At 40.6% G+C, this 61,085-nt stretch overlaps 2 protein-coding genes and 1 long non-coding RNA gene across 3 annotated transcripts; 1 reads left to right on the plus strand and 2 right to left on the minus strand.

Annotated features, from left to right (window-relative positions):
• The first annotated feature begins 5,840 nt into the window (after positions 1 to 5,840).
• On the plus strand, positions 5,841 to 38,058 carry tgfbr2b (transforming growth factor beta receptor 2b). The gene is made up of 10 exons (XM_054621194.1): positions 5,841 to 6,061; positions 15,538 to 15,682; positions 15,803 to 15,993; positions 25,012 to 25,307; positions 25,400 to 25,648; positions 26,662 to 26,775; positions 26,975 to 27,112; positions 29,871 to 30,012; positions 35,691 to 35,818; positions 36,572 to 38,058. Exons 1-10 carry the CDS (start codon positions 5,941 to 5,943, stop codon positions 36,830 to 36,832), a joined length of 1,785 nt encoding a protein of 594 aa, XP_054477169.1. The 5' UTR covers positions 5,841 to 5,940; the 3' UTR covers positions 36,833 to 38,058.
• Positions 38,059 to 41,068: 3,010 nt separating this feature from the next.
• Positions 41,069 to 46,236, minus strand: LOC129109250 (potassium voltage-gated channel subfamily G member 4-like). The gene is given in 3 exon segments (XM_054621276.1): positions 41,069 to 42,169; positions 42,172 to 42,394; positions 45,508 to 46,236. Coding segments are annotated over 3 exon segments (1,587 nt in total). The 3' UTR covers positions 41,069 to 41,534.
• Positions 46,237 to 54,413: 8,177 nt separating this feature from the next.
• On the minus strand, positions 54,414 to 59,077 carry LOC129110209 (uncharacterized). Its single transcript, XR_008532148.1, has 3 exons — positions 58,976 to 59,077; positions 56,742 to 56,907; positions 54,414 to 54,671 (listed from the first exon to the last, which is right to left on the minus strand). It is a non-coding gene; the product is annotated as an uncharacterized LOC129110209 (long non-coding RNA).
• Between the last annotated feature and the right edge of the window lie 2,008 nt (positions 59,078 to 61,085).

Here is a 61,085-nt window from a genome sequence, read left to right on the forward strand (position 1 = left end):
TTTCTCTTCTTCTCTTTTCAGCAGCTCAAAAAGGTTTAGAAACTGACACCTCTGCATCACTTTTAAGGAGTGCAATTATAATTTTTTGCACAGACAAAAGGGGAAAGTGCTGTTCGATGTCTATATATTTAACTTTTCCTGTATGCACTGTAACACAATACAGCATGAAAACAAAGGGCGTGAAAGAACCAGATACTATGATTATACTCTAATCCAGTCTGATCAACTGGAGCGTGCTTGCATTAATCACTCCCAAGTTATCATTGCCTCTGCCTTTCGTTGGGGAATCCCGTCGGACGGCGACTTTTACTCGGTCAGCGGGTAAGAGAACAGCATCCTGTCATGATGTCACCCATGAAACAAGGACTCCAAAACCGTGACTGGCAGCGTTTCAGCATGGACAGGTGTTGAAATTTGGAGAAAAATAAGGAGTGTGCTGATAACTGCTCTGAAAGCTCTTTTGGCAAGCTCAGAGCTGTTGCGTAATATCCTGATAAAGAAGAGCATCCATCATTTTTTTCATCTCCTATAATAAACTATCTACATGTTGGAACGCCTCCCCTTGTAATTGATTTGACAGTGAAATAAAAATCGTTAAACATACATGGAGGTCAACACATCTAGTAACATCTGTACTACAATCAAGCTTTACAACACTATGCAGGCCGAGCCCCAGTCAGAATAAGATGACAGGTAACAATATTAAGGAAAAAATGCTCCTTAAAACTAGGCAACAACCTCCGTTTCTGAAAACTGAAGTGCCTTACACTTACGTTCTTTTTAATGGCCATCAGGGGGCAACTCCTCTGATTGTAAAATGAAGTCTGATTGTATAGAAGTTTAAGAGAAAATTACCCTATTTCTCACTTGATTTATTCCCTCAGTAAACATTGTAAACATGAGTTTATGGTCTCAAGCTATTGTACATTTAGAGTGAAATACACCAAAAAGCAGGGTTTTCTTTAGGGAGAGTGATTGACAGGTCGCTACAACGAAATGTGTTGAAAAAGTTGTCTGTGTTTCCGTCTTACAACTTTAACCCTTTCCCAGTGTTTCATCAAATTGAATTGTAACTTTTTGGTCAACTAAAAATGGCTTATTCAGTAAGTTTCAATAAGATGGCGACGGCCATAACACAAGATGGTGACTGACCAAATTAGGCTTCAAAGCGACACTATATAGTCTTTGCTTGAAACAAACTAACTAATTTACACTTCCTTGCATTTTCAATAAAACATGGATGACTTCAATGTAAGTTTGTCTGTGGGCCGGTGGGTTTGTGTACTATATGGATTGCCCAAAAAATTGGTAGAAACATACATTGTTCTCAGGTTATATATATTAATAACTTTGGTGATCAGTGATGCTATATTGAGCTGGTTCCCACCAAATAGGGCCACTTCGGTCAAGTTGGGCGGGGAAAAAAGTGTTGTAGATGAAATTCGGGCTGCTTTTGTTCACATTTGGCGGGGTTAGGTGATAGGAAATATTAAGAGAGCGGGGAGAAGAGAGAGCTATAGCAAACTTATAATGCCTAATTCAGGTCCAGATGTTGTTACCGGGTCAGACTTTATGTCTTGTAGTATAAAAATATATTTAAAAGACAACTTCTTTTCATGGGCCAACTATTTTAAAATGATCTACTTCGGTCAAGACAACCAAGACAATCCATTTGTGACAGTTCAGACATTTCTATCAGGGAGAAAGTTCATCGGAGTAGCTTTAAGGTCCTTATAGAGGAAATGTCATTATATTAATAATTATTTGACTCATGATGCATTTTCAGATTTGTCAGTTAATCCATACAAACAAGCTAAATATTAGCAATCGATCAAATGCATATTATTATCTTCACGGTACTGAGGTTTAATTAACTAATCATATAATAAAATAGCCTCAACCATGTTTACAAGTTTCAGGTGTTAGCAGGTACTTAACCTCAACCAGATTAACTAGGCTATCTGATGAAATCACCATCGGTTGAAGAAATCTAAGATAACTTCAAAGAGTATTAAAGACTTGCAAAACAGACAACAGTCAATAATTTCGAATAATATATTCCAATACTGTGCATGTATTACCAAGTACAATTTTGGTTTTTATATACTGGTTTCATTTAGATGACTTGTACAACCGGATTGTTTCACAAGTAGTCAGTGTTCACCAGTAATAAGATAAATTATCTTCAGACAATACCTGGTAGGTTTCAAGATATATCATTTCAGTCAATGTGTTCCATTTCTTTCCATTAAACATTTTTTGCTAATGATGAATACTTGCATAGTAAAATAATTGGTAGCAGGTTTGAATGTCTATAAATTGTTATTTTGAAATATCATATCTACACTTAAGACCACAGATATTGTTTTATTTCCAAACATTCAATCCTCTATCTATAACTAATCTTGTATAAAAAACAATTAGCTTGCAGTGCTTCATCTAGAGGGGACTAGGTGGATGAACTTGTCCTCCACCAAAAACTTGGTGTATCTGTTAATACAGCTCCCTGGGCCAAAGAAACAAAACAGACACCACATGAATCACAAAGAAATGTTCTTTTAATAGCTCTCTCAGCCAACATAGCAGCAAAAAAAGTCCATCCCATATGTGTCCAATTGTCCACTATTGTGAAAATCCCCTGGCAACAAGCGCCTCAAACAATAGTCCAGAGTACTTCAGGATGGGAACCGTCTCATGCAGCGGGGAGGTGACTAACATGGACAACTTGTTACAGGAGGTTTCATGAGGTTTAATGAAGTCAGTTGGCAGGTGTTTACCAGCATACACAGTCCTCTATGGAGCTCATTGGGACGACTGCTGCTGTTGACAGTTGGAATGATTAATAAAGAAACTACACCCATGCCTACACATACTGACACGTCCTATACATCATTCCAGCTCTCGTGAATTAACAAGAAATCTCCAAATTCGGTACTTGAGTGCGTCCGGCAACGCCCGTGATCTCAGGGTGACCCCGTCTGATCTACAGTTGGAGGCTTCAGGGAAATAAATTGTCCTGTGGTTTTTAGATACTCCCCTGCATCAGCAATTATCATAAATCATATTCGTCAGCGGTATGTAACATTTATAATGCACAGTGTTGTGTCATCTAGCAATAAATGGTATGATTAGGAGATCCAGTGTGGTTTTCAGTGGTAGCATTTTAGATTTTTTTTGTTGGGTTAATTCCTGGGTTCACATTTGTGTATTTTTCGATCGTCATGGTTACGGAGTCAGCTGTAGGCCCTTGAGACGGGAATGTATGATGTTTAGAGGCTTCAGTATACTTGCAGTACATACAAAGTTTTTGATAATAAAAGGCTCGCCTAAAACAGACAGCGTTTTTATTGAAGAGGACATAGAATTTCAAAGAAACATAGTTTTGGTCTTTATTTCTCAAATACCGCTCAAGCAATCAGATAGATTTGAAACAACTGTCTAAATCACTCTCTTCTCTTAATCATTCCAAGAATAAGGACAGTGATGTTTTCTATATTACATCAGAATACAGATTTCTTCAGTGTATTGCTGCATCACATAACCTTAGTTAAAGAACAACTAAAGGTAAATGTTGCAAAAAAGCAAGAAATCTATATATAGAATAGAAGAAAATTACAATCAAAATATGAAAACTACGCTAATACACTAAAACGTTAGCCTACAATTTAAAACCTTTATAGAGCACCTGTGCTAGCTTGAAACTGTTTATACAGTAGTTTTTATTTATTTATTTATTAAGTAATATAATGTTTTATCAAAGATGCATGTGTTTGGGATGTAATGAGCATACGAATGGATAAACTTGGATTATATTGCACGCGATGTGAGAGATTGTAAATGGACGTTTTGATATAATTTTGCCCCCATTTACTTCACTTTATCGAGACTTTTCATGAAAAACTAAGTTTTCTTCATAATTCAAGGTTACACAGTATGAGTTACTAATAAACAAAAGTTCATTTTGCGGTTAAGTACTTCTTCAAGGTGAAATAAAATGGAAAAACTGGATGCCAGGGGTTAAATGCATCTCATAACTTGTATTTGAGATGTAAAGTGGAAATCGTGCAACCTCAGATCTAAGCAATACGTTGGAAGCTATCATAACCAACATGTGGAAAAACCTACAAAAACTGCTCAATTAAAAAAATTACACACTTTCCTGAGTGGTTACCAAGGAACCAACAATTCAAATTCATGATTAGCTAGTGGTTCTGTTGGATAAAATCTTAATAACAAATTGTCCCAAGTTTTAAACCCAAAAATGTCCCTTCTAGTCCCTACTTATTAAAAGAGGATTCACTTATAGAATTAAAGCCAAACTCAGTTTATTTGTGGTCCCAGGCTGTAAAATATATTCTACTACAGCTGTCAACTGGGATCCAAACACAAACACAAATGGGCCCTGAGGGAGCTGGACTCTGAGGACTGCTGAGGAGAGGGGTCGACGGGGGCTGTGAGACTCTAGAGAGTGTGTGGCTCGGTTCCAGTGTTGGTAGAGTGCAGCATGCCCAGACCTGCTGCCTCATATGACTAGACAGGCAGACTCTGCTTTACTATCTCTCTGTGACTGGGTTCAGTTTCTGTGCTGCCATTTAAAATACAGCCGAGACCACTGCCGTGTTATGAAACAGTCTGGATTTGATACTGATGCCTCTTTATGACCCCCATGAGCAAACAAGACAGCGAGAACATTGGCTTTTTCTGTATATTTTTATGCAGGTTCACCAGGAACTCCTTCGGCTCTGTGTCCAGTGGCCAAAACCAGACTGCTGGAGACCCAGGCCGTATTGCTGGGCCCGATGGAGGGAAGGGAGGCGTGGGAGAACCAAAACTGCGCAGGGAAGACTGTCAGATCCTGCTTCAGTAAAATGAGAGATTTTCCTAAGGGACTCCTGTCGCTCAGAAACACTACAAAGAGAAAGTTCATCAGAGTAGCTTTAAGGTCCTTATAGAGAAAATGTCATTATATTAATAATTATTTGACTCATGATGCATTTCCAAGAATTACATCACGTGTACAACACACCAAAATGGAGGTCTCCAACAAACTATTTCACTATATTTGGAAAAGAATGATTAAGTGCACGTTTAGCTTATTTCTTCAGCTGTCTGGTACTTTGTTCACTTTCAGTCCTCACTTTCGGAACATCTCCAGAAGCTCTGTGGTATTTCAGAAAACCAGCTGGCAACATGTCATGGCCCTGAGTTTATGTAAATGTATACAGAGCTGTTTACTCTTCCCATTGCCAGTATTTGTAATTTGTAATTACACGCACACACAGTCGTTTTTCCATCACTTCAGAGGACATTACATTTACTTAAATGAATTGGTAAGAGACTTAACCTAACCTTTAACCTAGTCTTAACCTAAAACTTAATAATTTGCAGGAGACTTAACCGTACACTAAACAAAGTCTTCCCCCTAAAATGTAATAATTAAATATTGACTTACATTAATTTGCAGGGAGCTTAGCCTAACTTTAAACCAAGCCTTCACCCTAAAATGTAATGGTTTAACATTTATTTGCAGGACAATAAAATGTATAGATTCACGTTATGGGGACCTGCGTTCTGTCTCCAAAAAGTAAGGCGTGTCCCCACAACGTGACTGTGTAAACAGATGTGTGTACCCACAACATGCGTTATACACGCCCACACACACTCACAGAGAGAGAGAGAGAGAGAGAGAGAGAGAGAGAGAGCGAGAGCGCGCTCCTTCCCTCGGTTTCCTGGCAGAGACGGGTGTGTGTGTGTGTGTGTGTGTGTGTGTGTGTGTGTGTGTGTGTGTGTGTGTGTGTGTGTGTGTGTGTGTGTGTGTGTGTGGATGGATGGTCAGCAGTTGAGTCTCCAGCTGCTAAGCGGAGTGGAGCGCGCAGCGCAGCCGTCGCGTCAGACTCAATCCTCCGCTGGACTCGTGTCTACTTCCACCCTTCCATGTGAATGAGAATCTTCTGTTTGAAGGGAGGACACAGAATAATGGAGGGGGCGCGCCGCACCGTGTCTTTACGGGGACTTTTACCGCTCCTCTTCCTCACTGCGCTGCTGGAGCCCGGGGCTGCCGGTGAGTTGCGTGTTTTTCCCTAAACTTTTTAACAAACGCTACGAGCTGCTAACGTCAGCCATCACTCTGTCTGAACCGAACTCGGGCAGTACGTTGTAATGAGTCCGGGAAACGTTTGTGCACGTAACGCGGAGCAGCGAACAGCCAGGCGCAACAGGTGACTCACCGCGGCTGAGACACCGCTCAGCTATGCTCTGGTTTTACATTAGTTAGCGATTAGCCCGGTTTCAAGCAGCACACGTGTGTAAAGAGAGCACATTGAGATCTCTTCCACTATGAGATAATAACATCAGCTATAGTACTCACTTCCCTCCATAAAGCTCGATCAGATTTGAGATCTAGTAAAAAAAGTTATAATTCGGTAGAAGTGATCATTTATTGATCACTAATTAACTAACTTCCTCGTTAAGATGTTCGTCTTGACACTTCATATATTATCCTCCTGCTGCGCTTCTTACAGATATGTCAATATGCACTACGTGTTGTGCATTATTTACATACAAATGTCAAATGTTTGGTGTCTATGTATCTTCAATTTATTGGGAGTATTTCAACTAGAATTTAAAGTTAAGGTTTGATACACAGTTTGATTTTGTTCCTCGGTTCCTGCACGAATTTAACTAATAGATATCACCATGGAACTTCCCTCGTTGATTACTTACATTAAGGCAATTATGTTTCGCGTTTGCAAGTAATATGCAAATTTTGCATTATCTTACCAAATGGGCACTTATTCTCATACATTACCAGACCTAAAACCTGAACAGTGGGTAAAACCAGGTTCAAAATTCTTGTTTCATTTTGTCACATTGACAGGTTGAGAGTCAAAAGTTATCAAGGGAACTTAAGATATCTCTTTGTATCGCTCCATGAATCAGAAAACACAGCGAACAGGCAATATTTAAGTAATACAATGTTGTACAAATCAGGCTGTGAATGATATATGAACACACCCCGCTGTAAAAACCTTCAGAATATAGATAGGAATGAAACTGGAAAGTTTGGTCTATGTAAGTGCTACTGAAGTGGAGATTTATGGCTCAGTGTCTAAGAGAAAAATAGTTTAGAGAAAACTGCCTTTAAAGATATGTTTTGTAGAATTACAAACATTTTGAAGATGCTACAGGTGAATAAGGTAAAAAGAAAAACAATAGATATCCACCATGAAACTGAAACTGAAATTGCAAGTTTTCTGAAATGTTATGTTTAAAATAGGCAAATGAAGCATTATCTAATGGTTACTTTTTGGTGGATTTACGAGAAATGTAGTCGGATGTATCTTGGACGAAACATCTCTCAAAGTGCATGGAAAAAAATAAAAAAGATTTCGCCCGGGGTGTCTCCCCTTAAGTCTCCTTGTAAGTGTGTGCAGCGGCCGACACTTTCCCTCCTCTCTACGCTGTAATCCCATGTGTTAACAGTGGTTATTTAACAGACTTGGCCACTTTCCATCTGTCATACCAAACCCCTCCCATTTCAGTCAACCACAGAAACCTCCCCTCGCTTATTTATTTTTTTATTGTGACAGGTGGGTAGATTCAACCCAGCGTGGTAATGACTATTCTGCCTTGGTTGCTGCATTCTCTGCCTCTTCTTCTTCTTCTTCTTCTTCTTCTTTTTCTTCTTCTCCCCCTCTCTCTCTCTGCTGTTTGTTCCTGCCCTCCTCCCACGGTGCATTGGGCCTATTTTCAACCTGGAAATCCCACATACCAGAAGAGACTGTGTGGTCCTGCTTGCATTGTATATGTCACAAATAGACACCAACACACGCAAAAGAAGACATTTAAACTTCCACCCACCCACCCCCCCCATGCTGCCCACCACCACGCTTAACCACCACTCTCTGTTATTCTGACTCATCTGGAGCACCCCGAGCAGCTTGACATTTTGGTTTATCCAAACACCAGTGAGGGACTCTGTTGTTGTTATTTTTAAAAATCTTTTCTTTCTTTGTTTGCTTTCAATTGATGTCGATAACCGACCGCTCTGTTGGCTGTCGCAGGAAGGTTCCTTCTTCCTTCCTATCCAGGGAATCTTGTTTTCCGCGCAGGGGCCACCACCCCGCGTGTCCTTTTTCCGATCCCTGCGCTCAGCCAATATGGTGACGGGACGCAAGCTTTCCTGAAGCTGTCGATCAAAAGCCAAGGCTGAAACCAAAACGGGAGGCTGTGTGAAAAAGGGATAAATGGATAAATGTGTTCTTTTGAGACATGGAGAGATTGTCATTGTGGGTGATTCTTTGATTCATGTACACGTTTCTTATTGGAGATGCAGAAGAATTTAGCAGTTAGAGAGATTTTTCTACTATGTGAAATAGTTTTTAATTTAGATGACGGTTCCAATCCAGTAAAAACATACCAAAGAAACTATAAATCCAATGTAGTTGAACATACACTCTTCATTTATTATGCTCTGATGAAGGCCACCAGGAAACATTAGCACTTTTGTTTTACAAGGAGAGAATAAATTGGTTTTACCTTTGGGTATTCAACTAAACTAACTTTATGAACCTAGGTTTACCAACACAAACAAAACTGGGAAGGCACATCCTCGTAAAGACCTGAGTCCTTTATTACCGTTAGCAAGGCCTATAGTTTTTTTGTAAATGTATCATTAATCACTAATGATCCGCCTCAAGTTTCTCGCCAAACACAACATTTTACAAGACAACAGTCAAACACATCATGATAACGTTACAATTTACCTTTCCTTAATACTTGGTGAATAGAGCTTGAACGCATCTAACGACAGTCAACACAACTTCCGTTAATGTTAGCTGTTAGCTCCGTTATCTAGCCAAGCAGGACTGTGCTGCCCACCGGCTGCTAACAGCTAACGTTAACTATCAGCGAAATGCTCTCCCAACCTCGGGGACAACGCGGATGCTGTTATTCTCCAGCCCTGATCCCTGGTACTTGTGGTACCCTAGAAAAAACAAGAACCTTCACGGTTTTTTTTTGGCATTGACTTGGTACCAAAGTATCAGTTCTGTCCTGCAAAGCCCCAAGTCCCTCTTGGGTTTAACACTGACTAGATTGTGCTTCAGTGCGTGGAAAACGAGATCAGAGAAGGGGTCACCCACTTTAACCTCACTGAAGTGCTTCCCTTTGATTTTTTAGCATATTAGTCGACTTCCCCTTGCGCTCTCTCCCCTCTCAACTCGCTTCGTCGACTCCCGTGAGAAGGAGGATGGATGGAGGCGGAGGGAGGGAGGGAAACCAGGAAGAGCGAGTCAAGGGGAGGGAGATAAAGATGGGGAGGAATGAGAGGATTAGGTGAAAGTTGGAGGGAGTTGTATTAAGAAGGAGTTGCGGAGGTGGTAGGATACATTTCAGGAGCAGAGAGAGAGAGCTGGGCCGCCTGCTGTGGCAGTTATGTCGCTCCGCGCAGCCTCTTGCCAGCCATCCCCCCTCGTTTCAGTGACAAGACCGGACCTAATAGAAGAAGAGGGATTCTTATTTCAACAGAGATGTTTTCATTGCACTATTCCAGAAAGTGTCATCTGTTTTAGATGGAGGAACATTAGCTTCTCACACACAGGGATCAAATGTGGACTAAACAACTAAATAAATAGTAACGGGGCAGTGACGCATATCATCCTCCACATTGCAGAGAGTGATTTCCACTTGTGTTTCCTCCTGCAGAGACTTCTCAACAATATTATTAATCAATTATTATATATTATTATTAACCCATTATAACTGTGAACAGATTTTGTTTCAAATATTGATAAATCCTGAAAGACATCCCATTTTCCCCACCGAGCCTTTCCAACTTTAAACCACCGAAATACAAAAGTCTCATTTAAAAAATTGCAAACTCGTCTAACAAAAACTTAATTGCTCATGATTTGATTCACTCATAGTAAGAAGCCAATTGACAAAATTTGTTTTTCACAAACTTAAAGTGGCTCTGGTCTCTACTAGACTGGGCTTGCCTGGTGTGCAGATTTTTTTCCCTTTTCCCTTTCCCATTTGAGCTGTTCAGAACAGTCTTTCCTGTATACGGGTGATAAACTGCTGTCAAGTTTCCTGTCTGTCCTGCTGTCCACTGTGAGCTCACATCCTCAGTGCATTTCCAAACCGCTGAGGATGTGAGGAGAGGGGATAGAGGGGGGCATTCCAGCTGATGGGATGTGGGGCTTGGTTTGCTTTTATATTACAGGGAGTTAAAACAATGATGAGCTAAATTCTGCTTAAGGTAACCTCTAGAAAAATAAGATTGGATTGGAATTTTTATTTGTGGTTCAGTACATAGATGTCGTCGTTGTTTAGATGTTATTATGATGATGACGATTTTAATGGGTTAAATGGAAATATCTGTGTACATAGGAATAGTAAAAAACTAAATGCAATGAAAATATGCTTACCAAGTCTCATGTCTGTGCATGTAAATGTGAACCTACATGTTTTGTAGCTTTTATGCGAAGCTAAGCTAACCGTCTCTTGACTTGATATTTACCATATAGACATGGTATCATTATCTTATATCACTTGCGGCAAGAAAGCAGATATGCACATTTCCCAAGATGTTTAACTCTTCTTTCAAATGGCACAGGAATAGGTTAATTTTTCCTCATGTCATGTGATAGAGTTCCATCCAAGTCCTCCAACCCATAGGACCAAACAGGCTGTTTGTTCCTACTCTCTAGTACAACCTACTGCATCGTAGTTTAGGTTCAAGTATGTTTGTCACATAACTTTAGTTACGTATGTAGGTCAACCTACATTACCAATGTGAGGTAAGTTAACCACTGAAATACACAGGCGACGTTCCACGTCACCTATAAACCAGGTTTTTTTTATCTGCTACACAGACTTAGAAATGTATATTTTAAGTGGTATGCTGTTTGTATCTCTCTTTTTTTCGTATTACTATAAAAAAAATAGCTACAAAATATATGCCCTATACACTTTTTGCCACATGCATCATTTTTTTATCGTCATTTCAGGAATTTTTTATTTACTGGTGCGTCTTTGTCTTAATGTTAACTCTTTTCTTCACCTTCTCTGGTGCCCCAAAAGTGAAACAGGTAATTATTGATGTTATTCATTGGTCTGACAGCCAGACAGAAGCAGGTCACAGAAGAACACAAAGAAATCTCTCATAACAATTACAGCCCCTTCAGGAGCCATCAAGAGCGTGGTTAAAGACAGTCCACGCTTTCCTGTGACACACTGAGGTCACCGTTGTTTTCATACTATAATTCTAACACATGGAGTAGCAGCAGGGGAAAAGTGCAGCCGTAATAAAAAAGAGAAAGTCAAAGCACTTTTGCAGCTGGAACAATGACCCACAGACTTTCATGCGCAGTAACCCTTTAACTTTTCGCACCAGCACAATTGTGCTGGTGGGATTTCAAAGTAAAGGGTGTAAAAGCTGCGGCCTTTAACTATGACAGATCAACAGCGCTATTGTTTCATCATGAATCTAGAAATGAGGACATTTACTGATGATTTCCTTTTGTCCTAGTTCACCCTTTGAAATGATTGATGAAAAAATAATGTCTCTTCTGTGCATAACAGAGTCAAATGGAACATTTTACACATTTACTGCAATCGTCAAAACTTTTTCCAATGATAGCAGTTGGTCATAGAAAAAGCTAGGTATTATATATATCCCTGAACATGCTGTCCTCTATCTATTCATGTACAATTATTTGCTGTGTGTTTAAAACCTTTAGACAAAACAAAAAAAAAAGAAATTCCAATTGCCATTAAGTGTCCTCAAACATTTACTATAGAAGCAGTTACGTATTAATCGATGGCATTTCTAAGGTGCCAAAATTATTCAAACTCTGGCAAGTCACTATGACACCTGCCTCCCCCTAACACCACTATTTATCATTAAACTGCTTCCAGTCCTATTGCTAAGCTAGGTAACACACATCCCAACTCCAGATCTGTACTTAGAGGTTCTCTTTATAAGATAAGATAAGATAAGATAATCCTTTATTAGTCCCGCAGCGGGAAATTTGCAGATTTACAACAGCGCAGAGTAAAGTGCACACAAGAGACATAGCAGAAGAAGACAAGCTAAAAATAAAAATAAAATAATAAAATAAAAATGAAAAATAAATAAAAACAAGTATTATAAATAAGCAATAAAAAAAAAAAAACAGTAGAAAAAACAACAATAACTGAAATACTATATTTACAGACAGAGAAAAAAATGGAGTTCAGAGTACATCTATTGCCTCCACACAGCTTTAACATGCCGACTGCTGAGCCGGCTGCTAGAAGCTAACAGTGCAAACAGCGGCAATGATGCTGGCAAAGCTTACAGTGGTCACCTGAGGGGGAACAGGAGGGCTTATCCCCAATAACTGCTGTATTACCACAGTGCAGAGCGGCGGCCATTAGCCAGCCAGTCAACGTATCCTCCTACAACATTTCATTGATATCTTACATAATGTTTCTCCTCAGAAACTCAGTTAAGTTTATGCAACAAACATACTTTGTTAGGTTTAGGAAAAGATCGTGAAATACTCAATTAGGTTTAGGAATAGATAGTTTGGTTTAGCTTAACCACGGAAGTGCAGTCAGCGAAGTTGCACATTACCTCTATATTAATGCTCTGAATCCCGTAAATAGAACCTTTTAACACATCGACAACAGATTGATATGTTACTTCTTATCTCATTCTTGAAGATGAAGTTAAAAAGTCACTTTAAAAGACACATGTACCCACAGACAGAAAGAGTGAAAACCAAGCAATCAAAGCCTGGGTTCAAACAGCTAAGCAGAGTTAATCTTTTACCAGCAAAACAATGACCGACAATCAAAAAGCTGATAGTAAATGCGCTATTAATGTGAAATCAGCATCGCACAACAGTACAATAAAGATTAATCAACATCATATAAGACTTACTGAGCTCACTGGCTGCACGGTGCAACTCTACCCCTGTTAATCATTCACGTTTCATTCCATCTCTGTAGCACTTTGCTGCACTAAATCAGCAGGTTTTTATTTGTCTCTGAGGTTGTGCGTGGGTGTCAGCGCCCTGCTATTTCACGCTCTCAGCCTGCCTGACTCACTCCGTGTGACGGAATGTGTCTTGAAAGTATATTAACTGTGCTTAATGCACACCAGCTTACACACATCCACCCACAGACGTACAACCCTAGCAAGGAAGTCTTAAAAGAGAGTGTGTAGAGTTTGACAACACAAGGGAGGCTAACGAGGCTAACTCATGCGAGTCAGACCTCTGGTTGGGTTTCACAACTCGGCTCTGCAGACACTGCTGCCTTGTCAAATGATTTAGCGATAGCACTGACTGCTCTGCATGCAGTTGTTTTGACTGTCTTGGATTACGGATGTGACGGAGGCTTCTGTTGTTGTTTGCAAGAAAGGGGGGATGTATGTGCAGATCATAGACTGTATATATATATATATATATATATATATATATATATATATATAAAAAAAAAGTGAACAACAAAAGTGTCATTGTGGCGTCACCCAGTAGGTTTGTGGAAGATATGGAGGACTGATCTGCTATATAGATGGAGCTGAGCAGCAGATAAAAAATGTTTTTGGATGCTAACGAATTAATTCTTCCAAATCACAGAGGATTCAAATTAGCTATCTCATTTGTTTTAGAAAAAAATTGGGATAGACATTTTTTTTTTTCAGAAAGACAGAAGAAAAAGACTCGGGCTAAAGCATCTAGGGGAACAGCTGAAAACTTGGGCGTCAACTGGACTTCAACCACTTGCTACTGTTTATTACAACTACAAGCGTAGGAAAGGCTGATATACATGGTGCAGAGCTGGAAGAGTACGTCGTTCTGCTCAGTGAAGCTGGACAGGGCTTTTAAACTCAGACCTCCCAGGTGAAGGAGGGTTTCTTCTGCACCCTCCTACTTCACCCACTCTGTACGTCAGCCTTACCTGAACTCAAAAGCAACACAGAGAAACCTTCTTTACTTCAAGTTCAAGCTCTGAAACTCCCAGTCTGACCTTTGTCTCTTACACAGCCTGGGCCGGACCATCGGTCAGCTACCACATCCAACGCCTTCCAACCACCACAGGGCTACAGTATCAAACAACGTGACCGTATCTCAGGGGAAATTATGAATCACAAATGCAGATTTTTTTGCCTGTCAAACATGAAAAGAGCATCCAGTAAATGAAAAACAGGGGACGCCATAAGTTTATGATTAGCCGCGTTAGTCATTCTTTTTCAGAGACCTTGTGAATCATTTGTTACACGGAGTCTACACTCATCTCCTCCATGCTGAAAATCAACCGCATACACAGCAGATCAGGAAACATTCCTCTCTTTGATGCATGAATTAATTAAAAAAGAAGAAAGAAAATATTTATTGCATCTTTCAGGAAATCCTTGTACACAGTGTTTTTATTGAAATCATTTTTAAAAGATTTCTTGAGGTTTTGGGGTTCATGCATCCGAAGTGGTTTGGATGTAAGAAATTGCTGTAGCTGGTATGGGCTGCCTATTGATTCAGCTGTGGTGGCCTGTGTTGGTGGTTCAGTGTGGCCGTAGCCTATTTTCGTATGGCTCAATAGTTTCCTTAGGCCCCATCCAGCACATTTGAGGTGGTTGATATAATCAGTCAGTGCAGCCCGGTGGAGGTGTTTCCCTGGTTGGGGTTGTCTGTGTTGACAGTGGGTAACAGACCTGGTTACATTCAGGCAGCAGATGCTTCCCTGTGGGTTCAAACGTACTGTGTTGTGTACAGTATGTAGTTTACAGTCAGGATGCACCAATAGATATCTATCTATGTGTATATATATACATTTTGTGTGAAGTTAGGAGAGTGGTGTTAAAGTCAAGCCTGATGTTGCTCTCCAAAAATCAATGATGTTAGTCTATCGTTATCAGCCCAAAGCCCAGGTATCGGTATCGGGACTGAACAAGTGTATTGTGCATCCAGACCCGGTGTCAACCTCTGGTTCTGAAAATTCACGCCAATGAGGAAGTGTCTTAAACTTGCATTCTCTCTACTGACCAGCAGAGAAGTCAGATTGCATGGAAGTCTGTGAGATAATGACTCTACTTCTAACTTCATTTATTAGCTCAGTAAACATTGTAAACATGAGTTTATAGTCTCAATCTCTAGTTTACAATCTTGTTCAATATGTTAATTTATGATGTTAATTTAGTAAATTATGGTCCATTTAGGGTTTAATAGACCGTAAAGCATGCTTTAAGGCGGACTTACTGTGATTGACAGGTCACTGTCGCTACCAGAGCCGTATACGCCGTCACCTCACGATGACTACGTCCACTTCTTATATACATCTATGATCCAGAACACAACAAATATGTTTCCATCGCTCTTTGTTGCATACTTTATCTGTTAACCTCAACCTTTTTTTATGCTTCAAGCCAGAACAAGAATTTTGGACCAAAGAAGTGGCATTAAAATTGCTGAATTTGCCGTGTGAGAACAGCACTTGCCTGAAGCATGAAGCTAACCTGATGGATACTTTTGTGTTTATGTTTTGCAGGTATGCCCCCTTATTTCCAGATGAGTCAGCTCTGTAAGTTCTGCGATGTGGAGCTTTCCTCCTGCAGCGGCACAGGGACCTGCATGTCCAACTGCTCCATCTCATCCACTTGTGCGGACAGTAACGAGGTCTGTGTCTCCATCTGGTAAGTATCCGAGAGCAAAACGCCGCCTTCATCTCTGAGATGGGATTTAACCAAGATCGCTAGATTGATCTCAAAGAATGCAGTTTGAACCATTGCAACTCTGCTCTGCCTTTCTCTTAGGAGGAAGAACGAGACGGACTTCTCCATTGAAACCCTGTGCCATGACCCGTCCAAGCCGCTCTACGGTGTAATGCTGGACGACTACAACAGCTCAACCTGCGTGATGAAGGAGAAGAACACGACGAGTGGGATGGCTCACATCTGCTCCTGTACAGAAGAGGAGTGTAACGACCAACTCTTATTCACCCCCGGTGAGTGAATGATGAAGCTAACGCCCTCTACTGAAGTTAAAGCGCCACTTATTAGTGTGTTTATTTCAACCATGCATTAAATGACTATATGTTATGAGAACGGGGTCACTTTTAATGAGGAACTCAGAGAATTACATCTCCAGTTGCCCTCAGCTCTAATAGGCCTTTTAGCATCTTTCAGCTCACTGTTTTGGTTTCACTTCCGGGTAAGTCTCAGTGCTCTTATCAACTTTGTCAATGGAGAAACCTCTGATTAATCCGCTGTATACTATTTTCAGCATCGAACAACAGATTAGCAAAGTTAGCGACTAGCTGGTGTACATAGTGGAGCTTTTAGCAGCTACGTAACCAAATAGAGAGTTGGTGGAGACAGAAACAGAGCTATAGAAGCTGGTGGTTGGAAACACAAGTCCAAATGTTACAAATTTGCTACAAATATATAGTAAGCATTTCTTTTTGAAAAGCTCAGTATTTACCTAAAATGCTGGTCACTGTAGTCTTTAGTAATCAAACATGTTGACACGTCAAATTTACAACCAGTTCCAACGTCTCACCTTCAGTTTCAATTTGTCAGTTTTTAATCAAAGACGTCTAGCAGATAGAGGGTCATTTTTTTTATTGAGAGAAAGTAATCAGTTATAGAAGGAATTACAGAATTGCCATTATATGTGCTTTAAACCACATTTGCATAATCTTATTTTCATCCTTTTTGGGTGCAAGTCAACTCATCCGTCATATCCTTCATGCAATGTGCGGCCGTCTCTCGCGCCTCATAGAAAATTAATATAATCCATCAACTTCACATATGTCATGGATTTGGTGGATCTCCACCTTAGACCGTCTTTTAGTACAACTAAAGGCTTATTGACTTCTATACAATGTGTTTTTTTTTCAACCAGAGGAGTCGCCCCCTGATGGCCATTAGAAAGAATGCGTGTTTAAGGCACTTCAGCATTGGCTTAACTCTTGGTTGGACCCTTGGTTTAGGACTAGAGATATGGATAAAATTGGATCAGTCTTACTTGCGCTTTAACTGCTTTAGCTTCAGGACACAAAACAGATATATAGGTGGGAGGAAGAGCAGATGTAATTATTGAATTTTACTCCACTGTTGATTTGTTAAAACAAATAACCATGTACAATATGTCAGCCTCATCCTTTAAATAAATGCTTGTTTATTTACCGCTGCTCTGAGTGTATTGACTCCCAATGCGGGTAGAAAACAGACAAATTGTGCTAACTGCAACCAGGTTCCATCAATTTGACACTTGTTTACACATTGGATCTACATATCTGGTTGACTAACTTTAATACTGTTCTGATAAATCATAGCAGAACGATACATATCCAGCCCTTTCAAACGCTAAATGAGCAACCAAAAGTGCTTGTGTTTGCCGTTCTATGCTGTTTAATTTGCGCCATGTGGTAGTTTATCGCTGCTTTCTATCGTCATTCTCCTCTCTGCGGTCGTCCTACCGCCCCTCTCCTCCTCCTCCTTTATCTCCAACCGCTGACAAGGAAACTGTGTGTATAACGGCATGTAAAGCTGTTTCACATGCGTTTCAGACGTCCTTTTAGGTCTCACTGTGGTTTCGCTACTGTGCTGTGTAGAACAACTGTATATTGCGGCGTCATCACAAACAGGAAGTGGAAAAGCGATGCTTCGCATCACACGTAAACACCGGTCGGGGGAATCCTTAAGACAGGCAGCTGGGTTTGTCAGCGCTGTGTGTTTGGCTGCTGAGAAGAAAAGTTGATTGCCTGTCTCTGTCTCTCTGTCTCTCTGTCTGTCTGTCTGTGTGTGTGTGTGTGTGTGTGTGTGTGTGTGTGTGTGTGTGTGTGTGTGTGTGTGTGTGTGTGTGTGTGTGTGTGTGTGTGGTGTAGACCAGCCACGCTGAGCTCAGACATATGGTTTCCTGTCTGTGTTTAACTCAAATCAGAAACATCTCCAGCACATGGTGAACTAGACACAGAACACCTCCGTAGCAACTGATTTGGTCTCGTTTATAAAGTATTTAACATGTGTAAATGTCAATAACACATGCCTAAAACTAATTTGTGATTAATCATACGCATATCTCTCATATAGTGTTGGTTAATCAATTCAAGATGATGAAGAAATGGCAGTTTATTTTAGGCCAAATTAAATTATCTCTCCTTTATAGATGATACCTGTTTGAAATTGGGTCTTGATGGTTTGTCGTTTTTAAAAAGTTGGTCCCCAGATCTTAACACTAACTTTATCTGCCATACATGTATACTGTATGGCCTCCTGCTTAGGCTGAAGGGTAAGGACACATTTTTATTTATTTTTTTCAGAATAAAGACTTTAAAAGCTCTGTTTACCCAAATTGCAAAAATAACCCATTTCTCTTACTTCCATGTCAATGTAATTAGTTTTGGTTTTATCACTCAAGATTTTCAGATAGCCGTCTGTTATGACCAAGCTCACTAGGGGAAGGGAAAGAGGAAGCAATTTAAAATCCATAAAAAATAAATGGTTTGAATAAAGTTGAATAAAGAACTTACATTCTCACAAAACACATTCAAGGAGGCAAACAATAAGGGTTAAAACGGATCGGAAGATGCTCTTCAAATTGAAGCCTCTTAAAACATTTCCTTAGAGAAACTAAAAACAGATATAAAAAATGAACCACACTTGGCTGACACCGAGATAACAGGTAGCCCCCCCCCCCCGCACCCAGTGTAACAAAGAGAAAGGAATTTCTGTGTGTGCCACCAGTTAAACAATATAAAACTATGCCTGGTGCATCCCCCAGGTAGTTCAAGAGTCCCTCGTTAACCTCATGACTAGTTGCATGGAGTTGATACATCAATTAACATTCACTTGTAGCTTCTCAGTCCCCAAATTGCCTCCTGTGGATTGGATTGGAGATCAGGAACTCAAAGACAGAAAGGTGGACATCTCTACAGTCGACATCTCCAACACGCTGCAACCGACCTCTTCCTTCTCATGTACGTTTCTTGCAGTGGATCGCATCAGATTTGTACAGGCGTACCTAATAAAGTGGGCACTTTTGATGAACGGCGGATGACTACCTGGCCGAGTCTGGTTTCAGACCCCTGAGCCGCTACCCCCATCAATGACTCATTCAGAGATTCAGGCCTGGTCGAGTGATGTGCATAGCGATTACTTGTTGGGAGAAGCTGTCGGCCAATCTGGATGGATTTGTCACTCGCCCGAGATTGGTATCCCTACAGTGATCCATTAGCATCAAGCATCAAGACAAACTGGAAAAAGGGAAGCACTTCATACTAAATTTGGCAAGTTCAGTAGCTCTATCAAATGGAGTCGTTTCTGTAAATAGAAATCTATCTTTATTTCTGTCAGTGTGCATCTCTTACTGAAACACACTCACACACAGACACAGAGCCCTGAGGGTAAGGGTTGTGGTTCCTTCCTCCCATTGAGGACACAAGCAGCAGGAAGTCCTTGTTTGTTTACTGGACCACTGCCATGTCTTATTCCTCCACAAATGCCTCACATTGTTCTCCCCCAGAGTTACATTTTTATGACGTGCCTGTAATAGTGTTTATGCATGCGGTTTATGGCTTGAGAGTCAAACGGGTGGATCCTCAAGTGAGCGAGGGTGTTTGTGCATTCAGATGCTATAAAGTATCGACATGATGGAGTGAACGTTGTGATGCCGCAGCAGCAATAGATTAGAGTTCACAGTGGACAGCTCTCAAGAACAGGGCCGAAGAGAGACACATTGAAGACGTATCGCTTGGACCAAATTGGTAGGCGATGAAAGTTGTCGTGCTGCCGGAGCGCAACTGAACGTCGGTCTGCCACTTTTGCTCTATAAGTGAGGAAGTAAAATATAAGCAATTAGCATAGTACAGTCGCTATTCATATACATTTATTTGAGCACTTGAAGATCCAATCATCTTTAAAGCGTATGTCACGCAAGAGAGCCAATAAAAAAAAAATGGAATGTTCAAAGTTGTCACATTGACATCTTAGGTGTGTTAATTGATTTAAGACAATCACTCATGCATCTAGTAACTTGCAAGAAAACTTTCCACATTGAATGTTCTCGGTATCTTTGAGCGGCACAGTGAATTAAATCTTCTCTCAGGCTATAGCTAGCAAACTGCTTCATTTGCTCGGCACAAGACAAAAACTGCACATAATGTGCGTCCGTCGCAGCCAATCAGCATTATCGTTCATCAGTGCGTGGACTTTGATAAAGATGGGATCCATGTGCTCTCACTCTGAGAGACCTGGGCCTCTGTGACACGGCAGTTGTTTCTAATTAAGATCCTGTAAAGATGTAAAGATGATTCAGAGCAGACCGACCCCGCCCCCCCCAGCCAGTGTCAGTTACACATGTGTTTTGGAGCTCATGAACATAGTTTTTCGGCGGGAAGGGGAGGCTTTGAGGCAATACCGCCTTGTCACAGTAACATGCTATTTGTTTTAGTGCTGCATTTACAGCTGTGTTCTTGTGAAAGTCAATTCTACATGCTTGGAAGGAACACTATGTGAGGAATGAGACTGGAGGTGGAGCTGATTCATTTCCGACATGGATTCCTTCACTTTTACAGTCGGCGTTTTTTGGGCAGACGTTGCCTGATCTCCTCCAAATCGTTTCATGGCTTATTTTGAAATCCTTTGTGATGAATGAAATCTTCCTCATGACACGATGAGGGGATTTTCGATGATAAGAAAGAGATAAAAATAAAAAAGGGAAGAATAAATTAAAAACAGTTCTTGGTGCAGCCGACAAAGAGGAAGAGGAAAAGATGGATATGGAGCAATAAAGGAAAAAATTGCTGTTCCAAGATCTGTGTTGTTTTTTTGCCTTTCCTATTTTTTACAGTTCCTCCTCAGATGTGTAATCTTGGCTTGCTGTCAGTGAATGGGCCAGTCATTCAGTCACACAGCAGACTGCTTTATAGGGAAGCAGCCCAACTGTTAGATGCATGGAAAGGAGGGAAAGAAGACAAAAAAAACAGAGACCACTGAGCTGGGATGAGGAAGTAGACGGAGAGACAGAGCGACTGAGAGATGTTGGAGGGAGGGGATGGTTGCCATGACAAGTAAATAGTGAGTGTGATAATCACTTTTAGTCGGTGTCACCAGCCTCCCTGTGGCAGAATTCCTCCAAGCTGCTCCAACATAATATGATACCAGCCTGGATAAAGGCAGGTTATTTATAAATGTTTACGAGAGTAAAAACTCCACAGGGAAAGATGGTAAACAACGAGTTTCATGTTGTAAAATGTAACCCATACATAATGTAAACATACTTAACCTAAGGAGCGCTTTTGTGTGCCGCACAAATATTTAAAGGTCGAAAAGAAAAGTAGAACTGGACGTTTGTAAATAACTAAAAGCGGTAGTTTGGAGTAGGGTAGCATGTATACTCCTGTGTTCTTCGAGGTAAAATAACAGATTTTGTCAATGGAGTCCTGTAGCTTTCCCCGTCGAAAAGGGCTGGCAGCATAATACACATAGAGCCACCTAAAAAAATCTGTGTAAGTGTTTGCTATAATAAACATTTTGTCAGTGCTTAATCTCCAGGTCCATTCTGGTTGCAAAAAAACCAAAATGGCAACAGCAAAAAACCAAGATGTCAACAACTCATCTGTCAGAAAACCTATAACAGTGACTACCTACACTACTTATTCAGTCTGTTCTCACAGCCCTAAAGGCTGATGTTCTAAATGAAGAAACCGTCCGACATGGGCCCAGAGAAATGCTTTCATTTTCCTCATAGTGTGAAGACACGTGTAGGCACTTCATGATTGACTTTACGAGAAATCGAGGCACCCAAAGGTCGTCCATGGTGCCGCTAGAGCAGCTTCTTATCAGCACTTAGCTGCTATCTCTAGACATCATCGTCAAGCTGGCAGACACAACATCATCCGTCTCTATATCACTTTCACAGTTGGTTGGCACAAGCAGTCAACATCAGCAATTTATTACATTTGGTTTCGACCTCCTCAGTGTTTATGATGGCTTCCATCAATCCACCCATCACCTGCTTCTAACATGAAATCATGTCTGGCTGTGTCGTTTTGCTCGGAAAAATGGCTCGTTCTTTTTATATCCAACTTGCAACTTTGTTATTCACCAAACAGAGCCAGGATCCAAGTTATTAGCGAACAGTTAGAGCATTTTAGAGCATGAGTCAGAGATGGCGGCGTTTGAAATCCTAGCATTCACATCCTGAAACACACGTAGTGTGTGTAATTGCAAGCCGGAGGCAAGGATCCCTCTATTAGTTGGAATGATGTGTCAAACCTCCCTGAACACTGCATGAGAACACGCTGGCATACTGATTGGAAAAGGCAACGCGAGTCCTGCTGCCAGTTTGTGTTGGCACCGTCTGATCGGCTGTGCTGCTACCTCAAATGAGCACAGTCGTACAATCTAATCACGGTAGAGAAGACGGCGAGGAAATAAACTTTAAACCTCAAAAACCTACAAGCGATCTTAAAAACCCTTAAAGCTTACTCACATGCACAGACACATGGAATTTGAGAAGTGTGTTTCTGCCGGTCGTATTTCGCAACCCTCTTTAAAATCTGTGTCAGTGTTTTTGATTCATTGCATCCGTGGCTTTGCCCAAAGCAATTCAGTGAAATTTACTGCTTTACAATCACACATACACACACACACACACACACACACACACACACACACACACACACACACACACACACACACACACACACACACACTAAACCACAAGATGAAGATATTCCACTGAATATTTGTACCTTGCATGATCACACAGGAGAAGGATTAAAAGAAAATCACTTCTTTAAAGACAGAGGGAAGGTTAACACATGTGAATCAGACATACAGTTAGCTATGCTAATTAGAAGTCCACACACCTGCCGATATTATCTTCATCATCAAGCGATGTGTCTTCATCAAGGAACACGATGGAAGTAGCGTTAGCTTGCTAGCTGTAGTAGTATTAGCTCTGTAGCTTAAATGCTGTGGCTGCTTTTACAATACATTGACAATACAGCAAGCCACACAGTATTGACATTAGGCCTTGGACTTAATTGTGGCATTCTTCAAATTTTGTAGACGATTAAGTGTTAAATAAACCAAATACCACCGACTTCTAAGTAGCATTAGCTTGCTAGCTATGATTGATTGTATTGTATTAATTTGTGTATACTGTTAGACGGTTTAACAACGAATTGTGTTTCACATACTCATAGTTTTTAAAAATCTTCATCTGCTAATAAATGTAGTGACAAAAAAAGTTATTTTTTTCCATCTCAGATGTAGTGGAGTAGAAGCGTAAAGTAGCATAAAATTAAAATACTCAAGTAAAGTAGGAAATAGCTGAATTATTAAAAAACGAAGAAGTAGTGAAAAATGGTCTAATTTATTGAAGTATTCCAGGTTACTTGTGACTTGTTCGGCAACCTTCAAAACTATTTGTAGGGCTCCGTCAAGAGCACTTTAAGGGAAATCTGAACGCAGAATAGATGCAAGTCAACGGTCCGTCCTCCGGTCCTAACTTCTCCTGGCCTGCCAATGTTGCGGATTGGCTCAGGATGGTCATGTTTCCCCTGAGAAACCCAAGTGAGACACTCTTTGAAAGAGAGCCCAGCCTGAGCAGACCAGGGGCCGGGACCGGGGCTGGGCCAAGCCCAGGCAGACAGGCTACCGTCTGTTTTTCTCCCCACTGCTGGAGCTCCGAGGGTTGGCTGCCGTTTTTGTCCGAGCTGGCAGTCAGAGTCAGAGTAGGTAGTTAATGATATAGCTCATGGAGCTGTAAAGGCTGTTGGCAGTGTCCACAGTAGTCCTATTGATGTAGTTAAAAGTCTTCTCCCTGCTGAGATCACAAACTTAAAGATACAGATACATACATACATATATATATATATATATATATATATTTAGTCGTACTCATTGTTAGGTTGGAAAACACATGATTTACATCTTCATGGAGCGGGGAACAGCGTGTGGTTTGACTTCATAGCACAGGCCTTAAGAATGACTTCCCCGTTCTGGACTTGCTTGTTTTGGACTGTTTCGGTATGAGTAGTGGGAAGAAATGCTGCATGCTGCTGCATGCAGAACCCAAAACACACAAATTAGGTGTGTCCTACAAAGACCTACCTTAACACCACCAACTTCTAGAGAAAGTTTGAGGAGTGCTGAATGGAATGAAGGGAATCCAGACGCTGTTTGGGTTCCAAACTACTAATGTATACCAGTTTTCATTGTAATGGATTCCATTGGCCTTCACCTGCACGAGTGATCTAGTGTAACTGATTTCAGCCTTGCTTTACTTAAATTCTCCTACATGCCATATTTCATTGCTATTTCAAGTCTCTGCTAACAGAAACCAAACATTATAAAACAGATAGTCCTGGTCCTTGATTGCAACTGCCTGAGCCAATTTCAAAACTACTGTTAAACACACAGCTTTGGTCTATTGGCTTATTGCTTAGCTTCCAACTGCTGCTAGCTCACATTAAAAGTGTCAAACCAGCAAAAAAATGTAGTGGTTTTCAATGTGAAGCAGTTGTACAGTCGCAGTGTATTCGTCACCCAGGAATGAGCTGATCATGTTTCCTACATCAAAACTATCGCATCTATAAAACATGACACCGCCGATTTCTGCATTATGTGGTGCACACATAGCGGGTTTATCAATATCCATCTGTGTTAATGGAACAGTGTTGGTGTGTTGGAGTTTTCAATTCACATAAAAATTTAAACGCATTTCATTTTTTCCCAGGCAGTTGTGTAAAATAAATTAACCAATATCAGTGAAGAACTTAAAAGTTTGCAAAGTAGATTTAGACCATCTTCTATGGTTATCCCCAAACTGTAGCCAATCTACTGATACTCTACTATCAGCTTTCTTCATTGGGAGGCTTTTACATGGAAGCAGCTGCATTAAGTGTCCTCTAACACGCCTCTTTGTCCCTCTTTTGCGCGGTAACAAGAACTTCTTCAAATCAGCAGAGAAAACACAGCACTCTGTCTCATCTTCCGTCTTGTTTTCCCAGCGGTGGATCCAACTCCGGATGATCCCTTGGTCTCGGTGATCCTGGTGAGCCTGCTACCCCTGCTGGTGATGGGGGTCGTGGTCGCCGGAATGTTCTACTGGTACCGGGCCTACCGGCGACGCGTGAGCCAAGAGTGGGAGAGCAGCATGAAGAAGCGCAAGCCTAAAGCCGGCGGGCTGGACTGCAGCGACGCCTGCGCCATCATGATGGATGACGACGGGTCGGACAGCAGCTCGACACACGCCAACCACTTGAACCACAACACTGAGCCGCTGCCCATAGAGCTGGATATGCTGGTACAGACCTAGCAGCAATTCAGAGTTGTTTCTGCTTTACGCCACCCTAACTTAAATTCTAACCAATGTCATCATTTTTGATACCTTCACAGGTGGGGAAGGGTCGCTTCGCCCAGGTGTACAAGGCCAAGCTGAAGCAGACCACCTCGGATCAGTTCGAGACGGTGGCCGTGAAGATCTTCCCCTACGAGGAGTACGCCTCCTGGAAGAATGAGAAGGACATCTTCTCCAATACGGACCTCCGGCACGAGAACATTATCCACTTCCTGACAGCTGAGGAGAGGAAAGTGGAGAAACAGTACTGGCTCATCACGGCCTTCCACCCCAGAGGAAACCTACAGGTGAGACCGCCACTGTCAGGGAACCCAACATGAGTAGGACAGTATAACTTGAGGGCAGTGGTGTTGAATTATTCAGACCCTTTACCTAGTGGGTAACTTCTATATTTTCCAACCTGGACCCTATTCTCCTATATGTTTGTGTCCCATGTGACTTATGGGGACAACATTTTCTGAAATGAATCCAGTATTAAGGGAGAACCCTGAATAGGCCAGCTGCTAAACGGGCTGCAATGGCTCAGTGCAACCCCTCAGCATCAAGGTTACATGGTTACAAGGTTTTTATTTGTCATTGTACGAATGGGGTCGCACAACGAAATTCAGATTGTAGTCCCACTTTGCTAATGTTAAGTTCTGCATTAAAAAAGTTTTTTGCATTAAAAGTTTTTTACTATTTACTATTAAAGGTAGAAAAATGTCCCCTGTGACTGTTTATATTGTTATATATGATGTCATTAGATTATTGTTACAGGATTTTACTGATGTAGTTGTTTGAGGTGGAGCTTATTTTGAACTATTAACTAATAGTTATTTCCATTATGAATTAATCTGCTGTTTATTTTCTCCATTAATCAATTGAATGTTTGGTTTGTAGAAATAGTGTGAATCGTGAGATATGCCCATCACAATTACTCAATGTGACACCTTCCCAGTGTTTGTTTTGTCCAACCAACAGTCCAAACATCAACATTATAACTACTTTACAATTGTTAACATTACTTAAAGGCCAAGCAGCAGCTGGACCCATGACATGTTTTACATGTTCTAAACTCAGCTGTACTTTTACATTTTCACGTCTTTGTTCAAAAATCATATTTTGTAAAGTAACTAATTACTGATGCTGTCAGATCAATTTAGTAGTGTAAAAGTAAAGTATTTGCTTCTGATATGAGCAAATGTGCTAGGTAGATTCAACGACTGGTGATTTGCAAATCCCAAAGTACATATATATAAATACATATGTATAATATTTCATTCATAAGTTTCAATCTTAACCTGTTTTAAATCCCTTCTAGGAGCACCTGACGCGTAATGTGATCAGCTGGGAGGAGCTGCAGGTGCTGGGCATGTCACTGGCCGGGGGCGTCTCCCACCTGCACAGTGACCGCCTCCCTTGTGGACGCCCTAAGGTGGGACTGTGTGAATATGTGAATCTAAACATATAAGAGCGAATAAAGCTACACTAATCATAATAACTGTTCTCATTGTCCAAATAGGAAACAGCAAACAACACATCTGGCCAGTCTTTATTTTCTGTCCTAATAATTTATTTGTGTTTTTTTATTTAATAAGTACTTTTGTCCCCCATCCTTCTATTGTACCCTAAAGGTGCCCATAGTCCATCGAGACCTGAAGAGCTCCAACATCCTGGTGAAGAACGACCTGACGTTGTGCCTCTGTGACTTTGGGCTGGGACTCCGTTTGGACAGCACTCTGTCTGTGGATGACCTGGCCAACAGTGGACAGGTCAGATAAAAATCTATTTGAATTACTTTTCTTCTTTATTTTGTGACTATTTCATCCATAGTTCAAAGAGCAAATTAGCTCTTTAGTATTTAGAAAGGTACGGACCTGCAGTTCTCTATATCGGAATGGCAGCAAAAGATCATTTACTTAAAGTTGGGTAGGTAACACCAGCAGAAGCATTTTAAAAATGTACCCAACTGACAACCCCAGACCCGTTTTACCAACTCTTTTCCAATGAAACTAGTTGGCAGCACTAGCTCCAAAAGTTGCTAAATCTAGCAATAAAGTTAGCCAGTCCTCTTCAGGCCTTCCTCCAAAGCCATTCCCCAAAAATGATCATTCCAACCTACCGTAATAATATTTCATAATCCATTGGCAACCTCCAGTTCTGTAAAGTGAATCCAATCCCAATTGAAGTACCTTAAACTTGCATTCTGTCTTCTGAACATCAGGGGGCGACTCCTCTGGTTGCAGAAAGAAGTCTGATTGTATAGAAGTTGATGAGAAAGATGACCCTACTTCCTACTTGCTTTATTACCTCAGTAAACATTTTAGACATGGATGTATGTCTTTTTCTTAATCTGAAAAAAAGTTGTGCTAAATGTAGTAAAAGATGTACAATAATTCCCTCTGAAATATAGTGAAGTAGAAGTATAAAGCAGCAGGGAATGGAAATACTTGGGTAAAGAACAGGTTCCTACAAAGTGTGCACTAAGTCTAATGTTGTACCCTGGGACAGCCCCCTGCCAGTCTCGGCTTACATTGGTTACAAACCAAAGTACCTGACTATATAGATGTTGTTGAAAACAGTAGGTTGCTACATCTGTCGGTTTAAAGAGAAAGTGTATTATCAGCTGTTTAGTACCTCTCTCTGTTTACCGTCAATGTCCTACATTCAGTTAGCTTTGGTTTGAGGTTTTTTTGGTGAGATACGAGCTGGCTGTGTTTGTTTTGCCTTCCTGTCTCTACTGTAAGGCCCTCTGGGTGTTTGTGTGCTTTGATAAGAAACACCTTGTTTGCTGACATAAGATCATCTGACAGAGAAAGACAAGGCAATCAAGGGATGAACGAAGAGGTAAAGGCTTTGTGGTTACATGCAAGCTCCTCAGGGCAGCTCAGTCTCTTTCTCAGCCTGTGAGTGTGACTTTGTCCTTTACTTGTGTATGAGTCACCGGCTGTAAATGCAGCAGGGACAGGTGAGAGAGAGTTGAGTAATTTATTAAACAGACACTTGTCACCCATCTACTCACAAACCTACAGTTAGGTCTTTCTTTTGCATGTCAACTCATTCTGTTTAAACATGGTATTTCTGCCAGGTTGCAGATAAAATCTGGCAAATATTATTAGTAGTATACTATTTGTAGAATAAGATTCCAGGATTGTTTCTGGCTCGAGTGATCCAAACATTTCCACAGTCGTAAAGCCCAGAAGTCAGAATTGATTGAGAAAAAAATACATAGATGTTATCATTTCCAAAATTGTTTTAGCCAACAAATTTGCCAGCTTCAATTTGTTGGATATAGATATGCTCTGAATTTCTAATTTGTCGCCTTTAAAGAATGTATATTTAATTGAAAAAAGCAATCAAGACTATCACATTATTCAAAATTAGGAAAGAAAATCTGTCATCTGTGTCTATCGCAGGACTGTAATAAACCCATCCGATCATTTCATTCAGCACGAATAAAAATAAATAAAATAATTTCCCTGATGGGGATTATTAAATTAATTCTTCTTCTTGAACCACGTCATCAAAATGTGTCAATCGATTGTCGTATTGTAATTGTTGTCACCACCATATTTAACAATGTTTTCTTGAGGTGCTCAGATATCATGTACATAAAACATGTGTATATAAAAAATATAATATATGATTTTATTAACCTTAAGGAGGGGTGGAACAAGACCCACTAGCTGGAAGGGTGTGACTTGTTGGTTTTCACTTGGGACTGGATTTAAAACTGGATTTGAGTTTGGACTTGACTTGGGATTTAAATTGGAATTTATTGGTGTTAAATTGGGACTTGATTTAGGATTAGTTTGTCTTGACTTGGAGCTTATTGATCTTGACTTGGGACTTAAAAGCAAAGACTTGAGACTTACTAGTCGCTGTCAAATCAATTACTTTTTCCTTCTTTTGGCTGTGTTGAAATCCCATCCTGATATTAAAAGGAACTCATCCGAGGAGTACAGAAACACTGCAAACTTGTATTTCATTGGTAATAAGCAATAAGTCAAGGTTATTATCATAATTTTGTACTTATTTATAAACGGCTTTGCTCCTTTAGCTCTTGTTAGGTCCCTTTGCCAGCGACCCCCTGAGGATTTCAGATTTGTCACTGTTGAGTTTGAGAAAGTTGGCTTGCAAATGCTACAGTAGTTAATGATGTGCTAATGTACTCTGCTAATGTTAGCTCCACAGGTCTTTTTTGTAGAAAACCTAGCCTTTTAGAAACAAACTTCCAACCTCTCCATGTAAAGAGTGTTACTATCACACAACGTTTAACCATTACTAGCTCCAAATCCACCAAACCTGCCTGAACATGAAAAAAATCTGAAACATGAGGTTGCATGAGCGTCTGTGGAGCAGAGCCTGATAGTTGTCTGATGAGATGCGCACGTTGGGTTTGTTTACTAGAAAATTCACGTGTTTTTTGAAGTGATGAGACGAGGGGTTTCCGCCAGCGAATGTATTTCAAGTTTAAAAATGTTTTCCAGTGAACTAGTGTGTTAACCCCTCGTGGTCTCTGTGCTGCAGGTGGGCACGGCGCGGTACATGGCTCCAGAGGTGCTGGAGGCCCGACTCAATCTGGAGAACATCGAGTCCTTCAAGCAGACCGACATCTACTCCATGGCCCTCGTGCTTTGGGAGATGACATCGAGGTGTGAAGCCATCGGAGGTCAGTGCACACACCACACACACACATACTTTTCAATTACCTGTTTAAGGCCGTGGAAAGTATGATGTCATGTAACACAAAAGCACACACTTGAAGAACAAATCACATCCTGCTGAGGTGACGCGTTAACCACTGCAATGACTCAAGAGGGACAACTGGTGTCATACGTTTCGTGGATATCACAACAAGTTGAGCAGGCGATCCGATTGGCCGGTAGTGATGTCATCTGTCCTCACATGTAGCAGTGGAGGCAGTATATGCTTTTGTTGATATTTTACTCCCTTCAGATGCACAAAACATCTAAAGGAAATGTTCATCGCTGTACACAACTGGAAACTCAACTCAACTTGAACATGTTGTCAGATATTAATTGTTGTTATAGCAAACAATTGCCTATTTACACATCCAGATATTGGCCCTTTATGAATAGATAAAATATTGTTGATAATTCTCTGTGGGTACAACACAAGATGGCGACAGCCACAAACCAATGGGTGACTTCTCTGTGACTTCTTCCACGTCTTACATACAGTCTGTGGTTGGAGTGTGAGAAATCAGTCAGTATTTTACACCCCCAAAGGAATGTCCATTGCTCAGAAAAAAAAACTTAAGAATAATCTTGAAGGGAAAAATCTTGATAATGTTTTTGTTTTAGTTACAACAGAAACTAAAACAGTTAAAGCATCAGTAATTATAGGCATCCAATCTGCATGGCTGAAATATATTATAGACAGGTCAGAATGCAAGATATAGAAACATAAATGTTGCATTAGTTATGCAACTTTTCTTAGACAAGATCTGTAGGACTCTTATGACACCAGACTGACTGCAAGAAAACCCTTTTTCTCTGCCACAAATTTTGAGGAGCACTTTCATCCATTTCTTGAGAAGAAGTGGATGAATTATCATACACACATGTGATTGTGTATGCTGTAAACTGAGAGTCCATTTATAAAACTGACCTCTGTACGTTTACATGTGACCTACATAGAGCAGACAGGAGGTTGAGGCTACTGTTTCCTGTTATGTGGTGGCTGGGGGGGTTGATGGTCACGTCTGTCCGACTGCACCTCGACCTCAGCTCCAGGTCTGCAGCGGGAATCTTAGGAATGTCTGATATGTGAGGGAGACAATCTCAACTCCGCTGTTGCCCTTCTTTGGGCAGGAAATCATGGAGAGAGAGAGAGAGAGAGAGAGCAGGAGTGGATACTGTACCTGTTTCAGCTGGCTGTGTGTGTGTGTGTGTGTGTGTGTGTGTGTGTGTGTGTGTGTGTGTGTGTGTGTGTGTGTGTGTGTGTGTGTGTGTGTGTGTGTGTGTGTGTGTGTGTGTGTGTGTGTGTGCCTGGCAGGATTTTTCAATTGCCAAAAATACACAGTCTATCATAACCAGGAACCTGAAATAACAGTTAATAAACTTGTGACAACGCCGGTGTTATATATTTACACCAGACATTTTACAAGAACAGACATTGGTTGATGATGCTCAGTATCTATAAGTACCTGATCTTTAACTTTGGATCCGTCTGCGTGGCTCATTTCAGCAGCCTCAATATCGCCCGGCTCGATCTACACAGTGCAACGTGCCGCAGCTACATCAAGTATAGATTAGGCCCACGTTAAGACGCTTCTGGAACGCTTCTGCGGCGTATCTGGTGAATCGTATCTGTGTTTCTACTAAGAAGTACCTGGTAATTTAAATTGCAGGACTACTATTCAAGACTACTATTCACTGAAACGCTCCTACAGCCCATCGCTGTCTGCGTTTTCATAGCAGCGGTGAGAGCAGCTGGTGGTCACAGGGTTAAACACACTCTGCAGCCTGCAGTTCAGCCTGTTTCATCTAAAAAAACGTCAGAATAACGGAGCAGACTCCTCCATTTTTTTAGTCTTCCAACTAAGTATTGATAACACGTTTAGTATTTTACCAATCAGAAGTTTTTATCTGATCAACTTGGGCACTGATAAATTAACTAAATAGTTTTTATTTATATAAAAAAATAAGGAAAAAAATAAGAGGGGGCGTTTGGGACAGTTATGTAATCGATGTGTAATCAGTGTATGGCCTAACACCGGTAACACTGACTGAAGCTTCAAGCCTAATATGGAGAGGGGCAATAAATCCAAACCTATCTTTCAAATCTGAAACCAAGTCTTGACCCTAAAACAACCGTTTGGACAAGACAAGATGTCCTCATTTTCCAAAAACATCCTCAGTCTTGGTGTTTAAAACCTCTGTCGGATCTCACACAGATAGAAGTACACACAAAAAAATTAAAACAACGAAAAATATATGTTTGCGTTTCCTCCCATCTGCTCTCCTGGGAGTAGAGAGGGACTCTCTCTCCACCTCCTTCCCCTCCGCCTAGTTCAGGCTTTTTTCTAGACAGTCTGAGACATTTAGAACCAGACAGTCACATTCCAACACGCGTGTGTTTGTCTGTCTGTGTGTGTGTTTATTTCAGATGCAGAAACATAGAGGAAGAGAGAGAGGGAGGCGCTGCACAAACTCTCATCTTGCCCCGTTTATGTCTCAATCTGGGAGTGTGATTTTGTGTGTGTGTATGTGTGTCCGTCCTGTGCCTCCACCCCGACAACAGGGGACAGAATGCTGGATAGAAATACTACCCCAGAACCGGCATTGTTTGTTGTGGGCAGTTATAGCACATTCTCTGTGTAGCATTTCATTTACATGTCCTGAATTAGCCTGCAGGGTGCGGCAGGGCCGGTGTGTTCTGGCGGGAGAGCTAGGGGTTACCCGGGGTAATCGAGCAAGGCAAAGAGCTTGTGCCCTGCCAAGCAAAAGAAAAACGTCTAGCAGTGCATGAAGGGAGGCAGCCTGTTTGACAGCAGACTGGTGGAGGGGAGATCGCCGGACCGTGATGGGGTGAGGGGCTGAGGGACAGAGGACGTTTCAAAGGACAAAGGACACTTTGATGATTTGAGAAATTCACTTTCTTGCTCGGGGGGGTCGAGACATTTGATACCACTCTGTGTGTGAAGCCAGGAGGCAATTAGTTTGGTCTAAAGGCTGGAGGCAGGAGGAAAGAGCTGGCGGGCTTATTCAAGTTACTATGAGGAACTTTTAACTGGTTATGAAACAGTCTCGTTTTAACACGGATGACTCTATAGGACCTTCATAAGTAGACAAGAAGATTAGCTATTTTTTATATAGTCATTCATTCAAATTCTGAGACAAAAATAAGCAGGTTCGCCAGTAACTCCTTCGTCTCAGACTCCGGAAGGGACCAGTCCTCCGCTGACAGACCAGGTTCGGATCCGCTGCTGCCTTAGACCTGCAGTCGGAAGCTCCGGTGGAAGAAGGAGAGCTCTGCTCCCGACATTAGCGTCTCCTCCTTCCGCTGTTGGCTCGTCTCGATCGCCACCAAGAACGCACGATAAACTGATTGCTATTCGTCTAAACTTTAGGATTATGTACAAAAGATTGGAAGAAGTAGAGTCCTTCGAGACTTTTCTAACCATCAACTCCGAGTCATTTTCAGGCCTTGATACACATAAAACTAGATTCACCTGTTACTAGAGAAGGTGCCCCCCAAGTCTTACTTAAAGCCTCACAAAGTCCCATCAAACATGGGCGTTAACCTTTAACAGCACCCTAATGTGCTCGCCACAAACCTGCCACAGAAATTCAGCCCACAACTATCTCTGGAGGTCCGCCAATGCTTGGTTTGGACGGAGAAAAGACTTTGAGAGGGTGTGGTACATTAGCTAAACGCAGGTTATCTTCTACTCATGATGTCGTTCGCCCACCATCAATGTGGGATCAGAATCATGTTGAGACGCCTGTTGAGGGTCTAAGGTCTCTTGAGCGCCAAAACTTTGGAGCTGTGTTTCTTTCAAGATACTAAATCCCAGATGGCGTCTCCAGCCACAGAGGTTCCTGCTAACCTCCAGGCCACAAAAGGTCTCAGACAGATAATCTGTAAAGGAAACTGTCGTAAACCGCCTTCCGCCCCCTCGGATTGGATATACCCGGTCTTTAAACTGTGGGCCCCAGACATTGAAAGGGGGGGACAGTGAGACTGAGGCTCTGGTTGCAGTCGCTTAAAAAATATGTTCTCAAACCAAAGACGGTTCTTCTCCTAGTTTTCAAATGTCCAGATCTGCTGAAGGGAAGCAGGCGGCACTTCTCTCTTATGGACTGAGTCTCCATGTCTGTCCCATCCTCTGTGTCCCAGATCCAAGTGGAGGACAAGTGCAGGCTATAGGAGCCAAATCGACAACGGAGCGTAAAATTGGACCCTTTTCCGCGACGGTTTTGATGTTTAGAAACACTCCACCTCTTTTTATTTCTGTTTCCAGCTTTCTCATTTTAAGGTCAGCTCGCTCTGCGCTGTTCTGTTCTGTGTTTTTCAGCTATATCCAGTCCAGGAAAATGTGTGGTATTTATACCAGTTCCGTGGCAGGAGATCCAAACAGCAGAGAAGCTGGCATAAATAACCTCTAGGGGAACGGGGCCCAGTCCGCTTTTAAAACGCTAAAAATGGGTGGGGGGTTCCACATGTCAAAAACAGGAAGTGTGGGCCTGTAGAGTCAGCTCCTCTGCACACAGTCCCGATCCCAGACCTCTAACTTCCTGTCCCGGGGTTCCACTCTAACCTTCCCACTTCCCGTATTTGAGGACAGAGCAGCAGAGACCACAGGGACTTGGATTCAATAAAACTGTTGCGGCTTTTCCTAGATTCTATAATACCATTCCGCTAATTAGTATGGATAACACATGTCAATCAAATTGATTTGCAGCTGCTCAGTCAGATTTATGGCCAGTAAAAATAATATAATCTCACCACAAAGGACGATCTAGCAGCGGCAGCTGTAGACTGAAAAAAATTGTGAACAATGAACATGAACTAGTTCATCCTAATCTGAGTGAATTGAATTTTGAACTGGCTGTCATGCGCACATCTTGCCGATGTGTTTGCATAAACGTAACGCTGTCTCACGAGTTTATCTGGGCTTCCTACCCCGAATCCAATCAAAGTTGGATTTGCTTGTTGAAGGACTTGCTGTGTTTCTAGTCCTGCAGCTATGCTTTGCCTCGACAATGAACATTACATTTATTTTAATTAACATGCCCAGAGTAAAGGAGACCTAAAAAAAACATACGTTAAAAATCCTTAGTTTTTGACAGCATGTGAAATACAGGACGAAGAAATGATGAACTGTAAGAACAAAGGAAGGGCACATAGAATACCAAACATACCATATTTGTTAGATATTTGCATATCTTTTTCACGGCAACTGTGAGGATCCAGAGAGCATTTCTCTTTGGGGGGCTGAAGACAGACTGCAGCTGTTGTGGGCTCGGTTTCATGAGGTCTGGACCCGATCCCGGAACTTTGTTTTGAATTGTTCATGGTTTTCAACGTCATGCTCTCTCACTCTCTCCCTCTCTCTTTTTTTTGCCCCTGCTAGTTCCTTGACATGAAAAATAGTCAAAACAAAAAACGAGGGATTGTTATTTCGGCGGTTTGCGACTAATTGCTTGAGGGCGGAAGACGATTTGTTTTCAGAAAGTTATCGTTCAAGAGAGTTTTTCCCTCCCATGGAGACATCATGATACTATTCATTTATTTGATTTCTATTCACCTGTTGATTCCTCTTCTACATCTCTGTTTTCCCCTTATAATGTAATATTTGGTTGTGTTTTGCGTCTGCAGAGGTGAAGGACTACGAGCCTGCCTACGGCTCTAAGGTGCGAGAGCACCCCTGTGTGGAGAGCATGAAGGACAACGTGCTGAGGGACAGAGGACGACCCGAGATCCCGGACAGCTGGCTCAGGCATCAGGTCAGACGAGCACCGAGCTGCCGCCTCACACAGACAGTAACTGAGCATGAATACCAACCGTTATTGACCTCTTTCAGAGGAATTAAAAATTTTACATACACATTTATCAACATTATTATCCACTGATACTGTCGTCCCTCAGGACCTTCCTCTAGAATAGGATTGCTGCTAATGTGTGTTTTTAGAATGAACATACTTCCATTTCAAATAAAAAGTAATGATGTAAGTTTTCACATGATTTAATGACAGGCAGCATCATTATTTTGACAGCATTAAAGGGTCACCTTTCATATCTGGACCCTTGGTCCACTTAAAGCTTTTTTTTATTTCTCTACAGAGAAATAAAACCTTACAGATGAACCAGTCCATCTGTAAACTCAGAGAAGTCTCGCCCGAGATCTCTTTTTGTCCACATTGTCGAAAGGATGTGAATATTCAGCCGCTCACTCTCTGTACTCCAACACAACAGCGATCACATGGCAGACGGTTTAGCTGCCATTGAACTGAATCGAATCAAAATAAATACGTTTTTATTTTAGCCATCAAGGTTCAGTATATCAGCAAATGTGTTACATTAGCACGAAGGAAACACACACAACCAAGATGCTCTGGTGTAGTAGTAGTAGTATAGGTGGTTATGTGTAAATGCTCATGTTGCATTAAAACAACTTGATGTTGGTGGAGAATTTTCTACCTCCACCCAAAAAGTTCATAGATCTCACATCCCTGCTCTCCTCCTCCTGTCCTCCACAGGGCGTGGCGGTGATCTGCGCCACCATCGAGGAGTGCTGGGACCACGACCCCGAGGCCCGGCTCACCGCCCATTGCGTCTCCGAGCGGATCTCTGAGCTGGAGGACGAGATGGACAAGCTGTCCAGCCGCAGCTCCTCGGCGGAGAAGATCCCCGCTGAGCTGAAGATCCCGATGGAGGTGGGGATCCCCGGGGAGGAGGTGAAAATCTCCCAAATACAGGACGTCGGCGCCGCGGACAGCTCAGTGAGCGATGAGAAGTGAGAGAGGGAACAGACTTTTTCCTTTTTATCCACAATACGGGCACTTATTCTGCTTTGATCAGACTGAAGACAGAGATCTCTGTCAGCAGGGGGGACGTCCAGGAGTTGAGCTCCTGGACATCCAGGGACAGCGACATATCATATTCTAGCCCAGGAAAAAACAAGAGACTCTGGGTGACGCTTTTGGACTTCACCGCTTCTAAACATGTAACAACTTGCCTTATCAGCTGAAAAGCTAAAGAGCCAAAAAACCACAAAAAAAGACAAAGTTAACTGGAAGCTACCAAAGATACACAGAGCAAAAAGGTCACTCTCTTTATGAGAAACAAACGGAGCGCTAACTGTTAAACCAAAGACATTTAATGTGCACTTTACCGTGAAACACTTTTCTTCATGCAGTCTGTGTCCAAAAGGGTCTTCAACTTTGAGCCAAAGTGTCAGCGGAGATGTGGCCTTAACACTAACGATGCTGTGGACTCCATCAGCACCAGCAAGGAATCCAAAGGAATGTGTGTGTGAACGAGTGTGTGTGTATGTGTGTGTGTGTGTGTGTTTACCCAGCTATACTTAAACCTTGTTTGTCACAAACAAGCACAATGTACATAGAGACAGTGACTGTACATAAGAGACAAATCAACCCATAAAAAGGGAAACGTAATCCTACGATTTATATTTGAACGCAGAGACTAACAGACTTCATAAGAGATGTATTTTATGTGTGTGGTCTTACTATATCAACGGGTGTGCCGATATCTGTTGTACCTGCCTTACATACAGTGTGTGTCATTTGTAAAATATTTGTAAATCTTTTTATGAATTAAAGATATTTCTGTATACTGAGATTCTGCTCTCACTCGTTCTGTAATTCAGGAAAGATACAAACTACTGAGGACTGTGGATTGTTTTTATCATTGTGTCTTTTTTCGATTACGTGCAAAAGCCCGTTCTTAAAATACATTTAAGAAAACTAGCTGAGTGGTATTAAGTCGTTTTTTTCTGCCACCTTCCTCTTGTGTATTATTTCGCTTTTCAAGAGTTTGTGCTGACACAGCAGTCTCATGAAGAACTAGGAGACATTGGATTACATGTACTGGTGAACCGTACTTTTTACAGACCAAGTATTACATTTGGGTACATGCCGATACAGAGTACCGATATGAGTACTTGTTAGAACCATTACAGTGCTAACAATGACTTTGAAAACATGTTTCATTCTCATCAAATGTTCCTCACTTTCTGACTGTAACAAACAAAATAAACAAATTATGCCGTTTCCAACCTTTTAACGTTAAACTTTGCGTTTTCCCCATACAAACAGAATGTTATGCAATTCCGAGTACACAAGCACAGAATTGGACCAAAACCGTATACTGGGATCAGTTTTGATCGATCAATTGTTACGCTTGGATTTTTAAAAACGCGTTCTCATCTGAACTCGTAACATTCTAACACACTGGGTGCACGGTCGAAGTAAACACAGGGTTAACTTTCCAAATATGGTCACTTCCTTTCATTGGTTGCAGAAAAAACAACATGGCAACGGCTGTAATCCAAGATGGCAACGGCAAAATCGTCGAACTCAAGGCTTCATAACAGACAAACCAATGGGTGACGTCACCATGACTACGTCCACTTTTTATATACAGTCTATGGTCTATATACTACATCATAACACTCCTGGAGCATTTATTTTCTAATGTCGTGGATGGGTTTATGTTGTAGTTACTTAGACGCTAAAGGGTCCCTTGTGCATCAATATTTGACTGCAACGGGCGAGACAAAGCGTCACCATATTGACGCACTGGGAATGAGAACGTGCTGAATTTAAAGGTGCAGTGTGTAAGATGTTGCCATTTGCTCCATTGGGTTAAATCCAAAGTGGCAAAAGTTACCAATGTTTCAGTTATCTCTTCAGAGCATTCTCGCCATGAGTGTAATTCTTAGTGTCATTAAATACAAGGCTTAGTCTCCTCCTGCTACTACTACTACCAAACCCCAATCTTATTTTTACTTCTTCTGCATCGTCCACTTCCTCAGCCTTCATCTGTCTCGCATTAGTTTTGTCCAAAGTCTGCTCATTCCTCAGCTCATTTCACTTCTCCCTCATTATTTTTATTCTCTGTTTCAGCCTCTCCTCCCTTTTTTTTTTAACTTACTTTCTTTTTTTATTCGTCTCGCTCCGTCTAGTTTTTCTGCTTTACTGTAGGAATGCCATAGGAAGTGCACCGCCCCGCCTATGTTGTCCACACACTGTAAGCGATGCCAAAATTGCTCAGTGGTATGAAAAGAAAAACGTTATTTTAAAACGCTGTGCAGGGTGAGGTCAGGGTGAAGACGAGAGTACTACGCTCCGGATTAAGACGGTTTTTTTTACTCCAAGAGAATAGAACATCAACTCATGTTTACAGTGTTTACTGAGCTGATAAATTAAGTGAGAAGTAGGGTTGTTTTCTCGACTTCTATATAATCTGATTATTTTTTTGTTACCAGAAGAGCTGCCCCTGCTGGCCATTAGAAAGAATGCAAGTTTAAAACACTTTGTGGCACGTTCACACATTTCAAGTGCATTCCATTTACAGAGTAGGAGGAAAGACAAACATACAGAGGATAGAGAGAGAGAGAGAGAGAGGCAAGGACAACATTCACACAGGCGACAATACAGTGATAAAGTCTGGATGAAACAAAAGGTGTGAATAAGGACAGTTTAGACTTCTGATATGCCATTTCCCAAATCTCATGATAAAAAGACAGGGTAGGGTTGAACGTGACACACTGAGATTCTTGGCTGTCAAACTTTGAGCACAGTTGTCAAGGGTTATTGGTACTTGATCAGAAACTTTTTGGTTTCTGGTGTGTCAGTTTTTATCAAAGTTAAGGGTCAAGAAATGCAGAAAAGTGGGCCCTAAAAATGATTGTGAATATTTCATATTCTATATCCTGAAATGTCAACCATGCACAACAGACAGCATGCAACAATCGAGGAGGATGAGTATCTATTGGGCAAACAGTCAATTCCTCAAGAGTGTGTCGTATCACGTGGAAAGGTTGTAGTGGAAGTGTGTGCGTGCGTGCGTGCGTGCGTGCGTGCGTGCGTGCGTGCGGTTCAGACATTCCACTGCAGACCAGAGTTTGTACCACAGAAATATAATGACAGGCCCACGAACCAACTCTGGTACAAGGAACAGAGGGCATCACATGCTCTCTCTCTCTATCTGCCCCCCCCCCAACTGGCACTCTCTTGTTCTTTCCATCTTAAAGCCGTCTTCGTTGGGTGTGTTCCTGGCAATCGCTGGCTCTCCTCAGGGGCAAACATCCTGTGTGTCCAAAATTAACTCCTGGCCTCTCCTCCATTCTTTTACAATCCCTCAGTGGTGCTGCAGAGTTGTTCTTGAAATCACCAGTCTGGATCAGTCCGCCTTACACTCTCACTGTTCTTTCATTGGTTATTTCCGTATATGATGCACCTGCCTGTCAGACACAGTGGAGGTAGGATTACGGCTTCATGCTTCCACACATCAAATGTAACACAGGGAAGCAAAAAAGAATGTGGGAAAGTTGGATTTGTTTGTCTCTCCTCAGGGTGTAATCACTGCGGTATTATTGTTCTGCAAACAGCAGGGAAACATGTGTTCTCCATTCTTTAATGACTTCCAATAGTTTCCCAATAGTGCCTGGTTGCTGTATTTGGAGAAAGAACACGTCTGCCCTCTAGTGGACAAAAACACAGACTGTAATCAGACTTGACTGATTTGAATTTCAATGCTGCCTTTTTCCAAAAGACCCATTCATTTTTGCTTGAAAGTTTATTTTAGCAGAATCAGAATTTTATTTATTGGCCAAGTATGTGTGCACATATATACACACATATATATATATATATATATATATATATATATATATATATATATATATATATATATATATATATATATAAAAGCTCTTCTTTTTTTGCAACAAATATCCAAATTATCAGATGATGCAAATGTGATATATGAACTACATTGCCAGGATCTAAACAAATTCTGTGGATATCCAAACATTACACTTGCATGTTATTATTTTCAACATTTAAATCCAAAACAAACTGCATTAAAATACTTCCATAGATAGTGAATATTGCTATTCTTTATTTAATACAACAATAAATACAGCTGCAATGGTAACATTTGTCCAAGAAGAGCAGAGTTATTTATGTAGTATGAATACTGCAAAAGTAGAAGAAAAACTTAGTCCACAGAGAAAAGTACCCAGCTCGTATTCAGAAACGGTACCTTTAAAAATAGTACCTTTAAGTTATGATGTCACAACTATAAGGTCACCGTTGGAAGTGACACTAAACTCTGTGTAGTTGACACACACACAGTGAGTCCTCGGCTGCGGCGAGAGAGACAGACACTAAAACAGAGCGTTTCAAACAGAGGGTGAATACAGGTATGTTCAGACAGACAGTATGAGAAAAATAAAGTGTTTTTTGAATTTGTAACTATGTAAACATGTTCTCGTAGAAACCCCCAGTACAAGTGTGAGCCTGAAAATGAGCTGAGAACAGCCAGTATCCAAGATTTAAGCTAAATCGTCAATATCCTCCATCTCTGATGCTGCCATAAAAGACTCCACTATCCGGGGAAGACATTCTACAGTATTTTGAAGCATAGCTGCAGGAATTTGCTCCGACTCAGCAGCCACAATAGTCATATAGTGTGTCAACAGGTCACTGGAGATTTGCTCCAAGCCAGCACTTTAATGTCTTTCATGAAAAGGTAATAAGGATCATCTAGTCCAGGTAAAAAATCCTTTTCAGGCAAGTTATCACGCCAAGAGTCTCGTTCTCTCATGCTCTCCTCAGCCATACTGGCGAGCTCCGCCCCCCTCTCCTCCTTCCACAGCCTCTTGTGCTCATCCTTGAGCTCTTTGTAGGTGCGGTTGAACGTGTGGAAGATGGAGGTGGAGGGGAAAGACAGGATGAGGATGCCCGACAAGATGGTGACCAGCGCCGTCAGTTGTCCGGGTATGCTGCGGGGCACCATGTCTCCGTAGCCCACCGTGGTCACTGAGATGATGGACCACCAGTACGACACGGGGATGCTGCTGAAGCTGAGGTGGGGGGCCTTGGCGCCGTTGGGGGCCAGCTCGTTTTCAGCCAGGTGCACCAGCGGGGATAAGAGGGCCACGCCGACGCATATGAAGAGCAGCAGCAGGCCGAAGTCGGTCATGCTCCGTTGGATGGTGATCCCCAAGGTTTTCAAGCCCAGGGAGTGGCGGGCCAGCCTCATCACGTACATGATGCGCAGGGCCCTCATCACACGGAGGATCAGACCTAGTTTATCCAGGGTGCCCTGCCCCCGCCGGCCATAATGTCCTCGACGGACTCGTCCCTGAGGTCCACCACCAGGGAGACATAGTAGGGAACGATGGCGGCGGCATCGATGATGTTCAGGGGGCCTCGGGCGAACTCCAGCTTGCTCTCGGCGTGAAAAAATCGCACCAGGAACTCCAAGGAGAACCAAGCAACGCAGACTGACTCCACCACGAATAAGTTGCGGCACTTTTGGGAGCATTGACCCTGCAGAGACAAAAAAAGATGACAACTTATATGTATCCTGTCAAACATACTCTGAGTTTCAGTAAACAGTTTTAGATCCTGTGGGGAATACATTACAATGAATGTTTTATATTTATATAATTTATTTTAATAAATTAAATTAAATTATTTTTTATATTTTTTTTAATTTTTTTGTATATATTATTTATATGAAAGCCACTTGGGGCACATTTGTAGTATTGGCCTATATGAATAAAATTGACTTGTTATCATTGTTGTTTTCTAAGTAATGCTATCATAGTCAGTGTGTGCTTGTCGGGATGAATTTGCAAGCAGAAGCAATTAAAAAAGAAATAGGATTTAATATTTGAGAAACAGCTGCCTAACATCAACTTTTTTTAAATGCAACAAATCCGTTGATTTTAAACTTTAAAGGTCAGTTAACTAGTAGTGATGGTTTGAAGTAAAAGTAGAATGACTCATTGCAATAACCATTTCCCATTTCACGGACATTACATATATCAAGTACTCTTCAAAAGCAATATATGTAGCAATAGGGTTTATGGGAAATGTAATTCTAATCACTCACATGGATGAAGCTACCAATCAACTTTAAATTGTCTTATATAAAGTGCTGTAGGGATGTCTTTTTGTTCGATAACCAGGCAGTTAGTCACAATATAGTTCCCCTCGACAAAAAATCAATGGGATTTTTCAATTCAATTTTGGATTATTGAAGAAAATAATCTCGGTGGCAAACAAAAATTAGCACTTTTTTTGATATTCAAAGCTAAAATACAATTGGCAGTTGTAAAAAGCTAGCAAAATAAATCACTGTCATTTGACTTCACGTCAACACCACTAAGCTTAAAAACTAGTGATGTAGTAATGAAGTTTAGTTGTCTCATTAAGCCACTTGTTAGCAACTGCTTTTTCTTAAGACACGTAAAATCTTCTAAATTCACCATAGGGATATTTACTGACGTATTCTATATCGTACAACAAAACATTAAAATCTCCTGAACTTGTGTTAACCACAGACCTTATTTCACCATCTAACTATAAACACATTTAGAAAAAAACATCGACTTCAATGCTGACTTATTTCTGGGTTCTAAGATTCATTCTTACAGCACTCTATCTATTCAAGACCCTCGTAATTTAAAAATGATCCATGACCATCATATTCATTGTTCATCAATAGAGAGAAAAGGATCTGCCCATCGCGTTGATATATTTGTTATGTTTGTGGTGTTTGAAATGTGACCACGAGATCACTTGAGAATGAAGAGCTATCACTCCTCATCTCTGTTTCTGAGACTCATAGGTCACACGCAAACACACACACACACACACACACACACACACACACACACACACACACACACACACACACACACACACACACACACACACACACACACAGGCACTCATGCTTCTGTGCGTGTGTCATTGGTTGCCATGGTGAGGGAGCACCTGGGTGAACTAATTAAGAGAGGGGAGAGCAGACACTGATTTTGAACAAAACTAGCTGTCAAACTCCTACCTACAATCGTAAAACCATAATTCTAATGGAAAAAATATTTTTATCTTATGAAAGCTAACACTCTGACGAACGCAGAGATGTACTTTTTATGTTCGTTGTTTTAAAAAATATGAGCTTCAGAGCAGGTTAGAAAACTGGTACCATCTGCTTTCTTTGAGAAATTGTCGTCAGAATTAACATGGAGTCTAATGGAGCAGTTGGTTGGAGTTCATGTTGCTTTCAGGCACATGGAGTAAAATGTGTAACACTGTTGGATTCCATAGTGTTATGGCTGCGACTAGGACAAGTTTATCTACAATTTGAACCAAAAAATATGCCTGAAGAGTGAAAATTGTGGGAATTCTGGCAATTTTAAAATATTTTTTTCACAAGATTTTGAAGCTCCTCTCACTCTAACTATGACATCATGTGCTCTAGGTCTGAACATTCCATCCAATACACACCCATTGTAAACTCTGAAAAAGGCTTACATTTTCCTGAAACTTAAACTCTGATGTCATGAAATCTGTGCTAGCTATCAAAATATAGTCCAGAGTTTTTTTCACGTTTTAAACCTCAAATCAATTTTTTACGTTAAAGTATGACGAGTCAGTCTGGGCCCAAAGTTGAGTGCTTTTAAGCTCTCTCCACGCCCCCAAAACGCATTCATCTCTATGGGATAATTTCTTGCCATTTTCCCCCGTTCCCGTGGAAACCGCTGGGCGAATCTCTTAGCAGAGAAGTAGCACTCGATTCCTGACCAGGCCGCACGTTTTGATGTATTTTTTTACGCATGTGCTGGCAACGCTGCGACGGGAGTTACGCGGCAAACTTTTGTACGGAAGAAGGAGAATAAAAAGAATAATAATATTAAGATTATAAACTTTGTGCTGCACAAGGCTTTACAGCCTTGTTGCTACACAGCCACACAGAATGAAGTTTTTTCTGCCGACACAGGAGGGTCGTCAGCCTGATTCTGCTCACCTGGGCCTTCCAGGTTATAAAAGCTGGTCCGCGTGCTCACTGTCTCTCAAACTTCCTACAGCTGACTTTCACCCTACATCACCTTCTGTTGGTTTTTCCAACTTCAACAGAACAACCAAGGTTCTACTGCCAAGGCGTCAAACAAATTGTTGCATTCTCACCTGAGTGGATCACATTTTTAGACTTTGGAGCAAGATCCATGCACTCTTTTCTCTATGGCACCAAACACACATCATTGTTTAAAAAACATTTGTTATATAATTAGTATAGTTGAGTAACAATTGTACTTTGAATTCTCAAATTGGCTGAAGGAATAGGACAAGGAGGGAGTTCATGCAAGATATTAATTTAATTCTTAATTCTTAGTATTGTACCCAGTATTGTATATATTTAGTATTTTAACATAGTGTTTGTAAAGACTGTAAAAAAAAGTGCAAACAGCTGATCTCACTTGAAATTTCAAAAGATCAAAGGAAGTTGAGTATAATTTCTTCATGTTGGGAGTTCAAGATGTCAAGACTGACAACCATAATCATAACAAATGATGGAATGCTCTTGGCAGAACTTTGGGTAGTGCGCTGTGTTTTGACTTACAGTACACGTCATTGCTTTGGTTCATACGTACCATGGCCTCTTCCTGTTGGTCCGACATGGTGCCGATGCACAGGCTGAACACGGTGACCACCACCATCATGATGGACAGGAAGGCCAAAACTTTCCCCGCAAATCCCGAATGAGGGTTTTCCATCGCTTCTCCGAGCATGTGGAAGATGCTACCGTACGCCACAGGTGTCCTCAGTGCCATCCTCCTCTCCCGCAACTTGTCCTCCTTGCGCTGGTGCGCCGCCACCTCCTCCACGGCGGAGATCACATGGTGGCGGCAGCAGGGCTCCATCTGCTCTACATCGATGCCCCAGTACAGCAGCTCGCAGTGCAGGGCCACGTTGCACACCTCATGCAGCAAGCGCAACCTTCCTTTCGCCAGGAAGTTGAGGATGGCCCGGAAGGCCAACGGGTCACGGTCGAAGAAGAACTCGTGATGCATCTCGTCGTAGTCATCGCAGAACTCTGCTATCTCCCTCAGGGTGGTGCAGAGGCGCAGGCGGCACAGGCGGCTCTTGGGGAAGTCCTCCAGGGTGGTCCAGGGGAAGGCGTACCGAATGCCCCCCACGTTGATGAGGGCCTGCTGGGAAGGATCGTGGTGCCGGCGCGATGCCGTTGGCCCAAAGAGCAGCCGAGCGCGCTGGAAGTACAAACCTTTGACCTCTGTGTTTTCTTTATCTGTGAAGACATGTTCGTAACTTTCGTCGCTGCTCAAGGAGTGTTCATCAAAGCCAGCACCGACGATGGTCATGGTGGCGTTTTGTATTTGACAAAAGAACTGGACTGTAGTTACAGTATTGGGTCTGATTGGAGTTCTTGAAGAAAAATCTGAAATTATGGAATATATTGGTACGTCAAACAAGGTTTTAGAAGAGTATCTTCTGTTATATTTATCTTTTCTTGAGCTTTATGGAGCGTTTGACCATTTTTCCATCCCAGGAAACCCAAGTTCCAGCAGCAGAAAGTGGCTTTTTTAATAAACATGCTCTGATAAACCCACTGTACACTACTTGTCTCAGCAGACAAAGTTAGTGACTAGCTGGTGAACGTAGTGGATCATTTAGCAGCTAATGAGCTACAAGGAGTGTGAATACTGGAATCGCATGCATCCGAAACACATCCCCAAATACTAATGTCTCATTTTCATGTTAGCTATAAAGACTTTATAAGCCAATATGTGAAATGTTATGAATTCAGCATGTCCCACTGCCCCCAAGTGGCCAAAAATAATTAAATGCAGCTTTAAAGTTGTTTTTTATTTTATTTTATTTTATCAATATTTTATTTAGTTTGTTCTTGTTTTTTCTTATGGTTTCAGAGTGGATTTAGCCGGTTACTTTAAGGGGATACCTCATGAAATATCACTTTTTTAAAATGCACATACATCTGGGTATCTGGAGTCCCTACCAACCCACAAACTGTGAAATAAGACAATCCAGTCCAGAGGATTGCCTAGATATGACAACATGTGAGTCAACAAGCCAATCAGATTTGGCTCTTCTCCCTATGTCCACACTACCACATTCTCATTTTAAAACGCATATCTTTTGCTACGTTTATACTGAACCTCCACAGTAGGCCGGAGTTTTAGGGCACTGGAAACAGAGTGGTTTTGAAAACACTCCCGAGGACAGATAAGTTTAAAAATGCCGGGTTCCCTCCTAGAGTAGACAGGCGGAAACGGAGAAGTTTTAAAATGATAACTTAGAAAACCGCATTTGCTACTTGATTATGTCTTAGCAGTATCGATGCGCCCTTCCCTGATTCGTCACGCCCTTATCAGGTGACCCTTTCTGGAGGAAAACAAACTACAGCCTTGATAATCGTTCGACTACCAGGTTAATTCAACAGGGATAACGGATGACAGATGTTGTTGAACATGTTGTCTATACTAGCAACTGTTGTGCAGATAAATTCTGAATTTTATAATTCTACTACTGCCAACATGTGGAGAAAGCAGCTGTTATTGGAGACACTAGCGAGTGGCGTGTCCAGCGGCGTTATCAGCCCTACGGAGCGAATGTTTGAGGTCCTGGTTTGTGGCTTTTAGGAGGCCGATGAAGACAAAACGGAGGACTTTCCTTTTCTAATTAATGTTTTTTTTGCTCTGCACAACTATTGTGAGGTCCATAAGAAACACAAGTATGACATTTCTCCAGGGTGACAGGGACTTTAGCCACCGGCAGAGCTATGACGGTAAAATCAGACTACGAAATCAAGAGGAAATGAGTGAGAACGTTTTCCAAGGTTAACGTGTGGATGGACAAAAAACGGTGCTAAAACACTTGTGTGGACGGAAATCGTTTTTGTTTTGAAACACCGTTTGAAAATGAAAACTTAGTAGTGTGGACATGGCCTATGTCACATGTGACTCCAACAATTGACTCCCCCCCCAATCTGAGTATCTCCACCCAAGACTTGAGAACTACCATTGCAAAGGTGCGCAATATTTTTCTGAGGGGGTCTTAAAGAGACAGGCGCTTAAACAAAACGTTTCAGACACAGGGTGAATAGAAGTATACTCAGATAGACGGTATGAGAAAAATAATGCTTTCTCTGAACATTAAAGCATGTAAACATGTTCTAGTAGAAACCAAAAAATACATGTATGGATCTGAAAATGAGCACTATATGTCCCCTTTAAAGTTCCAGTGCATTCTTTTTTACCTCAAAGCTGACACAAATACTTGTATGAGTGTACTTTCACGATTTAAAGATCCTCAGTCATCTAACATTTCATATTTTTTGTCACAAGAAGTCCCTTTTTCATTACTTATATAATAAAAACTATATATTTATAATTCATATTTGCAGGCTTAAGACTTATATTGCAGTCTCCATACAGTATCATTCATGTATTGTCTAGCGTGCTGTACTCGTAAAAAGTTCTGTAACTCACCTTAAATTGGTGTTAGGGTATACAAATCCATTTGAAAATGGCATTCACACTATTCCATATCCTCCCGTTGTCTCCAAATTATTCACAGAATGTATTTACAGAAAACGTGATGTGCAGTAACAGCGTTCAAATGTATCATAACACATCAACTGAATTCTGAAGTTGAAGTTGAAAGGGAAACTCTCCCATCTGTCCGTTCATCCTTTCCTCCCTTCCTCTTCCTAACTTTGGGTGACTAATGGATGACCCTGGTCACTCTGAACACAATCGGGACACTTTCGCCAGTTTTGGTCTAAAAAAGAATCCATTAACTTTGTCAACCCTCTAAGCTTTTAGCTTTAATGCAGAAAAAAAGCCTGACAGCCAAAGTCCACAGGGGGGAAGGATTAATATCAAGAGGATAAAGAGGCAAAGACAAACACACACAGATGTCACAGAGGAGGCATCACAGGAAATATACGGCAGCAGACAGATTGTGTTTGGTCATTTACACCGACAAAGTGAAACTGTACTGTAATCAAGTCGTGCTGTACTTGTTTGTGGATGTGAGAACATTTTGTGAGAATAGATTTTTGTGTACATACATCGGGTATCATCCCATACAATTTCAATATTATTTAGTATATCTTTCACCGGTCAACCGTTTTTACTCCACCACAGTAGCTCCTACAATGTTCATCTGATGGAGGATGGAAGTAAGTATTCATGACACATCAACACGCTCACACCGAAAACCATTAGAGTCCCATGGATCCTGAGCACTGAAAGGAGGAGAGGAAACAATGTGTGACATTTGAACTCTCGCTCCACTGCACCCTTGTTATTTCTGCAACTTACCACATTTTGTCCATATCATGTCAAGGGACCATGAGTTGATAGATATTTATGGCTGTGCCATAAACCTTTGTCACGGTAGAGTAAGGCCATGATCTACTCGCTGATCTATTGTTGTGGCGATTTCTCTCGACAGTGGAAGTAGAAAAGTAAAAGAAAAGACCAGTGTGTTTGTTTCCTTCTCCTCTCTGTGTAAATGATGCTCTGTTCTCTTTGCATGGTCACATGGTGGAGAGGAGGTCAGGTTCCAGCTGTTTCAGAGACACCTGGAAGCTACTCGACGTCCTCCCGGATCCATTGTCTTAATATACGCTCACATTCTATGTATCATATTTTCATATGGATTGTTTATTGTCATTTATTCATTATGTTGGTTTAATCTGTACACACTACATCTATCGCGGAGCCCCTCTCAGTTGCTCTTCCAGAGGTTTCTTTCATTAGTTTTTTACTTTAAACAGCCAGGGTCCAAAGACCCTTCTTAATTGTAACACTGATTAAGTAGATGCTTATTGGCCGACTCCCATTGTCCCCCCTCAGGTCTTAGGCCCTGAACCCTCAGGGACTTAACTGAGGTCACCTGGTAAATGGTTGAGTGTGTGAGGCTGCAAGAGTTTGAAATGGTGTGAATAGGAATGGGACAGCACTTTGGTGCAACATATCACTTTGCGAAGGAGCAGCGGCTCTACTCCGAGCTCCCTCCGGATGTCTGAGCTCCTCACCCTATCTCTAAGGCTGAGCCCAGCCACCCTACGAAGGAAGCTCATTTCGGCCGCTTGTATTCGCGATCTCATTCTTTCGGTCACTACCCAAAGCTCATGACCATAGGTGAGGGTTGGAACGTAGATGGACTGGTAAATTGAGAGCTTTGCCTTTCGGCTCAGCTCCTTCTTCACCAAAACGGTCCGGTACAACGCCCGCATCACTGCTGACGCTGCACCGAACCGCCTGTCCATCTGGGAACAAGCTCGACTTTGTTCCGAGTATCCGGACACAGCTCTCACTTTGGTCATACAAGGACCGAATGGCTCGTAGTAACGAACCAGGTACCCCATATTCCCGCAGTACCCCCCACAGGACTCCCCGAGGGACACGGTCGAAGGCCTTCTCCAAGTCCACAAAACACATGTAGACTGGATGAGCAAACTCCCATGCACCCTCCAACAGACCTGCAAGGGTAAAGAGATGGTCCGCTGTTCCACGTCCAGGACAGAATCCGCATTGCTCCTCCTGAATCCGAGGTTCGACAATCGGACGGAGCCTCCTTTCCAGCACCCTGGAGTAAACTTTCCCGGGGAGGCTGAGCAGTGTGATACCCCTATAATTGGAGCACACTCTCCGGTCCCCCTTTTTGAAAATGGGAACCACCACCCCGGTCTGCCACTCCACAGGCACTGTACCCGACTTCCACGCGACAGTGAAGAGACGTGTCAACCAAGACAGCCCAACAATGTCCAGAGCCTTTAGCATCTCCGGTCGAATCTCATCCACTCCTGGCGCTTTGCCGCTGAAGAGCTTTTTAACTACCTCAACGACCTCCGCCAGGCATATGGACAAGTCTTCCCCTGAGTCTTCAGACTCTGCCTCTTCCACAGAGGACGTGTTGGTCGGGTTCAGGAGTTCCTCAAAGTGTTCTTTCCACCGCTCGACAATATCCCCAGTCCGGGTCTGCAGTTCTCCCCCCCTGCTGAGCACAGCCTGAGAAAAGCCCTGTTTCCCCTTTCTGAGTCGTCTCACGGTTTGCCAGAACTTCCTTGAGGCCATTCGAAAGTCCTTCTCCATGGCCTTTACCATGACAACGTGAAAACATGTTATGTACAGCTGAGGGTATTCATTTAAAAATGTTTAAAGTCTTTGCTTGCATTTATTTCTTTTTTTGCCTTCCATCGGTTTGACGTCACAGCGCTATGAACTGTATGTAATTCCCTGCCGGGGAGCACTTCATCAGAGCGTTTAAGGACTCTGATGGTTTTTTTAACAGCGAAAGATTCTGGATTGTTATCATGTTTCAATAGTGTGAGGCTCACCAGCAGAACAGGTTTGAACCACTACTGTGATGCTGCACCTAAAGAGACGTGGTTCACTGAAGATAACCTGTCTGAAGGGTCAACCTTTTATTACTAAAAACATGGAGATAATTGTTATTTTTTTTATGGCTGTTGACAGTATTTTCTAATTTATGGAGTGATACAAAGAAATATCCAAAGTTCCCTCCATAAAAAACCTTTGACATGATATGGACAAAATGAAACAAACATTTTGAACCTGGCTTTATCCAACGTTTACATTTCTTTTTTTGTCTTAATGTAATACTCATTTGGTGAAGTTTAATGGCTGTATCTAGATAAAACCTGGGGCGTCTTAATGTATTATATGTTCATACACATTAAACTTTTCATTTAAAAAAAAAAAAGTGAATTTTTCTGCTCAATTTGTACTCCTAAATTTCTACTTTTTGTGATATCTGTAGATGGTGAAGCCGCCATTAGATTATGTACTTATTGAGGGATTGTTGTAATCAATGCAGGGACTACCACCTGTGCATCCCTCTACACAGAACACAAACCAAAACAAATGGTTAGCATTCTAGCAGCCAGTTGGGAGCGCTTACAAAATTGTGTACTTAGACATGAATCTCCATCACATACCTACAAAAGCTGTGAGGAACACAGTTGTAGTTAATACCATTAATGGCAAAACAAGATGTGGAAATAATCGCTGATTGAGGTATTTACTTCTCTTCATTCTGTGGGGAGGTACAGTAGATTTTTTATTATACAATGTATTTATCAGTAGTATTATACTGCTACAGTTGACCTTGGCAGTGGGATGTTTGTCCATGCTGACCAGCTCTGAGAGTGGCGTCCCCCCGAGCAGCTGAAGGAGTTTTAGGACCTTGAGTTGAGAGAGACAGAGTCAAAGATCCTGCAGCTCTGCAGAGATGCAGCGTGAAGACAGCAGTGAGACAAAGCAGTTTGTTATCTATCCTGGTATCCCTGTGGCATTGTGGGGGATTTTTTTAATGACCTGCTGGCCTGCTCTACTCACCTTTATGTACCAATAACTCCACACTGGCAAGTAGACGGAGGGTTGATGTGGGCTGTCAGGCATTAGATGGCACAACCTTAGTGTTATCTAAGACAAGTCATTGATTTTGAACCGTTGCCAAGCAACTTCTCGCTCTGAGAGGCAAACAGTAGTTCAAGCTTATCTTTACTTCTTGCATTAAAAGATCCAATACTGCCACTATCTTTTGTAAAGTTTGGGTAGAGGAGATAAATACATTAAATGATGTTCGACTGCAGCATCTCTCACTGACACACTATTCTCTAACATCCTTAAAAAAGTTCAGGATCTTCTGCATCCAAAAGGCCTGTAATGCAAGTGAACTAGCAGTTTCTTTGACCCTCAAATGTTTGGAATCTTCCATACGTCCCTCAGCTCTGGAAAAAACTCCACACTGTCAGTAATGAATCTCAAAAGACTGATATGTATTCAAATTTGACTATTTTTTGTTATTTTGGAGCGACTTTGGTCTAATCACTAATCACAAAGTTGACGGTTCGATCCTGGGTTCCTCCTGTCTACCTGTCAAAGTGTCCTTGAGCAAGACACTGAACCCCCAGTTGTGCCCTGGGTGCTTTACAGCAGCACACTGCTCCTAATGCCAGGGATGGGTTAAATGCAGAAGTCGAATTTCATGTATGTATTAGAGCTGCATAATGAATTGAAATTGTATTCTACAATATGCAAGGCGCAATATTTATTAAAGGCAAAATTAGTCAAAATACCCTAAATTAATTATTTTGGTGCTGCAGAGATGTCCTGGCCCACTCATCAGGTCCTACAGACTTACGAAAATGTCTTTGTTTTTTACAGATCGCCGAAAAAACCCAAACCGTAATCATTTTAATATGTTTTTCAATAGAAATTTAAATAATGATGTTAAAATCTTTCCCTCTAGTATCACATTTGCAAAATCAGTCAAAAATAAACGCAATTAGACACTTTTTCAAAACCTTTAAGACCTAATATGTAATATGTTGGTAACGTTTAAATTAAAGTTCAAGTTTTTTAGTTTAAGTTAAGTTTTTAACAATTTTTTAAAAGTTTGATTTAAGTTTTTATTAGGTTTTTATTTATTTCTATAAGTAAAAAAATTGGTTTGGTTTGTTTACATTTTTAAAAGTTATTTAAGTTTACATATTTCAATTTAAAGTTTTACTCATGCCGATAGGATTTGGACAAGAAATCCTAAGAACCAGAAATAACGTGAAGACTTCATATCAACTCTGCCATAAAGTCAAGTAATACTACATAAAGAATACAAATATAGCACCGTTGGTGTGCTGATAATGGTGTGAACAAGAAGCTGAAAACCAGGTGATCTGAGCAAAGTTACCCATCCATGAATTCTCTGTTTTCAAATGTCTATTTTTTACACATTGTACATTTGCATTTTGGCCAACTGCTGTGTGTGGGTGGGACATTACATGTAGAGGATATATTACATCATAAGGCATCATGTGTACAAATCCAGCCTATGAACAGATCATCCTACCAACAAATTTAACATATCAACTGAATAAACTAAAATAAGAAAAATGATCTTATAGCAAAATGTTCACTTGTTTCTTATCAAAACAGGATAATTTATGTAACTAATGTCATTTGGGGTAAAAAGGCAGAATATTATTCTTTTAGGGGATTTACATATTGTGTAAAATGAAAATACATACTATCTTTTATTTAAAAAACTGCAGCTTTTCTCCAAAGTATTTAAAAGCTTATTTACCATCCTTTCATTTGGTTTTAGTCATTAGTCATTTTCATTTGAAGTAAACATTATTTGTGTGATATTTATATGGTGAAACCAACCGATTTTTCACAGAGAAAGTGAAATAATTGAAACAAACCCACAGTCATTCAAACTTTGTTGTACAATAAAAATGTAGATAGAGACCTGACTGTGTGCCCCCATCAAAATAAAGGTTGACTAAAAGTAATTAAGATTTTTTTTTTTTTTTGTGCCTGCCTCCCTAAAATGACTGCCAGAGTGTCCCTGACCTCCTGATAGTGTGTGATGCTTTAAGTTAGGACCAATGGCAAACAAGAACTCAATAAGTAGTTCCATTTATTAAAATGCAGATGTAGAATTGGGTTCTTTTGACTGGGGTCCCACAAGGCATATTAAAATAAAAAACAGAAAACAATGATATGAAGTTATTAGGAACAAAGTGATTACCAAAGTCATGAAACAAATTGAAATGAAAGAATACAGCAGTACCTGTGACATATGACAAGAAGTATACCTCAGAGAACCGCAGGACTCCAGTTAGTAGGATCAGGGTGGTGTGAGGCCTGAAAGAGTTGAGCCAGCATTTGCATGTTCCACATCTCCTCTGTACCTAATGCAAATCCCATGGGTAGTCTCACCTCAGAAACTGTCTTGCCTAATAGGATGTTTAAAAAGATACATTTTTACAAACTGAGATATAGGTGCATCTTGGGCTTTATTTGCCCATTTACCACTTAGATAACATTCTCACTGACACACTATTCTCTAACATCCTTAAAAAAGTTCAGGATCTTCTGCATCCAAAAGGCCTGTAATGCAAGTGAACTAGCAGTTTCTTTGACCCTCAAATGTTTGGAATCTTCCATACGTCCCTCAGCTCTGGAAAAAACTCCACACTGTCAGTAATGAATCTCAAAAGACTGATATGTATTCAAATTTGACTATTTTTTGTTATTTTGGAGCGACTTTGGTCTAATCACTAATCACAAAGTTGACGGTTCGATCCTGGGTTCCTCCTGTCTACCTGTCAAAGTGTCCTTGAGCAAGACACTGAACCCCCAGTTGTGCCCTGGGTGCTTTACAGCAGCACACTGCTCCTAATGCCAGGGATGGGTTAAATGCAGAAGTCGAATTTCATGTATGTATTAGAGCTGCATAATGAATTGAAATTGTATTCTACAATATGCAAGGCGCAATATTTATTAAAGGCAAAATTAGTCAAAATACCCTAAATTAATTATTTTGGTGCTGCAGAGATGTCCTGGCCCACTCATCAGGTCCTACAGACTTACGAAAATGTCTTTGTTTTTTACAGATCGCCGAAAAAACCCAAACCGTAATCATTTTAATATGTTTTTCAATAGAAATTTAAATAATGATGTTAAAATCTTTCCCTCTAGTATCACATTTGCAAAATCAGTCAAAAATAAACGCAATTAGACACTTTTTCAAAACCTTTAAGACCTAATATGTAATATGTTGGTAACGTTTAAATTAAAGTTCAAGTTTTTTAGTTTAAGTTAAGTTTTTAACAATTTTTTAAAAGTTTGATTTAAGTTTTTATTAGGTTTTTATTTATTTCTATAAGTAAAAAAAATTGGTTTGGTTTGTTTACATTTTTAAAAGTTATTTAAGTTTACATATTTCAATTTAAAGTTTTACTCATGCCGATAGGATTTGGACAAGAAATCCTAAGAACCAGAAATAACGTGAAGACTTCATATCAACTCTGCCATAAAGTCAAGTAATACTACATAAAGAATACAAATATAGCACCGTTGGTGTGCTGATAATGGTGTGAACAAGAAGCTGAAAACCAGGTGATCTGAGCAAAGTTGCTCATCCATGAATTCTCTGTTTTCAAATGTCTATTTTTTACACATTGTACATTTGCATTTTGGCCAACTGCTGTGTGTGGGTGGGACATTACATGTAGAGGATATATTACATCATAAGGCATCATGTGTACAAATCCAGCCTATGAACAGATCATCCTACCAACAAATTTAACATATCAACTGAATAAACTAAAATAAGAAAAATGATCTTATAGCAAAATGTTCACTTGTTTCTTATCAAAACAGGATAATTTATGTAACTAATGTCATTTGGGGTAAAAAGGCAGAATATTATTCTTTTAGGGGATTTACATATTGTGTAAAATGAAAATACATACTATCTTTTATTTAAAAAACTGCAGCTTTTCTCCCAAGTATTTAAAAGCTTATTTACCATCCTTTCATTTGGTTTTAGTCATTAGTCATTTTCATTTGAAGTAAACATTATTTGTGTGATATTTATATGGTGAAACCAACCGATTTTTCACAGAGAAAGTGAAATAATTGAAACAAACCCACAGTCATTCAAACTTTGTTGTACAATAAAAATGTAGATAGAGACCTCACTGTGTGCCCCCATCAAAATAAAGGTTGACTAAAAGTAATTAAGATTATTTTATTTTTTTTGTGCCTGCCTCCCTAAAATGACTGCCAGAGTGTCCCTGACCTCCTGATAGTGTGTGATGCTTTAAGTTAGGACCAATGGCAAACAAGAACTCAATAAGTAGTTCCATTTATTAAAATGCAGATGTAGAATTGGGTTCTTTTGACTGGGGTCCCACAAGGCATATTAAAATAAAAAACAGAAAACAATGATATGAAGTTATTAGGAACAAAGTGATTACCAAAGTCATGAAACAAATTGAAATGAAAGAATACAGCAGTACCTGTGACATATGACAAGAAGTATACCTCAGAGAACCGCAGGACTCCAGTTAGTAGGATCAGGGTGGTGTGAGGCCTGAAAGAGTTGAGCCAGCATTTGCATGTTCCACATCTCCTCTGTACCTAATGCAAATCCCATGGGTAGTCTCACCTCAGAAACTGTCTTGCCTAATAGGATGTTTAAAAAGATACATTTTTACAAACTGAGATATAGGTGCATCTTGGGCTTTATTTGCCCATTTACCACTTAGATAACATTCTCACTGACACACTATTCTCTAACATCCTTAAAAAAGTTCAGGATCTTCTGCATCCAAAAGGCCTGTAATGCAAGTGAACTAGCAGTTTCTTTGACCCTCAAATGTTTGGAATCTTCCATACGTCCCTCAGCTCTGGAAAAAACTCCACACTGTCAGTAATGAATCTCAAAAGACTGATATGTATTCAAATTTGACTATTTTTTGTTATTTTGGAGCGACTTTGGTCTAATCACTAATCACAAAGTTGACGGTTCGATCCTGGGTTCCTCCTGTCTACCTGTCAAAGTGTCCTTGAGCAAGACACTGAACCCCCAGTTGTGCCCTGGGTGCTTTACAGCAGCACACTGCTCCTAATGCCAGGGATGGGTTAAATGCAGAAGTCGAATTTCATGTATGTATTAGAGCTGCATAATGAATTGAAATTGTATTCTACAATATGCAAGGCGCAATATTTATTAAAGGCAAAATTAGTCAAAATACCCTAAATTAATTATTTTGGTGCTGCAGAGATGTCCTGGCCCACTCATCAGGTCCTACAGACTTACGAAAATGTCTTTGTTTTTTACAGATCGCCGAAAAACCCAAACCGTAATCATTTTAATATGTTTTTCAATAGAAATTTAAATAATGATGTTAAAATCTTTCCCTCTAGTATCACATTTGCAAAATCAGTCAAAAATAAACGCAATTAGACACTTTTTCAAAACCTTTAAGACCTAATATGTAATATGTTGGTAACGTTTAAATTAAAGTTCAAGTTTTTTAGTTTAAGTTAAGTTTTTAACAATTTTTTAAAAGTTTGATTTAAGTTTTTATTAGGTTTTTATTTATTTCTATAAGTAAAAAAAATTGGTTTGGTTTGTTTACATTTTTAAAAGTTATTTAAGTTTACATATTTCAATTTAAAGTTTTACTCATGCCGATAGGATTTGGACAAGAAATCCTAAGAACCAGAAATAACGTGAAGACTTCATATCAACTCTGCCATAAAGTCAAGTAATACTACATAAAGAATACAAATATAGGCACCGTTGGTGTGCTGATAATGGTGTGAACAAGAAGCTGAAAACCAGGTGATCTGAGCAAAGTTACCCATCCATGAATTCTCTGTTTTCAAATGTCTATTTTTTACACATTGTACATTTGCATTTTGGCCAACTGCTGTGTGTGGGTGGGACATTACATGTAGAGGATATATTACATCATAAGGCATCATGTGTACAAATCCAGCCTATGAACAGATCATCCTACCAACAAATTTAACATATCAACTGAATAAACTAAAATAAGAAAAATGATCTTATAGCAAAATGTTCACTTGTTTCTTATCAAAACAGGATAATTTATGTAACTAATGTCATTTGGGGTAAAAAGGCAGAATATTATTCTTTTAGGGGATTTACATATTGTGTAAAATGAAAATACATACTATCTTTTATTTAAAAAACTGCAGCTTTTCTCCCAAGTATTTAAAAGCTTATTTACCATCCTTTCATTTGGTTTTAGTCATTAGTCATTTTCATTTGAAGTAAACATTATTTGTGTGATATTTATATGGTGAAACCAACCGATTTTCACAGAGAAAGTGAAATAATTGAAACAAACCCACAGTCATTCAAACTTTGTTGTACAATAAAAATGTAGATAGAGACCTCACTGTGTGCCCCCATCAAAATAAAGGTTGACTAAAAGTAATTAAGATTTTTTTTTTTTTTTGTGCCTGCCTCCCTAAAATGACTGCCAGAGTGTCCCTGACCTCCTGATAGTGTGTGATGCTTTAAGTTAGGACCAATGGCAAACAAGAACTCAATAAGTAGTTCCATTTATTAAAATGCAGATGTAGAATTGGGTTCTTTTGACTGGGGTCCCACAAGGCATATTAAAATAAAAAACAGAAAACAATGATATGAAGTTATTAGGAACAAAGTGATTACCAAAGTCATGAAACAAATTGAAATGAAAGAATACAGCAGTACCTGTGACATATGACAAGAAGTATACCTCAGAGAACCGCAGGACTCCAGTTAGTAGGATCAGGGTGGTGTGAGGCCTGAAAGAGTTGAGCCAGCATTTGCATGTTCCACATCTCCTCTGTACCTAATGCAAATCCCATGGGTAGTCTCACCTCAGAAACTGTCTTGCCTAATAGGATGTTTAAAAAGATACATTTTTACAAACTGAGATATAGGTGCATCTTGGGCTTTATTTGCCCATTTACCACTTAGATAACATTCTGGCTTTGACCCTTAGTTAAAACAAAAAATAGATTAGGTTGTCATCTAGTGGCTGAATATGGTCCTGCATTACAAAGTTATAGTGCATGTGCAAACCAAAAAGTGGGTCCTTGGTGAGTATCTGCTACCCTGTACAGTCCTTCTGATACCCACACCCTCACATATATACATATATTATTTCTTATGTTGTGACATCAAGTGAGCTGAAATGGGTTTAATGTTGCTTTTTGTGGCGGGAACACCGTTCAAGGAAGCAGAGCCACAGACATACATTTGAATTTTAAATAAAATAAATATGATTTGCAGGAAGCATAATTGATAGTTTAAAGACATATTTTATTTTATATATATTACTAGACTTTAATTTCCATTTGTTTCCTCAAGGCAGTGTTGTGCAGGTGGCTTCTAGCATGCTTAATAATGAAGATCATGAGGTAAATTGATTTTTGCTTAAAGGGGTCATATCAAGCTCATTTTCAGGTTCATACTTATGTTCTGGATTTCTACTAGAACAAGTTTATTTGTTCTAATGCTAGAAAAACAATTTATTCATTAATTTAAGCGCCTGTCTCTTTAAGACCCCCTCTAAAGAAATCCCTGTCTGCTCTGATCAGCTTGCAAGAAAAATATTGCACCTAGTTCAAAAGCAACAGGAAAGGTACAAAAAAACAACATAAAGCAGATTAGAGTTTAAAAAAATAATCCTTTCAGGAGATTCGAGTTTGAGAAAACTGAAGCATCAACTAAACAAAGGCCTGCATGTGACATAGGAATGGGAACCAAATCTGATTCCGATATTCTCATTACTTTATATGTCCCCTTTAATAATTATTGGCAATAATGAACAAAGGAACATTTTATGGTCTATAGAGGTGAAGGAATGTGATAAAGTATGCTTTTTCCGCAGATAGTGAGGGAGAATGAAAATAGATCCACCAATCAGGTTGCATTCTTTGTTTTTATGTTTGGTAAACCAAGAAACAAAAAACACAACTCCTATTGTATTAACAAGCATTCTAATGCTGTATGTAAGTAGAATCAGTGGAGCTGAACAAGCTGTGTTGGTGCTAAAATCTGACTCAAAGGGCCACTTACAGGATGAGTGATCGCATGCAACTGAAAGCTTTATCACACCTTCACTTCTAAGTGTAAACTACAATGGTTTACCACTGCGCTAGCAGCAGGAACACAGCTCACCACAAACTGTGTCATGTGTTTCCGTAGTAGGATTGGTCGACGATTCTGCACGCTGCAGAGATGAATGAAATGACGAATGAATGAATCCGTCTCATTAGCTGCAAAGGTCACCCTCCACCACTTCATTAATTACTCTAACAGCAGCTGCTGTTAAAACATGACGTGCAGGATTAATATAATGGCGATTCGTGGCATGCTTATTTAAGCATGTTATCATTCTTTTTATGTGGCCTCTACCAGAAGTGGGCCTCACAGAAAAACTGTTTGTTGGGTGGTTATGTGGAAAAGCACTGAAAAAGTGAGTTTTCATGAAATATCCCCTTTAAGGTCCAATGTCTTCTCTTTTTTATTTTTTAACGTCAATAGGTCATTAAAGTTAACAGAGTCTGCAGAGCAGGAATGCAGAAGTTGCATGAAATCCACAGGGGATATAGGGCACATTTCCATAAAGAAAGTGAAACTTTAATCACAGCCTCTAGTTTCAACAGGTTTGGTATTACCAGATAGAATATAAAACTGTTATGGGTGAAGGCTCAGATCTCCATTTAAATCAAAGAGTTTCTAAAACAATAAGATGTGTCGACCATATGATGTGAAAAATGAAACCAATGTATTTTGGGTGTTACTTTCATATACACCACATGATTGGCATGAC

The sequence above is a fragment of the Anoplopoma fimbria genome, chromosome 20 (genome assembly GCF_027596085.1).
Source record: "Anoplopoma fimbria isolate UVic2021 breed Golden Eagle Sablefish chromosome 20, Afim_UVic_2022, whole genome shotgun sequence".
Taxonomy (NCBI): Eukaryota; Metazoa; Chordata; class Actinopteri; order Perciformes; family Anoplopomatidae; genus Anoplopoma; species Anoplopoma fimbria.

Excerpts from the sequence above, each read along its gene's own strand:
- tgfbr2b (XM_054621194.1), top strand. The coding sequence starts at position 5,941 with ATGAGAATCTTCTGTTTGAAGGGAGGACACAGAATAATGGAGGGGGCG. Across the intron at positions 6,062-15,537 it reads GCTGGAGCCCGGGGCTGCCG|GTATGCCCCCTTATTTCCAG; the intron begins GTGAGTTGCGTG and ends TATGTTTTGCAG. Across the intron at positions 27,113-29,870 it reads ACCTGGCCAACAGTGGACAG|GTGGGCACGGCGCGGTACAT; the intron begins GTCAGATAAAAA and ends TCTGTGCTGCAG.